Genomic DNA, 58655 nt, shown 5'->3' on the forward strand with positions numbered 1-58655 from the left:
AACTGCTTAATTATAATACAATGTTAAGAGACATTGTATACCTCAAGTTACACTCAAATATACCTCAAGTTACGACCATAAGGCAGTCAATGCATGGGCCAAAATATGTGTGCCATGGCCCATTGCATAAAGAGACATCACTCTTTATGTACAAACAAGGCAAGGAGGCATATTTTGTTTGATAATAATAAGACATAAATTAGCTAGTGAAAGTAAATTAAGAGATGTGTTATCGTTTGCAGCTCTTTCATTCTAAAAAAAGAAGGAAAGAAACTAGGTGATAGAGATCATGGATGACACTGTTAGTCAATACCGGACAGATATGGTATGATGGTATCTCTTTCTGCAGGACCGATACCAGTCTACGCATTTTTTGCAACAATGGGTCGATGGCCCATATATTTACGTTTAAAGACAACTTGTGCATCACCCCCCACTGTCGACAACAATACTATACCCTGGCAACCACCCATCCTCCTATTCCTCTCTACCTACTACACCTTAATAGGAACAGTGTCTACATGGCATCTTTTGGTAGGTGTTTAAAACACTTTGGGCCTCTAATCAATCTTTTTTTTTTTTTTTTTTCATGGCACGAAACCTATTGTATTTAATCTCCCATGCACCAAAAAGAGTCACGAAGACACCATAAGTTGCTAAAAGACATTAAACCATTCTGGATAGTGACTCTCTTCGAACATCCAAATTCCATGCTATAAAATCATCTCTCCTAAACGAAATAGGTACCGAAGCATTTTAAACAGCCATTCTGGAAACCAATGACCAAATTAACAAATGAAATGTAGCTGATCGAACAGTTTACATGAGCATTTACAAATGATAAGATCAAGAATGTTCATACTGCATGTACTACTCGGTACATGGTAATTATTGTAAGAAATGACATAGCTATGGGGTATTATAAGTCTGGGTTTTTGGATCAGATGAGTACCTCTTTCTCTTTGTTAGGGTCGAGAGCATGGCGGAAATGGCAGCGGTGACCGTAAGGGCAGGTGCCACCGTGGATGATCATGCGACAGAGCTCAGTCTTGTAACGTGGGTGTCGGATCACTGGGCGTAGTTCCTCAATGCCATGAGCAAACTGACATCGATCTCCATATGGGCAGCACCCTGTCTCCTCCCACTTGTTGCACAGTTCTGTCTTCAACATCCCTTGGTTGTACACTTCCAGCTCAACTTCCTCCCCACCACCACCCTCCTGTTTCAACCAAAAACATGTCAATCCACAAATATTCCCTACATACTATTTAAGGCATTTTCGAGCCAGCCCCCCTGTTAAATTGGTTATATAGGTTTACCCCCTTCTAAAATGTAAGATTAGGATTACCCTTGAACATTAGTCAACGTTGCTTTTTCTTGATGATTTAATGATGAAATTTTGACTTATTTTTTTCAAGTTTTGATTTAGTAGTTTTAGTATTCGAAGAGCATTTTGAAAAAAAAAAAATTCAAAATTTCACCATTAAAGAATAAAAAATCAAAATATTGACTTATGGTCAAAGACGGTAAACCTAATATCAAATACTTTTAAAGAAATATTTAAAAAATATTAAATAATCAAAACAAATATTTTACTTTTTTTTACTTTTCAACTTCAATAATGATAAGCGATAAGCTGACTGAAAAAAAAATCAACTCACGTGGAATATGCATAGAACCATAGAAATTTTCCTTGTGTATCTCGAGAAAAAAACTATGGTTCAATTGACGTACCATGTCAGTTAAGCAAGTTTTTTTTTTTGTTTTTTGTTTAGACATTTTATCAGGACTCTTTCAACTTTCACAAGTAAAAAAAAAGAAAAAAGACAAATAAGCATATCCCAATAGGATTTCTGGGTCCAAAATGATTGTCACATTGGCAATCCAACACTCTAAATTTCAAGGAAAAAAATCATTCATAAAAGATCTAAAATATTTTTTTTCCTTAATTTGATCCATCTAAGATGTTGAAAATGGATGCACATCGAACTCTCAAAATCAAAACTAAAATTTTCAACTGTGAAAAATAATTTAATCTTTTTTCAAAATTCTTAGAAAATTATCCTTTACATCCCTCTGGCATCAATTATGTTTTTTTTTTTTTGTTTTGATAATTGATGCTAAAGTGAAGCGGTCGGGAAACTTTAATATGCAAGGAAAACATAATTCGAAGTTCAACCCAAACCTTGTCCATTTGGATCGGGTTAACGTCAGGCCATAATCTTATACGTATCGGCCCTAAACCCGCTATGGGTTTAGGCCGGAGGCATCTTTACAGTTTGGTGTCAAACCAGCCCTTCCATTAAGAAAATCTCTAAAGGTTGCCCACAATTTACTCCAATAGAATCCAGTGGGCTTAAGCTTCAAATGGACAGGTGGCGACACTTTGTGTGATTTCCTTGGAAAAGAACGTATCTCTGACCAAATTCGTACGTACACGCGTGTCATGATCAAGTAGTCCTTTACCTGCGAAGCTTTAGCAGTTAAACGAAGACGATGCGGACGATTTGCTCCACTAGTACTACCTGCGCACTTCGAAACGCTGGGCCCACCAACAGACTGATTGTTGTTCATCGCCATAAAACCACTAGATCTGATGGAAATGACCTTTGGCAGGGAACCACGTGTCACAATTTCCTCCTCCTTAATCTTGGTGGTCCCACTTGGGGGTTTCTGATTCTCGACCATCCCAAGCTGCACTTCCGAAACCTCTGTACCACCATCTACATCGGAACTCAGGCCATTCTGACGGAAATCTGACACACTCTTACGACCGGTTAAAAACGACGACATGATCTCGTTTTCTTTTGCCGCCACGAGCATCGAGAGATGGAGATGTTCGGCTCTGAGATTCAAGTTCTCTTCTCGTAGAAGGTTCACCTCTGTAAACGCTTGTTGAAGGCAAACGAAGCAATTGTTGTATCGAAGTACCATGTTTTCGATCTTGTCGCAAATCTTTTGGCGCTGGAACTCAAAACAGTTGTGCGGGAATGTGCGATCAAGTTCGATCGTAGATGAATCCGCTTCGAAGGAGAAGTTTGATGAAGTCGTCGAATTGTCAGATTTCGAGGATTGAAAAGTATTAGTCTGTATTTCTTCAAGTTTCGCCTATTTTCAAGGGAAAAAAAAATAACTATAAACTTAAAGATATCGATCTCTTCAAGAAAACAAATGCAAATGAATTTCGATCGAACTTGTTTGATATCTACTTGATCTATCAAGTTCTTGTGCTCATTCAAGAAAGTGCAGAGGATGAATTATGAAGACAGAATCAAAGAAATTATAGAATTTCATTTAAATTAAATTAATGAAGTTCCAATTGAATTCATACAGATCTGGACTCAAGATTATCTGAAAACCTAGAAAATCGGTGTCAAAATATAAAACAAAGTATGAATAATACGAAGTAAACGTTGGAAACCTCAATCTTCTGTGTGTAATTATGAATCAAAGAAGAACGAAGATCAAACCAAATTCTAGACAAGCAAAACGAGAGATCAAAATCTTGTTTGATTCAGAAACCTAGCTTGAGATTCTCAAAACCAATCAAAAATTCAAACTTGCTACTCTATAAAGATCAAAGCTACATAATTATATCCACAATTGTACGTGAAATATTGATCCTGAAGCTTACCTTTCCTGTCTCCATGGCTGCTATTCGCCTGTGATTCTGAAAGAGGTCTAGGAGAGCGAACGAGGTGGTTTGAAGAACAGAGATGGAGGGAAAGCAAAATTACGAAGAAATAGACGCTTTTACCCCTATTTTTTTTCTCTCTCTTCCAATCGGCGGACTTCGAGTTTGAAATTGAAACACCGCGCATGGTTTTAAAACTCGATATTTCCGAGTTGACTCTTCTTAGCCATTTTGTCTTGGACAAGTTTGGTTGGGTTTGGAACAAGTTGTGGTTCGGGTTTTGGGTTAAGAAATAGAGTATAGGCCAATCCGATTTGATTTTTGGTTCAAGGCTTGTACAGAATGAACTAATTCGAGACTGCAAACTTTAATGACTTATTACTTTTTAGGAGCTAGGGCATAGATTTGGCAATCCATTGAATCAAATCGAATCAATTCAACTTTAGTTTAGTTTGATTAAATTTTATGAACGATTCGATTCGAGTCTAATTCTTATTTAATGGAACCAAACAATGTCAATTTGGTTCTAATTTGGCCCCAAACCAAATTAAGCTGTTCCCCTCCTTACGTGCAAATAATTACTTTTTTATTTATAAAGGTGGATTACAAAATAGTCAGTCAAAAGATCATATTTAACTTTATTCGCAAGATATTTAAATTATAAATAAAAAATAAGTATTTAAAAAAAAAAAAAAATACAAGAACCTACAATCGGCTTAATTTAACTAAATCGACCCATATTTCCAAAATATCACTTTAGTCATCTTGGTTATCAAATGAAATAACATGCAATGAATCACATTGAACATGTAGCTTGTTCTTGAGCTATACAGAGATGGTTTCGATGAGTCATCTTGGTCACAGATAAAATATAAAACCATGAACCTAAAATGTCATGTTAAGCCGCATTACTCGTCAATTAAAACTAATTAAACTCAAGTGTTTTTTGGACTTTCTATCTTAAAACTTGTTACTTCAACCGTCTAATCCTCCATTCATATCGGATTTACTTCACCAATTTATCTTTTTCCCAAATGAGATAAACCTGATTTATAACCATTTATTAGGGTACCGCTATGCAACATTAGGGAGACAACATTTGTCCTATATTATTTATAAACCTTGGATTGGGCTGATTTTTTGTACCGATAATCTCTATGGTGAGTAGATAATTCTCACAAAAAATCAGTCCAATCTAAAACTTCTAACCCCCATCAAAAGTGGTTTAGAATTGTGAAACATCGATTTTTTTAATTGTTAATTGGTAAACCATTTTTTATGAGGTTATTAGAAGTTTTATATTGGGCTATTTTTTTTTTTTTTTGAGTGTGATGATCTCTTCACCATAGAAATCATGCTCACCAAAAATCAGTCAAATTCAAAACTTTTAAGTTATATAAGATAAATTTTATCTCTCAACGTTGTCACCCTAACATTGTTTGTCAAATGGACCCTATTATTTAATACATGTTTGCATTTATAAAATTATAATTTTTTTAGAATCTGGTGGATTCGGACATGTTTTGTCATATAATCATATAAATATTTAAATCATTACAAATTAATTATTGAAATCAAAAGTTAAAATTCATACTTGACTTGGATGTGTTTTATTAACTCAGAGAGCAGACATCATGTATGATGTACACATTTTAAGTCAGTTTATGGATAAACCACAGAAACCACATCTAGAGGCTGCTCACCGTGTCTTAAGATACTTGAAATAGTCGGCATGCCAAAGCATATTCTTGTCCTCCTTGAGTTCCATCCAGCTACAAGCATTTTCATGTGATTTTGATTGGGCATGTTGTCCTACCACTCATCGATCTATGACTGGCTATTGTATTATGTTGGGTGATTCACTAGTTTCATGAAAATCAAAGAAGCAGACCACTATGTCATGATCTTCGGTGGAAGCAAAATATAGGTCCATGGCCACCACTTGTTGCGAAGTCACGTGGTTGATTTACTTGTTGAAAGATTTACATATACCTCACCCTCAACTGGCGCTATTATTCTGTGACAATCAAGCTGCTCTCCATATCCTCTCCAATCTGGTCTTTCATGAAAGGACTATAAACACATTGAAATCGATCATCACCTCATTCGTGAGAAGCTTCAAATTAGTCTTATTCGCACCATGCATATTTCTACTTACCAGCAACCTGTTGATATCTTCACCAAGGCTCTTGGTGCAAGGAAATTTCATCATTTACTTGGCAAGTTGAGCATTGTTGACATACATGCTCCAACTTGAGGGAGAGTGATAAAGATATGCACAAAGAAGCATATAAATACACTAAGAAGAATTTATTACGTTAAGAAAAGGCAATTAATTAAGGAGACATTTTTTGTTTGATAATAAAACATAAATTATCTATTGAAAGCAAATTAAGAGATGTGCAATTAGTTGAAGCTCTTTTATTGTAAAACAAGAAAGAAAGAAAGAAATTTGCTTAGGTGATTGATTGATATCAAGATCGAGATGGAGATCATATAGGGATGACTGACACACAGTTATTCAATACGAGGCGGGTATGGTACTCCCTGGAAATCTCCTTCTGGGGGTGTGTAACAATTGTAGGATTCGCAGCAAAATGCTAGTGCAGAATTAAAGCATCCTTTGTTGGAAGGTTTCTGGTCTCCCTCTAATCAAAGTCCTACACAAGTCCAATATACAGATCTTACGCAACAATCGGTCTTTGGCTCATATTTTTTACATCTCATGACAACATCTGCATCACATCCCACTGTCATTAAGATCAACAACAATACTACCACTGCAACTACCTTCTCACTACCCACGGCCATCCTGCTCTATGTATATTCGATCCTCTCTACGTACACCTTAATTATATATTACCCCCGCCCTCATAATTACTTCTGAGAAGGGTAATACTATTTTGTTTTGTTTGATTTTCCTCCCCACACACAACAAACACCCCTATAGGATACCACCACATCTGGAGGAGTTCCTTTTATTCATCTAATGCTTATAAATACTTAATTAAATACTTCATTAATAAATAAATAGAAACATATAAGTTTAACCCTTCCTTTAATTTAATTAATTATGTTTTAGACAACTGTTTTGCTAATATTTGTTTGTTCATTCTAATAAATCGTGCGTTTCCAGTTTTAATTATATTTTTCTCAAAACGTGCACAACTTATGTCCAAATTAAATTCTGATTTCGATACACTGTTCATTTAATTCTCAAAACATGCATTTCAAATTAATTCATCACTTTTATAATCAATGAAGTCACTCTTATATCTACAAATTCGTAGATATTAAAAGGGACGAACACACGAGTTCGTAGGTTATAAAATGACGAATACATGTTTTGAGAATTAAAATGAACATTATACCAAACTCAAAATTTCATCATATTCAGCTCACTAAATGGAGATTTAACAACTACTGAAATTATTTGAACTGCGTGTTATAATGGTGTTTTTTTGTGTGTGTGTGTGTGTGTGTGGTAATGTTGAGATAATAATTAATTTGAACCAAACCTTTGTAATTTTTGAATGGTTTGCTTTAATCTTTATTTGGGATGTGATGGATAATTTAAAAAATTGGTGTGTAATAAGTCAAAAGTGGGGTGTCAATAGAAGCTCTGAATTTTTATTTCCTTTTTCAATTGTTTTTTATTTTTTCTTCTTTTAAAATTCTTTAAATTTTAACATCTACATCAATCCATTGATGTAGATCTATTTACTTGTATTAAATCCAAGTAGATTCATTCTGTCTTGAGGTCTTGGATTCAAGTCTACTTTGCCAATCAATCATAAAATAAAATAAACCATTATATGTTAGGAAGGAAACACTACAGGGCAAAGGAGAATTTGAAATTTTGAATAGGAGATTGGGACGAGGCTTAAGAGACATTGAGAGAGTTTCTCATCAGCCATCATGCACATTTTACCAGACCCACAAAGATTAGTGGTCTGCAGTGACAAACAATGAGACTTATAATTAATCTCAAAGAGATAGAAGGATTAATTCTCAACATTCTGAACACCTAAGTGCATGTTTTTGGTGTATTGGTTAAATTTATATCAAATAGTATCATAGGAAAATGGCTACCTTAGGGTGCCCAAAAGAATGGTAACAAATTCAAATCCATCGTAAACTGGGCCACCAAGTATCATAGAATGGGTCCTGAGCGACTGGAACGGACGTCAATTGCTGTGTGTTGTAATGTGTTTGTGTAAAGGAGCTCTACTCGTTGATGGTGTGATTCCTAATGCATAATCAGAAAATTTTCCAAGGAAAACTCATCTCCGTTATGTATATGTATGTGATTACAAAATTCAAATAGAAACTGAACCCAAAATATGCAATTTGATGAAGAATTTTAAGTAATATTTCAAATTGCCTATTAGTGGTAAGTGAATAATTTGAGGTTGTCTGATAATCCGGATTTTATACCTTAGGTTCTTACATAGCTTGTGTTACCAGTTCAATCTGAAAAGACCATCAACCATACTTTAGGCCAAATAAATTAACATAGATTGAACGAAATCGATGCCCAGTTCACTAGGTTCGATACTGAAATTTAAAAACAAAAATAAAACTTAAGGGTATTTAAAGAGAAAATTACATATATGCCCCCTCACTTATGTTAAATACTAATAACATCTAACAATAAAAATGGTAGATTTTGAAAAGAAAAATTGAAGATTATTTTGTCCAAATGTTTAAGGTGAGGGCATTTGGGTCATTCCCTATTAGTCTAGTAGAAAATACTCCTGTCAAGGGGTATGCCGTCATTATGAAAACACAGGGGTATGTCAAATTACAAAATATTCACCAAAACATAGTGGGGTGTATCTAAATGACTAAATTACCCCCAACAATCTGCTTTACTCGCCCGAATGCAAAACGAATCAAATAAGTCTGGAGTGGACTTAAATCTATGATCCAGAAACATTCAACTTCAACCTTTGCATTAGGGGTTGAAAAAGCCTTTTAAATCCATGAAACAAGACTCACTAAAATACCAATCCGAGAAATCAAACTCTTTTTAGTAGAAAAAAGGTCAAATCGAAATGGGAACTTTGTCTTCACGCCAAGGTCAGTTCCCTTGATTGATTTTACATAATTAATTATCTATTTAATATACGTAAGCATCGAAGGTTGGATATATATATGGGCTAAAGGTTTCGGAATAATCTGACTTTTTTGTGAGGATGATCTATAATTCTATATGGTGAGGAGATTTTCCTAACAAAAATCAGCCTATTTCTAAACTTCTAACTCCGATTTATAAGTTGAAGAATCGTGGACTATTAATTTTATTATTAATTTGAAATCACTTTTTATTGGATTAAAAATTTTGAAATGAGCTGATTTTTTGTGAGGATGATCTCCTCACCATAGGATCATCCTCACAAATTGGCTCCCATTTTGGCAATCGAACACTGTTCAATTTTCTAATTTCATATCTATTTTTTGGTCATCAACATTCTAATGGTTTCTTGTACAATTTTCTTCTCTATCATCAAACAAGTAACCATTTGCGGAATTTGGTTGCAAATTCAATATGTAAATTTATATTATAATGGGGAAGCAATTTTGAATTTAAATATCAATGTTTTATTTAGGTCCAAATTTTGAATATATATATACATATATATATATATAGGGAGCGTTTCGGCAACCCTAAAGTTTGTCAAGTTTGGTGCCAAACATTTTTTGTAAATCACTTTTGATGGGATTAGAAGTTTTAAAATATGCTGATTTTTTGTGAGGATGATCTCTACGGTAAAGAGATCATCTCACAAAAAATCAGCTCATTTTGAAACTTCTAACCCTAATTTACAAGTTGAAGAATTGTGGACCATCCAAATTTTGTAAATCACTTTTGATGGGATTAGAAGTTTTGGAATAGGCTGATTTTTGGTGATGATGATCTCCTCATCATAGAGATCATCCTCACAAAAAATAAGCTCATTCCAAAGCTTCTAACCCATATTTTGAAAAATGTTTGACACCAAACTTGGCAAACTTTAGGGCTGTTGAACCGTCCCCATATATATATATATATATATATATATATATATATTAGAAGTAAACCAGACCCAATATAATTAAAATAAGTATTGTGATCAGTTTGTTTCACTATGTCATCTTACATTGTCGGATGTCTATTGTTGTATCGATACTTACGTTATGCCACTTAATGGATATGTGTTAGTTTTTCAATGGATCGGATTAGACCCAAAATCCAATCCATTTTGATCTGATAACTTTGAATCTGGATCAATATCTTGGATTCCGATAAGAATCCATCCGATAAAATTAAGATAACAATGAAAAATTACCTTGAAATTTTGAGCAAATATCCAAATTTAAATTGGAAATATCTAAAAAATGCCTCTAATTAACATTCTTCTTAGTTTTTTAATGCATAAACTCATTCTATTATTTTTTTTCTCAAAAGTTTTATCACTCAAAAATGCCCTTGAAAATATTACTAATTACAAAAAATAATTTTGGCCTTTAAGCAACTATATACTAAGGATTTAGTGATGAAACGATTAAAATAATTAATTCATAAAACAACACCAATACTTTTTATTACCAATTTTTTTATATCTTATATATAAATTAATTAAAAACGACAGACCGAGAAACTTTTCTATTGAACCAACTGCAAATTATGATATTTGCATGCCTTAAACACCTATTATCATTTCATATTTACGAAAATACCACTATTCATTTGAACTTGAGAATTTCTCAAAATCTAGAAAACAAATGGTAGATTTACTCCCCAGCAGATCAAAGGACTTAAATGGACCATCAAAAAGATTTTGAAAGTAAACAAATTCTTAAAGGATGTGAGAAGGAATTCGTCTTTTTTCTTGGGAGTGCAATCATATATTAATAGTGCAACACAAAAATTTTAAGTGATGAGATGCAATCTGTTCTAGTTGATTTCAATAGAAGAGATTAGAATCAAAATTTAATAGTGAAAAATATTTCTTTTTTCAGAAGTCATAGAATTTTGTCCTCTACAACCTTGAAGCATTGGATCATGTTTTTGATGTCGAAGATGAGCTCAAGGACTCTTTTACTAAATTAGTAACGCTAGTTGGACTCGTGTTATTATTCCTTCCATCTAGACAATATGGTTGCACGCAAGATTTTCAGCTCATGGGGGCAACCAAAATTAAAAAAGAAAAAAAGAAAACTTCTTGTATCTTAATAGGTTTTGTAAATTCTTGTGGGGGCAAGTGCCCCCAATGAATTTAAAAAAATAAATTGTAAATTTTTGTGGGGGCAACAAATAGAGGGAATTTTTTTTGGTTGAGCAATAGTAGTGAATTTTTTTTTTCCGTCGCAATAACTCATGTATCTTAATAGATTTCGTAAATTCTTGTGGAGGCAAGTGCCCCCAATGTAAATCTGCCCATGGTTGCATGTGTAATATGCTTTTTTGGAAATAAGCTTTCCACGGTAATTTTTGTAGAAAAATATTTCTTTCGGTGCATTTTGGTAGCAAAAATAGTTATTTAGGTGTATTTACTGCATCTTAAAAGGCACATGTTGTGTGTTTACAGTTATTTCATTTTGTTTTTGGCAGAAAAATATTTTTTTAGGGTATTTTTAAGTATTAAATTTTGTGTGTGTGTGTGTGGGCACATGCTGTGTGTGTCTGTGTGTATTTAATGCATCTTAAAGGGCACATGCTGTGTGTGTGTGTGTGTTTAATGCATCTTAAAGGGCACATGCTGTGTTTGTACAGTTATTTCATTTTGTGTTTTAATGTACAGTTGACATTGGTTTTAGAGTCCGACTAACCTTTCTAAGTTAGTATGGATTTCACCCTTACTAAGGGTCCGTGGGCTAAACTTATAGTTAAAAAAAAAAAAAAAAACAAGATCCAATCCTTCAGGGTTGTGGAGAATAAAACAATGAACTTTGATATATATAAAAAAAAAAAAAAATGCCCAAAAAAAATTATTTTTCATGGTTTAATTTCAAATTTAAGTTTAGGAGTTATATGAAAGTTCGGTAGCCATCCATTTTCAAAACTTGGATGAAGTTTTAAAAAATTGTTTTTTCGGTTTCTTTAATTATTGAATCTGAGTTTTTCGAAGCAACTTAGAGGGCTGTGGTGTTGGGTTGCTGAGATTAACAATCCATTTTGGCAAAATTACCCTTAGTAGGGCTTAAATCATTTTTTATATTTTTATATTTTTATATTTTTATTAAATACTCCTCCACTCTTAAATAGTTTTACAAAATCAATCCTCTTCCCTAGGAATTCACATATTATTAGTATTTTTCTTGCTTGAGACTATTATTTTCCTATTAAGATATAATTGGAATTTCCAATTCTACATTGAATTAAATTCAAACTTTTATATGTAAATTGAACTTGAAATAATCCTTTTAAAAAAAATAAAATTAACGTGATATTTAAAATTTTAACATTTTCCATAATTTAATACATGCATTATATTTTGGGTTGGTTCATTTGAAAACTTGACTCGATTTGGATGTCCAACGAATTGAATTAAATTAACGACTCAAGAGTCAACTTGGACAAGTGAAATAAAAGTAAATTAATTTTTTAATTAAAAATAACTTTTAGTATTATTAAAAAGAGAAGCGTTCGGAGGCCCTAAAGAGAGCCAAACATTTTTCAAATCTCTATGGTGAAGAGATCATCTTCACCAAAAATCAGCTCATTTCGAAACTTCTACCCTAATTTACAAGTTGAAGAATCGTGGACTGTTCGATTTTTATAAATCAGTTTTGATGTTAGAAGTTTTGGAATGGACTGAGTTTTTGTGAGGATGATCTCGTCATCGTAGAGATCATCCTCACTAAAAATCAGCCAATTCCGAAACTTTTAACCCATATATTGAAAAAACGTTTGGCTCTCTTTAGGGCCTCCGAACGCCACCCTCTAAAAAAATAATGTTATTTAGAGACATAAAGTGAATATTATAAATGGGACATTTATGACATTTGATCATTCTTCACATTTTTAAACCTATATATAAGTATAGAAATTAGAGACATCACCTGAATTTATGGTTGCACTAAGGCAGCTCGCATAAGAATTTTCATAGACACTATTTGTGACATTATCATTAAACACTGCCCTCCCTTTACACGAGAGGCATACGGTGGTGATGACAGAAGCGGACGAGCTACGTACTCTCATCCAAAGCAGGTAGTTTTGAATTCTTATGTAGAACCCGTTAATGATCTTTTTGAATTCTTACACAAAACCCGCTAATCGATTGTTCTTCTGTTCTGGGCAGGAGGTTTTTTATTTTATTTTATATTATTTACTAATGCTTTTTTGGAGCAAAAGAATGATCTGTGGACTGGGCAGACTATGGATTATGATAATATAATGCATCAGTTTCTGCAACATCAACTCTTCTCTATGAATTAGCCTTCTATAGTTCTATCGCCCATAGTGTGGATTAGACCATTTTCTATTATTTCTTCACTTTGCATGGGAAGTGTTTTCTAAACTCCATTTGTTGTTTGTTTGAAAGCTGGAATTCCCAAACCTTTTGTGAAATCTAGGAAGGATTCCATACTACTTACTTCCATTTGTGATTTGTCGAAACCTATGGGTCTTTTTTTACTTTTTTCCTTTTTTTTTGAAGGGAAAGAACAATTAGTTCAAACTGCATCTTAATCATTTTTGGGTTGCTATTTCTTTGATATAATTTACTTGAAGAATTTAAAGATTTAAAAGAAAAAAAAAGGTCATAGCTTAAAAGATGTTGTACCATTTGGATTATTAATGGTAGATTGGTTTTCTTTACTTATGCTTTTGATTCATCACCAAACCACATACTAGTAATTAGAAATCACAAAGCATAATAAAAAATTAAAAAAAAAACATATTACTTTGGTAAGAGTGTTGATTTTGTAACTTGTAATTTGATTTTAAGGTCATGTGACATTTAAATTAAGAGTGCTGAATATGTAAATATTTTAGTTACCCTTTGTAATTTCTAACCTAGGAAATTAACTTAAAAGAAAGATAAAATATGACTTAAATGTCTTTGCATCTATGATCAAACAAACATGTGGATGTAAATAAATACTAACATGTGGATTGTGAAGTGTTGCTTGTTGTTTGTTTTGACATGTATTGTTGATGATACAAGCAATAATAAAAAAAAAATTCTCTCTCCTGTCAATTTTCTATTGAATTGTGATAACCTGACTACCCCACATGGCAAACTCAATCGACTACCCTAATATGACAAGCTCGGAAACCGTTGATGTGTGCTTCTTGGTATACACAATTGCACTTCCCCATAATAAAAAAATATCCCGAAGGAATTAAGTATATCGAGGAGCACACATCAATGGTTTCCGAGTCAGGTAGTCGATTGAGCTTGCCACGTGGGATAGTAAGAATATCATCTTTATTATATATATATGTGTGTGGTGTGTGTGTGTGTGTGTGTGTGTCTTCCATTTACCACTCAATCTTTTTCATTTCTTTCTCTCAAACAACAAAAATAAAAATTTCATTAATCTTGTTGAACATTGGCTTCATCAATATCTAAATAGGTATGGCTCATTCTGTATTTTTTTTTTATCAACTGCTCTTTTTGTATAGATGCCCAAGAACATTTCTCTCTCTCTCACTCACAGTAGTTGCTAGAAGAGAACTTGGTTCAGTTTACACTTCAGTATGCTAAATTTAGAGAGCTACCATTGCCACATCAACTTTTACTAATGCCATGCCAATTCCTATATAAATCACCCAAAAAATTGCACACATTCGGTGTGGCGTTAGTAAAAAGTTCTGTAGCAATAACAACTCTCTAACTCATGTTGAGTTTAGTCCCACATTACCTTGCCTTGGCTCTCTCCTAATAAGTTCTTAAGCCTCTCCACTCATCATTACACTTGAATTAATTATCTAAATATAATTTTATTTTTTTTTTAAATTTTTATGTAGGCATATGTTCTGTATCAACTTCTACTATGGACCCGAAAGGAACTGTCAACAAAGTTCACAACAATGGAGAAAAGGCTCATCAAACGTGTACTAATTGTTTGCATGCTTTCTCAGACTTGGCACGGATGAATCCACTTGTCTTTATCTTCCTTCTAAAATGTTGTTATGATCGTGGTAATTTTTTTTTTTTTTCTTACAAATGTTCTTATTTCTAAAGTCCGTCTATAACTACTAACTAATCATAGTCCCAATTATTGCACTCAATCATAGCCGTTGAAGTAATAGATCTGATGGTGGATGTCAAAGCTGCAAGGCGGCCTTTAGTTTATTTTTACTACAAATAAACAGCTATACTTTATAATTTTTATTTATATATTATTGAAGAAAATTGCTGAACTGGAAGTAAAACAAAGTTTTCTTCTGTCAAGCGGATACATTCTTCACCACGTTTATCTCCACCATTTTTAAAGTTTGAGTCGTGATAATCTGACTACTGTGCCAATCGACTCTCCTGATGTAACAAGTTCAGGAATATCGATTTGTACTTATCGGGATACACGGTTCCCTCCAGGGGCAGAACCAGAATTTTTTGGTGTGGGGGCAAACTATGGTTAGTTGTATAGTTGAAGAACTTGATTGGTGGGAAAATTATTTGTGCTGAAAAATACGATTGGAGGGAGGTGAGGGTATGGGGGCAAACGGGGAGAGAGGTGAGGGAGTGGAGACAAATAGGACATGTAATTAGTTGAAAATATAGGGGTGTCTCAAAGTTCTGTGGGGGTAATTGCCCCCACCAACTCCTTAATAGCTCTGCCCCTAATTCCCTCGGGATACATTTTTTTAATGGGGAAGTGCAGTTTTGTATCCTGAGGCATATAGATGTATGGTTTTCAAATTTATCAGGTCAGGAGAGTCAATTGAATGTGACACATGGGTAGTTAGATTATCATGATTCTTTAAAGTTTTATGTAGAATTGCGATAAATTGACTTACGCACATAGCATACTCAATTGACACTCCTTACGTGATATGTTCGGGAACCATAGATCTGTACGTCTTGGGATACACAACTACACTCTCCCGTAAAAATGTGTGTCCCAATGAGTGCAGATCTACGGTTCTCGAACATGTCATGTTATGAGTGTCAATTGAATATGCCACATGGGTACCCATTTCTGGAGGTCTTCTCTTTTTCCCATTTTTATGCTTTTTTTTTTTTTTTTTTGGGATGTAGAACTTGGGAATTTTTTAGTAGATCATATACACTAATGCTTGGAAGAGAATTGTTGAAGCTTTAAGAATGGAAACAAATAGACGTTAAGGGCCTGTTTGGATACCAGGAGCAGAACTACTCTTCCAAAGAACAAGAGCTGAAGTACTCTATGGAAGAGCTGGAAAAGTAATTCTGTGCAGAAAGGGTGTTTGGCAATCAACTCTGTACAGTACTGGCAGAAGTACTTTTGTGCTGGAAGTCTGTTTGGGAACCATACTGACTTCTCATGACTTCTAGAAAAAAGACCAGAATACCCTTATATTATACCAGTTACTGTTTTTTATCTTTTAATGTCATAATATGCCTTCAAACTATACTGTTTTTGACATTTTACTATAAATATTAATATAATATAATATAATATTTTAAATATTAAATATTAATATAATATGTTTAAATCCATTATATTCAAAATTTAAAAAAATTTGACAGACTGTCTTTTAGTGTCATAATATGCCTTCAAACTATACTGTTTTTGACATTTTAACTATAAATATTAATATAATATAATATAATATTTTAAATATTAATATAATGTGTTTAAATCCATTATACTCAAAATTTAAAAAAAAAATTGACAGACTGTCTTTTAGTATCATAATATGCCTTCAAACTATATGTTTTTGACATTTTAACTATAAATATTAATATAATATATATAATATAATATATTAAATATTAAATATTAATATAATGTGTTTAACTATAAATATTAATATAATATAATAAATATTAATATAATATAATAAATATTAATATAATATAATATAATATTTTAATATTATATAATGTGTTTAAATCCATTATACTCAAAATTTAAAAAAAAAATTGACAGACTGTCTTTTAGTGTCATAATATGCCTTCAAACTATATTGTTTTTGACATTTTAACTATAAATATTAATATAATGTGTTTAACTATAAATATTAATATAATATAATAAATATTAATATAATATAATATAATATAATATAATATAATATAATATATATTTTAAATATTAATATAATGTTTTAATCCATTATACTCAAAATTTAAAAAAAAAATTGACAGACTGTCTTTTAGTGTCATAATATGCCTTCAAACTATATTGTTTTTGACATTTTAACTATAAATATAATATAATATAATATTTTAATATTAAATATTAATATAATGTGTTTAACTATAAATATTAATATAATATAATAATATTAATATAATATAATATAATATAATATAATATTTTAAATATTAAATATTAATGTAATGTGTTTAAATCCATTATACTCAAAAAATTTTAAAAAAATTTAATATTAATAAATGTTTCTTTCATTTGATTTAAGGGCAAATGAATTAGGAATATTTTCATAGAAAATTAATAAAGTTAAGGGTATTTTGGTAAAACGAATTGTTAGATTTTGACTCCCTGCAAGATGAGTTTTGAGAAATAGGTTTTCTCGACTTCTTCACAAAGAGTAATTTCTTGCTCTTGCGCGGAATAACTCTTTGAAGGAGTTGTTCATCCAAACGCATCCAAACGACTTCTAACTCCTCGCAAGAGTTAGAAGTAGTCAAGGAGTCATATCCAAACGCCTACTAAGCTTCCATGGCTTTTGGGTTTCTCATCTTTTCATTAACCATCATGATTGGCTGACCAACTAGGCACCAATGGAAAGATTGAGAATGTAAACCCTTGTTAGCTAAAACTTCAATACAAGGTTCCGTATTTTGGATTGATTGCACGTGTTCTTGATGGGTGGTAATTGCCAATGACCACAATGTTATTAAATGTACCAAGGTTTTCTGATCTGAAATTCTAATGGTATCTCTCTTAACCATGGTTTTAAAACTCGTTTCAACTTCTCATCTCGTCTATGAAAGAGACCAAGTCGTCTCAGACGAGGTTTCCCATACGTTTGAGTTGTCTCATTCAACAATGAGAAAAATGAACTGTGATTTTAAATCTCGTCCAATATGTTTGACTTGTCTATCCGTCTCGTTGGTGGACATTACCGAGACGTATTAGATGAGTCATCTTGGACAAGATTTAAAATTATGCTCTTAACTGATATCTATTCACATTATAGATAGTTCTCAATTGATGAATTTTCAAGAGAAATGGATCAGGATCATTTTGCAAGAAGAAAACATTGTTTTTGGATAAATAACATTGTATTCATGAAAAAACCAAATCGATCGAGTTGACCAACTTGGGAAGACCTTACACAATAGCACTACTCAAGTACAGATCTGCAAATCCCATCCCACTTGTACAAAAAATCCTAAAAAAACAGACCCCTAAGCTCCTTATACACTTTAGACCAACAAAAGATAAAACCCAAGATAAACATGATCGTGGCTAGACAATCTTTTTGTTTTCCCTCGAATATATGCTTATTCCTTTCAAACCAATATTCCAAAGCAACCTCTTTGTGCCACCAAATGAATAGCCAATTGACATTGTCCCGGGATAGAATGGGTCAAATCCATCCAATGGAGTAGTTAATGCCAGGAGAAGCTCTGACATGATCCAAACGTCCCAAGTTACTTTAGGGTTCCTTACGATTTTAAGCAAAAGAATTCATTTTTAAGAGTTATGGAAGAAAATCTAGTTATGGATAGTAGAAGGCCTACCACATAAATAAAAATAATTATGTATCAGAAAGATTAATAATCACTTTACGAAGAATGTTAAACAGACATCCCTTTAAAAACTCTAAAACTCTAAAACTCTATCTTGACAGGGGCTCTTATCATGATTTTAAGTATCGGTCTCTGAGATGGAGACGACTCATCCGATACGTCTCGATATCATCCACAAACAAAACGGATAGACAAGTCAATGTATCGGATGAGATTTAAAACTCATGTTCATTTTTCTCATTGTTGAACGAGATGTCTCAAATGTATCATAAAACTTGTCCGAGACGACTTGGCCTTGTTCACGGATGAGACATCAAAACGAGTTTTGAAACCATGCTTCTTATGGTATTGCATTTAGATAAAGCATGTAACTACGTATATATTCCTTCTAATCGACTAGCACTTTTGAAGGCACACAAAAGGGGAAAGTGAAGTTCCATGCTCTACAAGAACAAGTCCTGCAAACACTTCAAAATGCTCCCAAGGCTGGACCCATTACTTTTATTTTTCAATGCCTTCTCATATTACCCATACTTGGAGAACCCCACACCAATGGTTTCAGTAAGTTATTGTTAACTGCTCTTCAACGCTTGCGAACCATTAAAAATTTCCCAATCATCCCAGAAGATTTGTCAAAAGCAAGGAGCCTGACTGCCCACTTACTTATTAATTGCATTATGGAATCTAACAAGCATAAAGAAAAGATTCTGATGCAACTGCTTGCAGTTGTCGATGTTAGGCTAAAACACATCGGAGAAGTCTTGTGTCGTTTTGATGTGAGGAACGATATTAAGTTGGTCCTAGCAAAGGGACTCATTGAAGAATACATCAAACTGAAAAAAGAATCTGGTTCTTATATGTTGGCTGTCACTCTCCTAGAACACTTCTCCTTCCGCATGTTTGACGAGTCCTTTCTAGTGAATATGATGGAAAAAAAGGATTTCAAAATAGCAGAGAAGTGGGCAACATTCATGGGGGCGCCGATGTTACGTTCGTTGGTTAAACAATATATTGGCAAGAAGATGCTAAATAATGCTTATGAAACAATAGAACATAACAATCTTCAGGAAAAATGCCAAGATGAGTATCTTCAGTACAAAAAAAGGTATGCCCTTGGACTTTTTCACAACATATGCCCTTATGAATTTTTCTTTTATATATCCTTAACAATTAATATAAATTGCAGTTTAATAAAAAAGCTAGTAGAAAAAGGGTGCTGGGATATAGCTGAGGAGCAGAGTTGCAACAAAAAACAACTCGTTGAGTACCTGGTGAGTTATGATCATGATCATGATATTGTTGTATTTTTGTAACTAGTTCGTGAATTACGATCAAATAAGCAAAAGAAGTTTTGTTTATACTTCATATACTAGTACTTAGTTATATATGTCACATTGCTTTGTATGTTCTTATTGCTTCTAGTAGTATGTGAGCACTTGATCTGCTCATATAATGACACTGAGAAAGTTTGCTCCACTTATTCAATTAAATAAGTTAGTTACATATTGTTTTAGTATAACTGCTTAGCTAGCACAAAATAGTTGGAAAATTTTGGTTGAGAACCTTAACTTTCATTTGAAAATATAAATGATATTCTGTCAAGCATATATGAAAGAAACCTGATTTAGTTTTGCACAAAATAAGGTGTTTTTAGCTATGGAAGCTGGGTACTCAAAGAAAGCTGACGAATTGTGTGAGCAATACTCCCTAACATGTTTCATGAAATTCACAGGTATGCAAAAAATCGATCTTATTCTAATTATGAAGTTTTAAGTGATAGAAATGTGATTCAAACATGGCATGTGATGATTTTTAAAATGGACATTAATAATAGTTCAGAAACATTGTGTTTTTTCCTTCACATGTAAACTTGAACAAAATCTTCTCAAGGAAGTGCTCCCAAGGATTTAAGTTTTGACAGCACTCTTGGAATTTTGTGATATAGTTTATATTTCAATATTTTAACAATTTTGGTTTAGAGTTGAGAAAAATTTGTGGTATCTTGACTGTAATTTGAAGAATTTTTTCAATTACACTTATGCACCGAAATCAATTCCCCAAGATTTAAATCTCCCCATTTCATCCTTTGGTGATAGAGCTTAATTACCTTGTATTTTGACTTTAAATTCATATCCTGGTTTCTAGTTAATGTAAAATTTACTTCTCAATTTCTTACATATTAATTAATTTTGGCATATTGGTACAGAAGCAAAAGCAAAAGCAATTGATTCTTCAACAACTTGTTATCTATATCCTAATGAATTTATTTTAAGAGATATCAAATGGGTTGATGAAATTGAAGGTTTGCTCAGTGCTACATGTCATATGATTGGATGTAAATTTGTTGCTATAGATTGTGAATGGAAAGCTACCTATGAAAAAGGAAGCAATCCCAGCAAGGTAATCATCGACAATTACCTAACACAACGGTTCATATTTATCTCAAATAATTAGTAGCTATAGACTTATTCTATTTCTCTTTTTTTTTTATCATGGACTTTTTACCTAGTATTGACAATATGGGCATTTCCATGCAGGTCTCTATCATGCAGATTGCCTCTGAGGAGGAAGTGTTCATCTTTGACTTGATAAAGTTGACCAAAGAGGAACCCGAAGCCTTAAAAGACTGCTTACAATGCATTTTTCGTTCCCCAAGCATTCTCAAGCTTGGTATGCAAATATCTCAAAGCATCACTTACACTGCGAGAATTGTTTCTTTGCTATACAGGTGGAACTCTTAAGGGGGACATGAACTCACTGTTAAATTGGCTCTAATAAGAAATCTCTGAATAAAAATTCAATCTCTTCAGATGTTTGCATTGTTTGTGTAAATGTAATGTTTTCACTAGGACTTTCTATTTTTTGGAGTTCTATTTTTGGTAGATACCCTTTTCTTTAAAGAAACCAAAAATAAGAGGTAGACATGCTAATGGTTTCTCTATGGTCTCTGCAACTTGTAGGCTATAATTTGAATTGCGACCTACAACAACTGTTGCATTCTTATGGAGAGTTGGGGTGTTTCAAGCGCTATGAAATGCTTCTTGATATTCAAAATGTCTTCAAAGGAACTAGGGGTGGTCTCTCTAGGCTTTGCGAGGTAGGTTCAAAAGATGACTATTAACTCCTCCACTCCAAACCCTCCTCTCACTAAATCCCATTGTATTATTACTATTTTGCCTGCTTTACCTCCTTAATTGGTCTAATTAACAAAGAATAATGCTTAAATGACCTCAAGATCGACATCGACTCTCACTTTGACTCAGGTTACTCTAAAGGCTTTTGTTGACATGACCTAAATATCCATTGAACACATCTTATTCTATCTCTTAAAGAAGATTAATTATTAGTTAAAAAGAAGATAAACCTTGTCACATCTTATTCTATCTCTTAAAGAAGATTAATTATTAGTTAAAAAGAATATAAACCTTGTAAATCAACCTCAATTAGGATTCGAACATTAACGTTTACTGAAATTTTGGTTATGTTACGTGTAACACATGTAAGAGCAGCATTTATGGATGTTTTTGTTCAATGATAATGACCAAGTCAAAGGAGGACATACAAATATATTTAAAATTGTGGGTGTTTAGCTTATTCAAACACTTAAACTAGGCAATCTGTTGCTACTTTGTTTTTTTTTCTTTTTTCTTCTTGGATTGGGGTTTTTTTAATCATATTTATACAAACAAATGAAGCAATATTTCTTTAGATTAGTGATTTACTTGTTTACGTTTCAATCGTGATTTAGCTTAGTAGTTCATATCAAACCATGGGAATAACGTTTTGTGGTGGTTATTGAACCAGGAAATATTGGGAGCTGGTTTGGACAAGATGAACCAGATGAGTGATTGGGAGGAACGACCTTTGAGTCAGAATCATGTATGTATTTATTATTCCCTTTTCTATAACTTGATTGAGTACCTAGGGAACTATGATAGTTATATAGGAGATCTCGCAGGTGGTCTCTATTAATGTGAGTCCCCCTTGTATCTATGGCATGAGTTTCAGTACGCTATGGAGAAAAAATTCCTGCTTTTTTGTCGCCTAATTAAATTTCTTCAAGTTCTATTATATAAGGGGTGACCCCAATATATGTTAACTTGTTCGAAACCACATTTCATAAGATGGATTTTTTTATTATTTTTTTATGATGGAAATTTTAGTTTGTAATATTATTTCAGTTGTTGACTACAGAAATTAACTAGAAACATCCAAAAAATGATCCCCCAATATCAAAGATAATTTTTGACATTTCAAATAAAAAATGAATCATACTGGGCACAGACATAGTTCTAATCACGGATCCTCACGGAATTCCTCCCCTTCATAGAGTAGTACCTAGCCTGCTACTTAAAACTTTTAAGGTAAATTATTTTCTAATATATATATATATATGGGTAGCGTTCAAGGGCAAACTTTTTGGCAAAACATTTTTCAAAACATGGGTTAGAGGTTTTGGAATGGGCTGATTTTTGGTGAGGATAATCTCTACGGTGAGTAGATCATCCTCACCAAAAATCAGCCCATTCCAAAACTTCTAACCCATGTTTACCAGCTGAAAAATCGTGGACCGTCCATTTTTTGTAAACTGTTTTTGATGGGGTTAGAAGTTTTGGAATGGGCTGATTTTTGGTGATGATGATCTCCTCACCATAGAGATCATCCTCACCAAATATCAGCTCATTCCAATACCTCTAACTCATGTTTTGAAAAATGTTTTGCCAAAAAGTTTAAAAAGTTGGCCATTGAACGCCCCCCCTATATATATATATATATATACATATAGGGAAATGTTCAGCACCCTAAGTTTTACCACACACTTTAACAAACGTTTTTATCCTACATGGGTTAGAAGTTTTGGAATGGGCTGATTTTTGGTGAGGATGATCTCTATGATTAGAAGATCATCCTCCCCAAAAATCAGCCCATTCCGAAATGTTTAGCCCCATGTTTACAAGTTGAAAAATCGTGGACCGTCCATTTTTTTTAAATCATTTTTTATGGGGTTAGAAGTTTTGGAATGAGCTGATTTTTGGTGAGGATGATCTCCTCACCATAGAGATCATCCTCACCAAAAATCAGCCCATTCCGAAACTTCTAACCCATGTAGGACAAAATGCGTTGTTAAAGTGTGTGGTAAAAGTTAGGGTGCCGAACGGGACCCATATATATATATATATTTTTTTTTGTTACCTTTTTTATTTATTACTATTCTTGAGTTGTTTATAGAAAAAGAGAAACTAAAGTGAAAAATGATGTGCAGTTGGAATATGCAGCCCTCGATGCCATTGTACTTATTCACATATTTCGTCATGTCTATCGCCAAGGTGTCAATGACAAAGTTGAATGGACATCACATATTGTGAGTTAAAGAGAAAAATAAAGCTCCTATATACTTTCTCTATTTAGCAGTATTTGCAAACAAAGGTTGTCCTTTGGTTGACAAGGCTCTATGGTCTATAAAGAGTAGTCGAGATTCACCATCCTTTTTCAAGATTTACAAATTAGGAACCATAATTAAAATGTCCATCACCATGTTCTTCTTCATAAGCCTTACCCCAACTCTAGGGATCCAGAACTAACTGTTTTTTTTTAATTTTTTCCTCTGATGAATCCACAGGTTACCCACTACAATGCTAGTGAGAAACAACGGAAGAGAGAATCAAAATAGAAGAGTGCAAGGGAGGTTGAAGATGGGACAGACATGGGTTCCAAATCCAATTAACAGCCATTCACATTGTTAGAGAATAAGATGCACTATGATATATGAGATATATTCTCAGTGAGATCCATGTATGGATCAACAAATTAGAAGAGGTATCCAAACTCCAAACCGTTGCTTATTGTGCTCCCGAAATGAAGAGTCTGCATATCACCTTCTCTTGCATTGTGCTATGGCGCATTATCTTTGGTACCATTTCCTTGGCCTTTTGGGTATAGTGGGCCATTTCCCAAGGACCATAGGGCAGCTATTTAGTTCTTGGATGAATTGGGGTTTCTCCTTAAAAGCTTCAAAGTTGATCTTGTGGAACCTCCTTCCCTTTGCCATCTCTTGGGGATTGTGAAAGGAGATGAATACACACACTTTTGAAGGAAAAGAATTACAGCCAGAGGATCTCATTTTGTCTATTTTGGACTTGCTATTTTTTTTTGGAAAAGATTTTCAAAGAATTTAAAGGGATCTTTTTTGAGGACTTCATTGTAAGATGGAAGTACATTTATAATTTGGAGGCAGTTTAGTGACTTGTTTTTCTTTCTTTTTTCCTCTTTTGATAAGTTCTTGTATTTAGGGGACTTCTCGTCCCCGTTTTTTCTATTAATAAAATTTTAACTTATTAAAAAAATACATACGAGACATATTAAATCATTATCAAAATATCTCTTCACAACCTTTCAATATCTATAAAAATAAAAAAATAAAAAATTGATAAGTCGTATCTATAAAAAAAAATTATCTTCCTTAAACCCAGTATTATAACGAGTATCATCTTTATGATACCATTTATAATAACTCGAACTGAAATACAAGAGCAAGTGCTAAAGAAGATATGGGAATACCTCCTCCCCCAGGCGAGCACAGTCTGGTTGTTGGCATCCATCAACAATGCCTTTTATTACTTGAAAAGGTAGATGAAGAAACTCATAAAATACCTATATCATAATAATAGTCTATTTCAATAGTCTATTTCTCTGTGGAACTCAATACATGAAAATAGAAGCACACAAAAAACATATGAGCAAAATTATGAAAGATCAGGACATTGACCTTACTTATCAAAAAAATAAGACATCTACCTTGTCAGCAAGATCAACATCAAAATGGCTTATAGAAAAGTAAACGAAGAAGAACAATGGCTTTGATCCAGAAGTAACAATGTCGTTAACACTGATGGCAACCTGGAGAAGAGAGACATTATAATGCCTGCCCTTAATTGGGTGGACCCACAACATTTTCTCCAACAAGAAAAGATACTTGTGGGCTATTTTCCCCTTTGCAGTGTGTTGGGGACTGTGCAAAGAGAGGAATAGAAGGGTTTTCTAGGAAGAGGAAAAGACTGTCCATGAGGTCATCCTAGATATCCTGGGTTGTTTATATTTGTGTGAGTAAATTGAGCAAGGATTTCATCAGGTTGTTCTTTGAGGATTTTGTATTTAAGTGGGAGACGTAGTGTCATGAGTAGCTAGTGTGTGGGCTGGTTATGTTTTGTTCATTTTCCATGTTTTTTCTTTTTTGTTTTTCTCTCGCTTTCACATTCAGGAGCCATCTCGGCCACTGCTTTTCTCTTTTCTAATAATTTTTTTACACTTATCAATATATATATATATAAATTGTGCTAACATAAACAACAAATTAGGGTTAAAATTCAATCACTCGACATAATCATAAACCTAAAAATACCATAAATAAATAATAAATAAATAAAACAAAGAAAGATAGATGCTTTAGAGAAACAATACCGAGAGGGAAAAGCCCTCCAAAGCCTCCAATCCCTGGCACCATATTCGTAATTCTTCAAACAAGCTCTGGTCCCTCATCGATGTCAACACGAGCGTCCTTGTGGGTCATACTCTCAATGCCTTCAATTGTAGAGCTCAAAATTACATGGATTTTCTTCACAACTCATTTCTTTCTTACTTCCTCGGCAGCCATGGATGACCAAGGAGAGCTCTTGGCAATTTTCAAAGGTGGCTTTGCAGACATAGGAGGGTTTTTTACCAGAAGGTTTGATTGAGATTGAAACATAGCGTAAGAGCTCTGCTTTTGCTCTAAAGCTTGTGTTCATGGCAACTGAGGGAGGGAGGGAGAAACATGAGTGGATCCAGTGTGAAACTATGGGCGATAGAAGGCTAATTCATAGAGAAGAGTTGATGTTGTAGAAACTGATGCATTATATTATCAAAGTCCATAGTTTACCCAATCCACATATCACTCTTTTGCTCCAAAGAAGCATTAGTACAAAACAAAAACAAAAAACAAATAAAACCTTCAGCCCAGAACACACGAATTCAAGCTGCAGCTTATCGCTCATCTAGTAGGATGTGCCCCAAACAATTCATTAAAAAAGATCATTAGCAGGTTTCGGGTAAGAATTCAAAACTACCTGCTTTGGATGACAGTAGCTCATCTGCTTCAGTCACCACCATCGTATGCCTCTAGCATAAAAGGAGGGCAGTGCTTAATGATGTCACAAATAGTTCCCATCAAAATTCTTATGCGTGCTGCATTAGCACCTATAAATTCAGGTCACATCTCTAATTTATATAGTTATAGGTTTTAAAATGTGAAGATTGATCAAATATCATAAATGTCCCATTTATAATCTTCACCTTATGCCTCTACTTATATTGAGCAAGCGCTGTAAGTCAGGTCAATCATATTCTAGTACATTGCAACCTTGCATGGGAAGTGTTTTCTGAACTCCATTTGTTGCTTGTTTGAAAGTTGGTATTCCCAGACCTTTTGAGGGAAAGAAAGGATTCCATATTACTTACTTCCATTTGTGATTTGTCGAAACTCTATGGGTCTTTTATTTTATTTTTCTTTTTATTTTTGAAGGGAAGAACAATCAGTTCAAACTGCATCTTAAGTATTTTTGGGTTGCTACTTCTCTAATATAATTTACATTGAAGAATTTAAGATTTTTTTCTTTTTTTTTTTTTTTTTTTTTTTTTTTTGAGAATTTATTAAACAATGGGATATGTTGTGAGTGTCAATGGGCTAATCTTTTTTTTTTTTTTACCATAGCTTGAAAGATGTTGTACGATTAGGTTAGTTGGTTATGGTAGATTGATTTTCTTGGCATATGTTTCTTATTCACCACCACCACCAAACCAGCAATTAAAAATCACAAAGCATAATCAACCAAAAAAAAAGATCAAAGTAAAACAAACCCAACAGATCTCATAAAATCCACAACTTAATTCAACTAAAATAAAGTACAACAAACCCATGTTCATCAACCCAGAAAAGTAAAACAAACCATCTATCATTTGGATTTCTTAACCTATCTTAAGAAGATGAAACAAGGGGGTTAGTCTCGATGATTCTGCTTACTTGCTGCTGATTCACGCAATCGAAACCACACCCACACTGCGGAGACTCTTCAAAGTTATCTGTTGGGAAATCCGCAGAAGCGATTCCAACTGAGAATTCAAGCTCATCCTCACTTCGAATTACTTCAACTATGTTGACCCAAAGCAATAAAATCTTCACACTTACCCCCTTTAGCTTCGTGAGCTTTCCTTTGGATATATAACCTGTAATTGTAGATTTATATTTCAGATTGTAACCTGAAATCTTAAAACTGCAACTCCCCTCTAAATAAACCGCGAATTTCCCTGTACTTTTGTCCAATTCGTAACCAGTTACCCCTACTGGTAAGATCCCAACAGGGAAATCGTAGGTTTTCAGGACCTCGTACGCCGTTAAATTTCCGTCATCTTCAGCCGAAGATTGGGTGATGATCAACGAAGTTAAACAGATAACACTCAGAATTATTAACGGAGCCCTTACTGGATTGGATCTTCTTCTCAAGAACAAACCCATTTTCCCCCCTTTATTCCTCTTGACCTAAATGTGGTTTTGTCTTCTATATATATAAATTATAAAGAGATGAGAAGAAAAAAGACCTACCACCCAATTGTCATTTTGTCTTCGTCAATTAATAAATAGAGAGATTTATCCGGCAGACCTAACTATTCACTTTTATTACAAAAACTCCCTTGGACTTCTGACAACTCCAAGAGAACCTTACTTTATGAATTTCGTTACCCACTAAACCTCACTTTATCCAGTTCGTTATCGAGCAAACCCTGGAACGGTATCCACGTCATAAATTTCTAATTTTTTAAAGTTAATTTGTTACTTAACATACCTTGGAGTGGATTCTAATCACATCAATTGTAGCGTCCAAAACATGATCTGACCTATAAGATTATAAAAGAAAAATATCTAAAAATTTTATAAAAAAATCTGAAAATCAAAATTAATATGGGCCCAATGGTCCTTAGTGAAATATCTTTAATTTGGAAATAAAATTCATATACGGTGAAATCTCTTTCCACTGTAAGGGGCAGAGTTAGTAAGGAGTTTGTGGGGGCAATTGCCCAACAAAACTTTGAGACACTCCTATATTTTCTACTAATTACATGTCCCATTTGTCCCCACTCCCTCACTTATCTCCCCATTTGCCCCTACATCCTCACCTCCCTCCATTCAAGTTCTTCAACCATACAACTAATCATAGTTTGCCCCCATTAGAAGAAAATTCTGGCTCCGCCCCTGTCCATCGTTGAATTTTATTTTTAAATTTGGGAGTTCAATATTCATCCATTCTCAACATCTACTATCAAACTCAAAAAATAGTTTGCTTTTAATTTTTTTTTCTTTTTGCCAAATCTTCATTTTTCCATGCAATTTAAAGGCTGTTTTTTTTTTTTTTTTTTTTTCATTACTAATTTGATTGTCCATGGGGGCCCAATGGTCCTTGATGAAATCTCTTTAATTTTATAAAGTAAGATTTGTGTAGGTAACAAACTTGATAAAGTAAGGGAGTTTTTGTAATAAAATTGCAACAATAGGTCTGCTTGATAAATCTCTCTAATAAATACTAGTAGGTGGCATGCATGCACGAAGCACATGTATTACTAAAGAATTGTGGTAATTTGATTATCCCACATGGCAAACTCAATCGATTACCCTGGTGCGACAAGTTTGGAATTGTAGATCTGCGTTCCTTGGGATACATGTCTACACTTCCCCATAAAAATGCATCTCGAGGGAATTGTGTATCTCGAGGAGTGCATATCTACAATTCTGAACTTGTCACATTAGGTAGTCGATTGAGTTTGCCACTTGGGGTAGTTAAATTATCACGACTCATTATTAAAATTAGCGATGTTAAAGGGTGCCAATGGGTTAGGTCCAATTTGATCCATAAGGTTTTTGGAATTTGAATCATCATATTTTTTTTTTGCGATTCCAATTCTTATTGGTTATGGTTCTAATTTTAAAATTGGCGAAAATGGAATCATAGGAAATTATGGGTACCCATAGATTCTGATTCTTAATAAACAAATAAGGAAAAGTCTCAAGTGAAAATGACATCCGATTTTTTATTTGTAACGATTTTCTAATTTAAAATGATAGGATAAATCAAAAACTCACCAACTTGTCATGTGCAAAGAATCATAGATTTTTTCTCAGAATACACAACTGCACGTCCCCTTAAACATGTGCAATTGTTTATTCCAAAGAAAAAAATCTATGGTTCTTTAGACATGCCACGTCATTGAGTTTTTGAGTTATTTTGTAAGGTTGAGTTACAAAATCAGCACTCATTTATTATATGCAAGTTTCTTTTTTGCATCATAAAATATGAAAAAAAAATTAATTAAATTAATGTAAATTAAAATTCTTCTAAGAGCACAACACATCATTTCATAAAAACATTATGCTCATGTGATCATCATGGAAATGATCGCACGAGCATAAATTCCAAATATCTTTCTTAAATGACACCCAAAATAATTGTTTTCATTTTTTTTTATTTTTTATTTTTTTAATTTTTGTTGCCATTTTTCTTCCTTATGCAAATCTACATGTGAAAATGGATTCATTTTGCAAATGAAAGATAATCAATCACATGATATTATCCTTTGTGTAAGATTATATTGCATATGTGAACATATTTCCCTATTCTAAAGAATAACATCTTACCAAATAAAACTTATATACGCCCATGTCACAGCAATCGGCATTCTAACCTCGTGCTTTCCATCCAACCACATAATTCTTCCAAACATGCTTTTGTAATGTCGACTTTTCTAGTTGAAATCTTGACCATAAAACTTACATTGCATTTGGATAGAGCTTTTTGATGACTTCTGCTCCTGCAGGGAGCTAGTAAACATTTCGATAGATTTTTACTTTTGTGCGGCGAGATTTTTGCTCTTGCGAGGAGAGGTTTTTTGCTCTTTGTTGAGAAGCTCCAAGGACCTGCTCTTCTACGGAGAGTTTTTTAGCTCTTGCGGGGAGTGATTGAGCTTTTTACTCTTGCGCAGAGAGGTGTATCCACACAAGCCCTTAGTTTCTGCTTCTTTATGTTGAAATTCAATGTTGAAGGTTCCATATTCACCACAACCACATCTTGTTTGGGATTGTCAATCTTCACAGTATAGTGAGATGTACCCTCACTAACTTGGATGGCAGTCATGGTGATAGGTATCTCGAATTGTGAACCACTTGATGATGATTGGTATTCAAATGAGCGTGGCTTGTGAGTTATTAGATGAGGAAATATAGGCATAAAGAGTGTTTCCAGCTGATTCAGGGATTTGTAAGGCAGGGAGGAAATGGGGTTCAGCCATCAAACAAAGGCTCACTATCGATCACTTATTTTGAGCATCTCTTACCGTATCTTTCATAGCTTTCTCTTCCTTAGTCTATTTTTCTGAAATGGATGATCAACATTTGGTTTTGTTTCTCATTTGTTTGTTTTCAGTCTCACTCTCTTCTCCAAACACCAATCCTCCCAAAAAAAAAAATTATCATTAGAGTCCAAAATGACATGAAACCAACAATATTTCCAAGCATTGAAGACTGGTACACTGGAACCTTAACAAGTGTTACCTCCCCTTTAGGTTCTCAAAATCCAACAACCCATTAAAAGGCAATAGAGATCTTCTCCACATTTACAAAACTGATTTTCATGGCTTCTCAACACAGTTGACTTCACAACAATTTTTGATGGGTTGTTGGATTTTGAGAGCCTAAAGGGAAGTTGCAGTGTACCAGTATTCAATGCTTGGAAACATTGTTGGTTTCATGTCATTTTGGACTGTAATGATAAAAAAATATTTTGGGGGGATTGGTGTTTGGAGAAGAGAGTGAGAATGGAAACAAACAAATGAGAAACAAACCAAAAGTTGATCATCCATTTCAGAAAAATAGAATAAGGAAGAGAAAGCTATGAACGATGCTCAAAATAAGTGATGGATGGTATGCCTTAGACTTTTGCAAAACCTATTTATAATATAATAAAGATCCATTTTTTTAGAATTCGGTTAAACATCACAAATCACAATCCAACAATAAATCATGGCATGTGGACAATAAATAAATAAGTAATAACATGTGGATTGTACTTTGGGGACGATTAAGTTGTTTGGCATCAGATCAATTGCCCAACATATAGGGATTTTATTTCCTAATCGGTGGACTAACAAAGGAACATGACAACTGCATAAGCAAGCTTTCTGTTAAAGTTTTGACGAACCCATTTTACATCTTAGTTTTGAATTTCACTTGAACCCTTCACGTTTTTTAGTAAATATTTGAGGTATCCTGTAGTTTCTAATCGATGAAATTAGCCTAATAAAGAAATAAAATGTGACTCAAATATTCATTAAATAAATATTTTAGTTTCTAACAGGGGAAATTTACCTAATAGAAAAATAAAATATGACTTAAATGTCTATTCATCTATAATAAAGATCTATTTTGGAGGATCGGTTGAACATCAAAATAATAAAACATGACATGTGGACAATAAATAAATGATAACATGTGGATTGTAGAGTGCTTGTTTGCTGTTTGTGTTGACTTGTGCCGTTGATGCATAAATAATAACAAGAGAATTTTTCTCTCTCCTACCAATTTTCTACCATCAATTATATATGAATAGTGATGATCTGACTACCCCACATGACAAACTCAATCGACTACCCTGATGTGATAAGCTCGGAAACTGTTGACTTGTGCTCTTTGGTATACACAATTGCACTTACCAATAAAAAATTGTATCTCAAGGGAAGTGAGTATGTCAAGGAGCACAGATCAATAGTTTCTGAACTTATCACGTCAGGTAGTTGATTGAGTTTGTCATGTGGGGTAATCAAATTATCACGACTCTTTATATATATTTACGTTTTCCATTTGCCACTCAATCTTTTTCATTTCTCTCTCTCTCTCTATGTGTCAAACAATAAAAATAAAAATTTCATTAATCTTATTCAACATTGGCTCATCGATATATAAATATGTATGGCTCATTCTAAATTTTTTTTATTGACTGCTCTTTTTGTATAAATACCCCAAAACATCTCTCTCTCTCTCTCTCTCTCTCTCTCTCTCTCTCACACACACACACACACACAGAGTAGTTGCTAGAAGAGAACTTGGTTTAGTTTACACTATTTAGATAGTTACTATTGCCTCACCAACTTTTACTAATGCCAAACCAATTCCTATATAAATCACCCAAAAAATCGCACACATTTAGTGTGGCATTAGTAAAAATTGGTGTGGCAATAGCAACTCTCTAAATTTAAAGTGTAATGATTTTCTAACTCATGTTGAGTTTAGTCCCACATTGGACACTCATTACCTTGCCTCTCTCCTTATAAGCTCTTGGGCCTCTCCACTAATCTTTCTCTCATCCACGTCACCCAATTTCATATCTTCATGTGTTTTAGCTCAGTCTAACCCACACGTGCAGGGGTATGTTGAGTTTAGTCTCGCATTGGACACTCATTACCCTGTCTCGCTCCTTATAAGCTCCTAGGCTTCTCCACTCATTGCCAATTGATTTTGAGTTGGACCCCCAAACTTATCAAACCGTGACAGACTAAATCAAAAACTCCTTGACATGTGCAAGGACGCAGATTTTTTTTTTTTCATCAAGATACACAATTGCATATCCCAATAAACATGTGTAGTTGTGTATCCTGAGGGGGAAAAATCTACACTTCTTGCACATGCCACATCATTGAGTTTTTGAGTTATTCTGTCAAGTTGAGTTAGAAAATCAGCACTCAAATTTAAATGTTACCCACTTTCAACTTTCAATGTTAAAATTTTGATATATTTGTTTTTTGTGGTAGAAATAGCACTAAATTTTGTTAAAAAGATATGTCGATGCCTCCTTCCAAGTTTTGACGACAACATAACATCGTTAGACCACCTGGAAGAAATGATAATGCTCATCAACTAGAAGCTGAGTATTATAGTATGAAGATTATAGAAGGCCAACCCTTGAAAGATCTTCTTGAAATTTGGCTAAAGAATTGGCTTTAGCTGGTAAGCCCCAAAATTCTGATAGGCAAATCAGTACCATTCTCACATCGCTACCTCACTCTTGGGCATCCATTAAAAAAATAAAAAAAATCCCTATTAAATTCGGATATGAAGTTTGTAAGAATTTACTAGAGTATGAAATAAAAAACGAGAAGGGGAAAAGAAAGCGGTTACATTTTTATTTTATATTTTGATATTATGTAAGGACTGTCTAAAATTAAAGTGAAAACTTGGTTCACTGTTGGCTTCATTCAATTTTATTTCATATCATATTAATATTTTACAGGTGTTCTTATTTTATCTTTTAATCCAGAGGAAGTTAGATTTTAGAAGTTCATCGCAATTCTAGATTTTAATTTCCTACACAACGATATTTTTCAATTACAAGCTCAGATTTTAAAACTCTAATCAAGTGTTTTGAGGCCATTCTCGATGACATGGCACACCCCCAATCGTTGATGTAGAGAACTTTTTTTTTTTTTTAGGGTTTTGTAAATCCATACTTTTTGGGCTAAAACACAAAATAAAAATACATTTGGAGGGCATTCATTGAAGAAAGAAAAATAATGCTAGAGTTGGATAGAGAGTAGCGTTTACATTGGCATGCGGTTACTAGTAAGTTTAGTTGACATTATTTCTGATTTTTGGGTACAGATGGATTTGGGTCCGTGGAGTTGTTTATATGTAACTTCGTTCTACAGAGGATGGTTCATTCTCCTGGCTTTGCCCAACTTACCAATTTGCATGTATGTCCAACATAGTGCAAATACACAATCAATCGAGTCACAATGTCAAATATCTATCTATTAACTGGAAATACTTCACTATAATCATACCCATATGAACAACATATTTCATTAGATGTTTGTATAAATATATTTGACTATCAAGAGCTTGCAAGAAAGAGCCTTCATTCAAGTCCCAGACTACCACTCTTTTTCTCTATATACATTCTCCTCACTCCACAGACTTGCTCAATTAGCTTTCTGTAGGATTATTTCTCCATGGGATTCCAACAAATAAATGAGAAAACATCTATAAACCCAACTAACATTGAAATTTACATCTAAATTCCACTAAACCTTAGTCTTCCGATGACAAAATTCCATAACCCATGTCGGCTTTATCGTTGTTTAATTAGCATTCGAGAAAATGGTGGTTGTCTGATGAGCTTGGCCAGCTACAACCCACAGACCAGCCGAGAACACCAAGGATCATGTCAACACTCGAGCAAGCATTTACCTGACAAACAATCACATTCTTATATCAGGGAACACGCAGAGAACAGGATTGTATACCCAAAAAAAAAAAAAAAAAGGAAGTTGGGCCAGTTTGACATACCAGACTCTCAATGCTACCTTCAATGTGGAACAACATAACCGCCATACCCTTTCTTCTATCAATCTCTGCCTGCTTATTCAAAAAATGTTTGTACATTAGTTAAAGAGAACCAGAAGCATTTTAACTGTGCTGGTAGAAATTTTAAGCATCACTTACCACGCAAGAAGAAATTCCAATCCCCACAGCTGTCAATGCTGATGTAACATCCGCCATCATACCTGAAATTTTAGTAATACAAGTAGGGATGGTTACTAAAAAATCTATAAGTTCAATATACATAATACAGGAAATAAAGAACTAAGCGCTGCTCCAATGGCATCTGATACTCTTAGCACACATACAGAGATTGGAGATCACCACTTGAAGGGAAATCCTACCGTGGCCTTCTATGTAAAATATCAACCAATAAAATGATAATACTGTGGGGTAAATTTTTTTTTAATGACTAGAAAAAATATGTGGAACGGTTGGAAGAGAATTTCCACAGAAAGATTGCTATAGTCCTTTGCTACCATTGATTTTTAATGCCTTTTCTCCTAGTATGCTTTGGCAAACGGAGCTTAAAGTCTACTCTAACAGTACATCAGATTTTATACTAACAAAATTGAAGCAAACAATAAACTTCAGTATCATGAAGGACGTGAAATTTTACCTCTTCGATCTACGCATACAACGCAAAACCATTGTACTGAGTGCCCTTCAAGATTGTGCCAAGAAGCAACCTTGCTGGCTTGCCAGCCGTCCAGACCAGGTAAGACTTCCTTGTACATTGGAATGTTGGTATGAATCAACTTGGCAATACCATTTCCCTGTGATAACATCTCTCCATGGGCCTTCAAACTCATATGTTGCACATGTTTGTTATGTTTCCCATTAACCTTGGGGACCCCAAGGGTACCATTTTGACTCGGGGGGGTATCTATGTTCTTCAAAGGAAACAATCCAGTGGTTACATTATCAAAAATTTTCTTCAACATGAATTTGCTCTCTTTTGAAGACTCCAATAGCTCTTTTTCTAATTCATGCTCTTCCTCAGCATCAGCAACAAAGTTATTTACAGCATCTGCCGTTATTTCAGTAACAGACATCGCAGCTTGCTCTCTCAAGAACTGGAAATAATAGCCTTTGGTTAATATAGCAGAGGCAACCAATAACAAAGAAGAATATGCTATACCATATAGAAGAATATGCTATACCATATAAAAGGACCTACTTTCATTATCTTGTGACGAGCACTACGGGTCTTTGCATGTTGCAACCAGTGCCGATGCCTCTGGAAAGCAGATTTGCTTGAGAGAGCCTGCAGAGACTATGCAAATCATGAGCCATGAGAAACCATAGAGAGAACAGAACAAACAATTATTTGAGCTGATTTGTCATATTGATGCAAACTATAAGCTTCAAAGAGTTGAAAAGTGGAAATCCATCAAATAAAGACACTACGGCTACATTAAAAGGAGAAACCATATAAGTAATCATACTGATACATCATCATCTACAGTACCCAACTATTTGAATTTGGGAACATCTTTACTATTTGCCACTCAATTTTATCTAGCGCCATAAGCCCATATCTTAAGTTAGAATGTGCAGAACATGATATGATGTCAAGCCCGGATAAAGGAGGGTTGTGTCAGGTTGGCAGCTGTCAAAATAGTGTAGAAACCCAACATGAACCCGAACCCATCGGCTTTGATTCATTCTAGGACGTTCTAGGGAAACGGTGATGCTGCATTGTAAACCAGGTGAAATGGTGTTAAGTGAGCAAGGATTTCCTAGTGGTGAAAAGGAATACAACAATAGGCGGGAAGGCATTAAAGGTGTTGGACACTTGTGGGATTCTCAACTACCTACTGTTCTGATTGATCCCCAACAAAACTCTCAGGCCTAGTTTCCCCACTTCACAAAATCACACATGACTGATGTTTTATTTCCCCCTACTCAGACAACAAAACTGTATCCCACCATGGGGTTGGCTACACCAATCCCGTTCCACTATTGCATATTATCTAGGGAAAAATCTTTTTTTTTTTTTTTTTTGTCTATTGAGTTGTTACAGGAAGACTTCTGAATTCTATTAAAATTTATGGTGAATGGTATTAAATTCACGTTTAGTAAAGATCAAGATAATAATAACAATAATAAGTTCAGCTTTAGAATGAAACAAAATGAGGCATTATTTTTTTTTTTTTTTTACTAGTCTCACCTTTAATATATAATAATGATATGAAATGGGCTATCTGTTAGTGAAACAAGCTATTCACATATAATAAATAAAATGTAAAGATAAAACTCTACAATATTAGAAGAAATTTTAATACAAGGTAAAGAAAATGTAAAGATAACACTATGTCTTTCGATGAGCTCACTTTTTCAGAGTTGGGTCTGTTTTCTTCTGGGGAAAGGCTTGTGAAGAGTTCAAGGGGCTACTTTTTGAGGACTTTGTTGTTCGGTGGGACTTCGTTTGTAATTTAGGAGATGCGTAGTTTCTTTTCTGGTTTTTTTCCACTTTTTTGGTTAGTTTTGTATCCTTGGGGCCATCTCATCCCCTTTTTTCTCTAATAATATTTTAACTTATCCAAAAAAAACATACTATAATTTTAGACGAAATTTGTAAATCTTCAGCCCCAAATTGGGGCGTGAGCTGAAATAATGTCCCTGTCATATGTAACTTTTGAAGAGATAGAATTAACCCCATTACATCCTCAAATAATCTACCATAAATTTCTTAAAAAGCCACTAAAATGAGAAATATGGATAAAACATTTAACTTTTTTTAAATAAATAAGTTTTTTAAATATGGTAAAAATGCATCAGGATGGTAACTATGACAGATTTGAGAATACACTGACATTGTATGTTATGATCTCCACAACTTCAGCATTTGCAAGTACATGCATGGGAGAAGCAAGATTACCATTGACCTGCAACAATAAAAGTCACCCAGTAAAATTCTGATCTCAAACACACTTTAGGCCACTAAAGAGTAAGAACAAAACCTTCGCAGCCACCATTTTGTTGCCAATTTCAGTGTGTATCATATAAGCATAGTCAATCACGGTAGCCCCCTTAGGTAGGTTTTTAATCTGTAAAATATGAAGAAATGATAAAAGGTAGGAAAGAAAGATAATAAGAATAATATTATTATAAAAATATGTGGTGATATCCACCCACCTCTCCTTTTGGAGTAAACACAAAGACACGACTCCCCAACAGGTCTCTTGTGATAATGTCCACAAATTCCCTAGATGACATGTTCCCAACAAATTCCTCTTGCCATTCTCTAATAGCATTGAGCCATCCAATCTATAGAAAACAGGATTTGATACATAAATTAGCAATCAAGTGAAAATTTTAAGTGGGTCATCAGGAAATCCTTCAACAAAGATAATATCACTATCAAACTTAACAAAGCACAATTGATATAATACCCTGAGAGCAATGTTTGCATTGTTCAGACAGACAGGTTTTCCTCTTGAATTTCTTCCTTTAGCCATGACATGTCCAACTAAATCGGTAACAAATACCCTTCCACTATAGTGCGCAGCAATACCTCTTTCAGCTATCAGATCCATTTCTTCAGTTCTTATCTTCCAACAGTAAATAAAAGAGCCGCGATAAATACCATGACAGAATTCCAAAGCAACAGGATGAGTGAAGCGGCAAAAAAGGCCTCAAAATAAACCAAATAAACTCTTACAATCAAGACATGGTGAAGCATGTAAATGATTTGGGAAACAGGTCAAACTGAACTGATGAATCTTCTGAAAAAAGTAAAACAGAATGCGTATTCAACAACTCACCAGAACTTCCAACCGAAACATGCTCTCATACAGAAATGGTATCAGTGTAGTATGAAGACTTTGATAACCATTAGGTTTTGGAGTTGCAATATAGTCTTTCATCTGTTAATAATAAATCAATATCAACTGTTGAGTTTATATAGAAATGAAAAAATGGAAGAAAATGTAACTACGCACAGCTCGAGGAATGGGGGTCCAGATTCCATGGACGAGTCCAAGAAAATGGTAGCAAATCTGCATATAACAGAGTGAAGAAAAAGGGCAAAACATCATGTCAATGTCGTAAATGATATTATGTGACAACTTTGACATAGATAGGAACTCACCTGCTGGGCAGTACATAAAGGCCCAACTCCAGTACATGGCTTTGGTTTTATGACGATACGAAGCTGGTAAATGAAGAAACAATGAACAAAAAAAACGATTATCAGATAATGGAATTAAAAGTGGGTACAAATGCTAATGAATACATCTACAGGTGTTTTGAGACAACTATCAACACAAACCTGTGCAATTTGATTGAACTCGTCTATTGAACCTTTGGATTTCAGCACAGCTTTATAGATACTGCACAAACAACAGATATCACTACGTGGTAACAGTCTAACACCAATCACAAAGCCACTTGAAACAATCAATAAGAATATTATCTGATTTATCATTCAAGTAGTAGAGATATTTGTAGAATGAAATGGCTACCCTGTGTACATAATCAATGATGTGCAAGTCAAAAAGATGTTTCAGTTTAATTGAAGTAACGAGTGCACAAGGTTTAAAATCTCTGTATCATGGAGCATATCGCTACAAGGACAGGACGAGATGTCTTAAAGGAAAAAATTAAGCTAACAAATATGATGTTTTAATGAACTGATACTAATTTTTCTGACATATACTATAAAGAAAAGTTTTTAATATGAATTGTCCAGTATTATTATTTTTAGATCGATATCATCTCATTACCTTACCAGATGTGGAACTAACATCTCAGTCAAGACTTTCTGAGATGGGATGATTCTATAGAGAAAAATTCTTAATATTATCGTCTCAGTACCTTACTAGACGTGAAGCTAAAGTGTCGATCGAGACTTGATGATATGAAATGATTCTTCGAACATTCCTTGAGCCATGATGATGCATTGGGAATCAACATTGAAGCTCCCACAGTGGGCACTTCTGGTGTTGTCAATCTATGGTCCAAGGTGATGACCATCATAAGATTACTGCACCCAGATGCAATTTTTACGATTTTCTTCTCTATTCTGTTTCACCTGGTCTGAAGTCAAAAGCTCCAGTTGTTTGCTCCATGATTCATGCATGAGCCTCCTAAATATAACAACTACGTTCAGTCTATTCTACACGCAGTCTTTTGCTGCATGATTATCCACATGTTTTTGGCTTACACCTTTCTTCCCTTGGGCACATTTAAGATAATTTTTCCAAAGTTAAATTCCAATATAGGATGGTTATGTGCCTCCAAAATGCAGAGGCAAATGTCCCCAAGAAAAAAAAAAAAGCCTCCAAACTTGAAAAATATTGTGAACAACAGATCTCCTGGCGTATAAAATCTTTAGTATTCCTAACAAAATGTGCCCAAACTAGACAATTCTGTAAAAACCAAACCATCTCACAAAGCATTCGAGTCAATGAGAAAAATCTTCATATATACCCATATGAGTGTTGGCACACATGTTTAGATGTGTGCCATCCATATCCATAGCTATGCCATATAGGGTTATTATATTAGTTTCAAATTGATACTATTAATTCTACAGCAGTTACAAAACAACTAAACACCTTATTCAATTCTCAAATGGAAGTGTCTCAGATGAATCCATCACGTTCTAACACCATTGTTATGGATAATGATATCAAACCTAACATAGCAAGATAAGTTCATCAACTAGGCGGAAAAAGTGAAATGTAAAGCAAATAAAATACCAGAGTGAGGTTCATTGATCAAATTAGAGAGAGAGAGAGACTACAGTTAGGGAATCTTTTTTTCTAACCTGTAAGGTTCCTTGCATACAGAGCGAACTTCTGTTTTTACCGTCACAAGGTCCAAAAATTGATCATCCTCGATCTTTTTCAATAAAATGTTCTTTGCCTGGAACAAGGTACAAGAGTTTAGAAAGCAGATACCCAAACTGCACAAATGATTGAACAATATTTTTTAGGTCAAAACCTAAGCATTCTCCAACAGTGGAATTGGTAACACCAAGGATTGTTAACTTCTTTCTGGTGCTTTTTAAAGTATTAAAGATTTGTTGAAGAGCAGATAAACAAATACCTCTACAAGATCCTTTTCATGCTCTCTATACAGGTCCGCAACTCTTCTCTTGACCTTAGCGTAATCATGAGGATTTGTATACATGAAAGAAAGATTTTCTAGTTCTGACTGCAATAGATCACAAGAATGTGTGTTATAAACATGCAAAGAAAGTGCATAAAAATAGAATATAACCATGAAAACAGGGTCATCATCAAGGAATAGTTTGATAATAGATGAATAGAGGACTTCAAAGGGGAACAATCTTCAATTCTGGAACTTTAGTGTCCTAAAAAAGATTGAAATTTCACAGAATTACCTTAACTATATTTGTTGGAAACCTAGCGCAAACTATTGCAGCTAGCATTTTGATAACTTGGCACAATAGCAGGAAATGTTTTACTAGAGGACATGAACAAGTAATTGATATAGAGAATTTACAGATACATCTTTCAAGCTTACTTAATCAATTTCGATACTCCAGAGCAAGTAAATCTGAATAGAAAGGGAGGCCAGAAAACTCGGAGCTTCAACCAGTTACCCTCATTCTCAAAACTATAACGTAATGATCACATAGGCTTGTGGTCTAACAATGATCAAAATAGCATGCATTGGATTTTGGGCTGGACAATACATGATCAACAGCGATAATTTACTCTATGGGGCAACTTTTAAAAAGAAAAGCATATCTGAAAATCAAAAGCAGAAAATAGGAACAAAGGTGTCAAAAAAGAAGTGCATGGAAGTACCTTAATCTGGTACATCCCTAGTAACTTTGCTAGAGGGGCAAAGACCTGCAACGTCTCTAACGCAATACTGGACTGCAAACAGATTAATATTGTAAAGAACAACAACAGCAATACAATTCATTAACATCAAATCAAGAATGTAATTACCTGCTTATGTGGAGGCATGTGTGAAAGAGTACGCATGTTATGCAACCTGTCAGCTAATTTGACAATGATAACACGAACCTGAAAACAATGGAATGTTTACATGTTTAGTGACCAATTGAAAAAAAAAAAAAAAACAGAGATAACACAGGGTCCCTTTCCCATATGTTCTATTCCATGAGTTGAAAGTACACCTCTTCTGTCATGGCTAGAAACATCTGCCGCAGGTCATCAGCTTTTACATCTTGCGCTGAATTGTTTACAGCATCACATTGCAGTTTACCCAGCTTGGATACCTTATTGACCAAAGAGAAAAAAATGGACACGAAGTGCATCCAAACCAAATTAGAAGTTTATCCCACTTAATTGAGGCAATACAAATATAGGGATTGCACATTAACCATTACAAATAAATAAAAACTGCACCTTAGTCTCTCCTTCTACAATACGGCGGACAGTAGAACCGAACTCCTTTTCAATTCTTTCGAAAGTAACGACATCTGTGTCCTCAACTGTGTCATGCAATAATCCAGCAGCAATCGATTCCCAATCCAATTCCTAGGGAGGAAAAGCCAGAGGTCAATCCATAGTGCTAATCACAACAAAAAGTAACCAAATAGTGCAAGAAATCAAATTACTGGCAAATATGGAGATTTTAAAACAAACTCGTTATTAAAAAAAATTTCTCCACTTACAAGTTCTCCAAGGATACGAGCAACTTCAACCGGATGAATGATAAAAGGCTCCCCACTTCGTCTTTTCTGACCATCATGAGCCTCAAAAGCCAGCTGCTCTGACCAACAATGATTAGATATGATCATCAACCTAAAAAAAGATGGCTTGCAAATAGTAGCATCAGAGATTATCAAACACCACATCTCCCAGATAATTAAAAGTTGCATGACCAAATAAAATAAAACCAATGTGAATCAACTGAGAGCTGGGAGAACTGGACAAATGATTTACCATCAAAGCGCTTTGTACCAATCTCAAGTCCGTTGGTGGAAGATATGAAATGGTTAGTTTAAGATCCTGAGACCATCCAAATGAAAATGATTAAAAGAAACCATAAGATGTCAAGATAAAAAACAACAGATTCATCTCAGTGACTATAAATAGCCAAACATCATAAATACAGATCATTTTACCACTATTTGTTAGAAACAAAAAAATAAATCAAACCCGTGAATAGGATAAACTAATGAGTAATACCAAAGACAATAAGCCTGTTAAATTTTTATAAAAACAAAGGTGCAAGGTTTAGCAAGAATCATATCATACCTCCCACAATGTTTCAGGAGAAATCGCATCAAAGGATTCTAAAGAAGAAGACGATGAACAACACAAGTGCCATCTTTTACAAGCAACGTGAAGTAGGCTTGATTTAAAGAACCTTGAAGGAAGTTCAGAAACCATGTCTTCTGTGGAGTACCAGCCTCCCACCTCAAGAGCTCCACATCTCCGGAAAGGCTATGACAGGAAACATTTGCATACCACGAACATTAGCAACTATATGACATTTGCTTCCAAATAGTGCAAATAAAGCAAAAATAAAGAGACCTCTCCATACATATCCAGTTAGGCTTATCTAAACACTCAAGGAGAAAGAAATGGTTTTACCAAAAGGAATAAAGAATGTTAAGAAAATAAATGTGACTTGAGCTATTTTTGGTTTTCTTTTCTCCTCGAAGGGGACCTGGGACTGCACCTGCAATCTCACGATTGTGGTTCAGAACATCAACCAATCAAGCTAAAGACTATCTATAGTACAATCTGCCACATGCCCACCCACCTTCATCTGCATTTGTATTTTCCAAAACAAGCAACAAAGTTGGAATAAAGCAATTAAAGCTTGCCTTTCTCCAACAAATAACAGATTCTGTAGGTCAAAGTTAGAAAGGAGAAACAGTGAAGAAGGATCCTGGGGGAACAGTCACCAATTAACATAAACTGCTTGACACTTTATTTTGATAGGCTAACAGGTAATTGTTTAGTAGTTCAGGGGGTGACGGTGCCTTTTGAACTCAGGTAGAGGTCTCAACACTCACAGACTTTACCAACTTAGCAAGCTATCAAAATGCCATTCCCAGTTAAAGAAGCAACAATATCCTCGGGACATGCATAAAGATTATACTTCCTATCCTCACAAGAGTATCAATTTTCATCAAGGATGAATACAACAAGACTTTGCAATCCCACTGGACACAGCAACTAATGGGGTGGGGTTGGGGAGGGAAGAACCCATCAAACATCATGTGTCAACTACATAAAAGCAGCTATGATTTCAACATTCTAGAACACACAACGAAAGGCATTTTTCACCTTTAAAGATCTCATCAAACATTATTTGGAAACAGGGCTGTTAAAGAGTAGCACATAAGCGATAAGCAATCAGGCTGTTTTGAGGTGGGCAGTAGACCACCAATGCAAGCCTAGACTAGGTGCTTGCCTACTTTTCAAGGCAGGTGCTAAGCGAGTTCCTAGGTTTCCAAGTGCATACCTAGGTGAGATATTCAGTCAGGTGCACAGTGGTCCACTAGAGGAAAACACATACTTTCATACAATAGTTTTGAATCTTTAGCTCTTTTTATATGAAAAACCTCTAAGCTTCTTGCAAGCCTATTCCACCATTGGAGATGCACATATTGATCCAATTTAACCTAGAAATCATGATTCATCCATGTTAGGTGTTTTCCCCTTCATAGAGGAAGGAAGATCAATTTATATGAGTTTTTATGTTCTTTATCCTTTTTCTGTTGTCCTGTAGCAACAATCGGAAATCATTAAGGTTGTGTATATAGGATGATCTATACACATGGTAATAATTGGGTATTTGAACCTATAGGATTCAATTTCTACTTATAGAGATCCTTTGATAAATGGGTCTTGTTAATGCGTGCCCTAAGGGCACATGTTAAAGTGCAATAAATACAATTTGGAAATTGGATTGTGTACCGAAAATGCCCTTAGAAAAACTATTTGTTAGCAAAATACCCTCAGATTCCAATTTCCAAAGTGTATTTATTGCACTTTAACGTGTGCTCGAACCCTCAATAAATTTAGGGGCGTGTTTTTTCAGGAATTTATTATCGAGTGGGAGCGAATGGAAGTTGTGACTTTGTCATCGTTCTTGTTTTGATTGTTTTTCTTGAGTGGTGTTAGGTAGGTAACCTTGACCACTTTTGTTTCTTTTTTCGTAGTAAGGCCTTCATCTATCAAAAAGGAACTTGGATTATTTAAAGGATATTATCACATTTATGGATATTATTTGATGGATAATAACGCATTTATGAACATTTTTTAAAGCATAATATCACCTTTATGGATATTATTTTTTCTTGACTTGTTTAGTATTGTTTACATGTTTTTTCTTTTTTTTTTTACAAAAAAGAGTACTGAGCGTGATCAATAAATTAATAAAACTACATGAATATGACAGGTATTAGTCAAAATCCCCAATAGACAGAGCACGAATAGTACGAACAAGTGGCTAGATGACCATCCAAGCCCAACTCATGGCGTCACCCAAGTGCCCCAAAATCCATGCTTGGAAAGATCTCTGAAGTATCCAAGCCCAACTTATGGCAAAGACACAAGCATTGTACACCATGGAAACGACATTTACAGTAGAAAAATAACACATCCATTTGAAGAGTTGGGGTAACATAGTTCTGATACCGATTCAAGTTAGCGGAACTATGGTTAGAAACACTCAAACTTGCATACTAAAAGCAAGAATCTTTTACACGGTGAGAACCTTCCATTGCCAAAAGCGAAGAAACTTCCACGAGAAACTCGCTTCTATCTCAGTAATCTATACTTTATAGATCGATACAAATTCATATAAAAAAATTGAGATACCACAGTTTTGATTAAAGAATACCAGATTGAGAGAGAACACACACATAGAGCAACATTACGACCAAATCGAATTCAGTGAAACAAACAAAAACTGCCTACATAGAACAGAATCTGAATGTGTTCAGGGGATAAAATTCCATTTTTTAGGTGTTTTTGTCATACAAACTCTAATTTAATCCAAAATAATTTTTTTAATCAATCCGTCAAGAATTCGAAGAATAAACTCAAATTACAGACATTATAAATCACCAATTATGGTGTTCTCACTGAAAGCTTAGTAGATGAACCAAAATACTTAGGGTTAATAGAGAAACTTACCGATTTCGGCTCGTTTTTCCTTCTTGTTTGCCCACCCAACGACGTAGAACATTGGGTCTGAGCCGTACTGGCAAGAGACCCAGTTAGGATCCTCGGAGCTTTCCATGCACACGATAAGACGCTGCACTCATATCTCCCGTTTCCTTCCCCTTTCGATAACTTACAAAGGTTCACGCATTCCACAGAAACTACAAAAATTCCAACCACATAACCGTACATGATCAAAAAACCCTAGCCTCTTCAAGAATAATAATTAAAATGTTGAAAATTGGAGAAGAGTAAACTCAATTCACCTGACATCGAAGAAGAGCCAGCCATTTTCCCTTATTGAGCATCGAAACAGATAAATCTCATTGAATCCAGTAAAACATATAAGAACATAGAAGAAATTTCACGGTGCTTCTTCAACCTGAATCGAATAAGATGAACCAGAGCTCCTCGCACAAGGCAGAAGAGATTACCACTCTTTCAACTAGGATTCGATATCTAATTCAGCTTTGAATCGAATCGCAAAGTCTGAATCTTCGATTTCGGAACAAAATACGGATTTTTTTGAAGAATCCAATCCACAAAAGGGTTGGCGGGCGATAGAACGAACGAAGAGAGCGAAGGCCACACAAAAACCGTATCGAAGCCGAAGAGATATTTGTATTTTCTTTTTCTTTTTTTTTTTTTCTTATTTATAGGTGAAGATTTCGTGGGGTGGATTTTAAGAGTCGCGATCCAGAATGGTGTCCCGTTCCTATTAAAACTTTAGGTGTCTACGTGGTAAGTTTTAATTGGAATTTAAACACATTGGACTAAATAAACGGCTTGATTAAGAGCCCAATGTGTTTTATACCAAGTAATACATGCCACTTGGACATCTAACCTAGTTTATAGGAACGGGATACCGTATTGGATCCTGAGTCGGATTTAAACGTAGGCACGCGTCGAGCACGAGTTACCAATAATTTCTGCTGTGAATCACATCACGACCCTTATATTTAAAAAATAATTATTATCATTATATTTATTTTCTTACAATTTTACATCTAAAAATTATATAAACATATTATATATAGAAAAAAATTATTATTAATTAAGATAATATATTATGAATTAAAATTAATAATGAGAATAGAATTAACTAACCTAAAAATTAAAAATTAAAAATTAAAAAAATTGAATTGTCATGAATGCACGAGTAAGTCAAACATGTGACAAGGACACAGAACCGTAGATCTTCTTTTTGGGATGCACAATAAAAAAAATTTATGATTTTGTGCCCTTCCATATCAGTCATGTACAGGCCGCATATGATTTATTAGGTGCATTTATCATTATTCAAAAATCTTTCAAGGTTATTCTTTTTAACAAAATTAACGATTATAAATTATATCTCGGAAGATGATTTTGGCTCACAGTTGAGTTGATTGACATATCGTAATTGAGAGATAAAATCATTTTCATGTGGATCGTTTGTATTGCACCACTCAATATGTATCTCGAGGCATACACATATGTCACTTGGCATAGTTAGTTCAATATTTATTTGAGTTGGATTATGATGAGATAAATGAAAAGCAAATCCTAAGATGGATAGACTTTTAATTGGATTAAATTTCTTTATTTGGATAAGAATTAAAGTGGTAGAAAGATAAGGATTAAGATTACATTTAAGTATTATGATTTTTATTTATTTAAAGGGGGAGAGACACTTAATATCGAGTTCATCACTTTTTATTTAATTACTGTCGAGTTCTACAATATTTTCACAAGAAAAAGAAAAAAAAAAAAAACAATTGAACTCAATAGTAATTCAATGGTGAACTTGACGTTGTAAATGTGAATTAATTTTTTTTTATTTTTTAATTTCGATAGTAGGTAAATCTTCTCGAAATAGTTCAAAATGCACAAATCATAATTGCAAATAAAAAATTACAACTTAATCATCAAAAAAATTGAATCTTAACTTCATTGTTCATTTTTTTTATAAATCATTGAAATAAATAGATAAAAATATATTTAGATGTTTAAAATTAAGAGAATATCATTTTCCATTCGTCATTCATGATATTAAAAAAAAAAACCATCGAAAATGATGGCAATTGTTGTTGAATTACCTAACTATGTAAAAAAGATGAGAAAATGATAATCTGGGTATTTCAAAGACCTTATACAGATGAGATGAGGTCCATTGACCGTTAAGAAAAGAAAAGTTTATTAAATGAAGTATTCAAAGACCGTCCAAAACTTACAGATCATTTAGAAAAAAAAAAAAAAAATTCTCCTCCAGAGTCTTTTAAGTAATTTTCCCTTGATATTTTTTTTTGTAATTCACAGGCTAGCGTACAAACCCTTCTATTGAAATACGAGTTGCCGTCATCGTGAGTTGGTTGTTCAATTAACTCCGTAGTCTTGATATGCTAACACTAGATCAAATTGCCTAAAGTTATTAGGATGGCTATTGGGTCAACTTTTGGCAAGGAATAATTTCTAATTAAACTCAATAAGGAAATGTACAAATCAATTTGTACGAAATAATTCATATAATCTTATCGATGTGACCCATTCGATGGGTAGAGTGGCAAAGCCTCCCACAAAGTTCATGTCTTCTCACTTTATTCTTTCTTTCAAATACAAAATACACCATGAAAATGACTATTTTTTAATGTAGAATAGTAATGAGTGGCAAACATTTTGTTAAGGTAGAGCGTCATTTCTCGATTATCTCAAGTGTACTTGAGCGAAAGAAAGAGTAATGTGGCTTAGAAGCACTCATCATAGTGGCAATTAATTATTATAATCTCAATTAGATGTCATAAAGACGTGCCACCACTATAGTAGGTGGAATCAATAGACGGTTACAAATCATCTATGCCTTATGTCAAATATTGGGGGTTGACATCGTGAATTACAGTTTGCCATTCATATTAAGATTAGTCAGAGAGAGAGAGATCATCATCTATGCCTCATCTCAAGTATTGGGGTTGACATCGTCAATTATATCTTGTCATTCACACTAAGATTAGTCAAAGAGAGAGAGAGAGAGATCATCATCATCATCATCTATGTCTAATCTCAAATATTGGGTTTGGGGTTGACATCGTGAATTATAACTTGTCATTGACACTAAAATTAGTCAGAGAGAGGGTGATGTAAAATAATATTGAAAGTAAAATAGATCAAAAGTTCAAATTCAAAGAATATAATTTTTAGATAATTTTGCTTTTGATCATTGTTGCTATAGATCAAACAACATCAACCCCCTCTCAATTAGGGTTTAAAATGGGTCGAATTTTATCTAAAATTCAAGTGATCTAAATTCGATTTTTAGCAAATTTGATTTCTTCAAATATATCTAAATTAAAATATGGGTTGATGTCCATTGACCTGAGTCTAATACGAACTCATCCCCCTATATTTGCCTATATCAGATTGATATATTATTTTGTATGTTTTACGTTATATTTTTATATTTTTTTAGTCTATCATTCATCAACAAATGAGTATTAGTTGTAGTAGTTAAAACTTCTTTTCAAAAGAGTAGAGATTTTGAGTTCAAATCATATTTAAGTCACATTTTTTAATATAATAACTTTGTAATGATTTGAAATTATCTGATTTGTCCGACCCGGATCAATTAATTTGGTTGGATCGGATCCGGATGTGGATTTAATGAAAGTGAAAAAAATATATATATAGATATGATTTGAACTAGTAGGATCTGAGTCGAATCAATATCCAGAGAATTAAAAATCCAGATATAAATATGAGTAAACGCATATCCAACCTGAATCCTGACCCGTTTTAAGCCCCACCCTCAGTAGCAATGGAGTTTCTTTTGATAATCAAGTTCAATCAATATGATTCATTTGAGTGTTAAACCATTACTGATCTAAGTTGCTCGACACTCATACAATGTGCCAAGTAGAAGTTTCCTCTTATACCGATCAATTCAAACTCAAATTAGATACGATAAGATGTCATTAAGCAATTAAATCTTGTTAATCAAAGCTATCAAAGCATTAAATGTTGGGGACGATTAATCCAATTAATGAATAAAATGATTATATTTGGTAAGTTTACTTTTATGGACCTAGAATAATTTTAAGGGCCTTCCTGCTAGTAAACTAATCACAGATATATGTTTATTTATATTTTTTAAGAAATACAAATGGTTCCAACAAAATTAAACCAAATTCCAATCAGGGTCAACCAATAGGCAAGTTCTTGGTCAATGAATATTTTTCAATAATTAAATGTCACATTTAAGGGATTGGGTTGACTGGGTATTAAAAGTAGAGAAGAAGAGCACGAAAATGGTGATACACGCCTTGCCTTGTCCCAAAAGTAAATTTTAAAGCAGATGTTAATGTGGTTAGGTGTACGAACCGAACCCGTCTCTTTCTATGAATGTGAATCCATCTATGTACCCGATTAGGAGTTGATGTCCTGGAAATTGGATCCAAAATGTATCCGGATCCGACCCACATCATTTATAAGAGTTTGAAAAGAGAGGTGTCTTTGTCTGTAATTCAGAAAGATAGAACATCTGAATGTGTGTGTGTGTGGTTGTGCAAAAACCAAATGAGTCGTATCAAGACCTAATATTTGCAAATGTGGATAAGAAAAGATAAGGAAAATTGAATTATCTATAGACACACTAAAAGTTATTAAAGAATTTCAAAAACTGTCTTAAAGTTTGTTGACAGAAAGAAATTCCACACAATCCACAAGGTCAAACTTTGAGGCAATCACAACCAATTGATAGAAAGTCTGGATAAAGAGTGGGGATCCAGAGAACGATATCCTATTTTTATACGTGTCTACGTGGCATTTTGTAATTGGATTTTAAAACTTGTTGGGCTCATAACCAAGCCATAATCTCCTCCTCTTAATTGTTTTAATTTTAAAAAGAACTGTGCTGGAGTGACGCCAAGGGAGACACAAAATGATGTGATGTCGCGCACATTTCCCTAGATGCTTTTCCACGAGATACAAGTAAAAGGCATCTATGGTTATGTTTGCGCCACCACATCATTTTTGTCACCCTTGTGCCTCTGTTTGTGTCATTCCAGCATTTTTCTTTTAAAAATCAAACTGCTTCTTCTTTGCTCTCTTTCCAAACTCCCCAAAATCCTCATCTCCTCCCTCTCTTCGATTTGATCTCGAGCCCAATAAATTTTAAGTTTCACTAGTAAAATGCCACGTAAGTATAAAAACGAGACACTGTTCTATATCCCCACTCTAAAAGATAAAGAGTAGGGATCCAAAACAGTGTCCTGTTTCTAACAAAGGTCAGATGGCACCCCATTTTATGCCACGTGAAAATTTTGGGACTCCTTGGCTGTATGGACATGTGGTCCATCCCTTGGTGAATCTACATACCAAAAATCATAGTATTTGATAACTTGTATCCCCTAGATCTAAGGTCTTGAAAAAGAATTTAAATCCAACGATTAGAAATCATTCTTAAGGCAATGCTATAATCAATGGATACACATCTCCAATCAAATTGATCTTTTGTGTAGATTCGTTGAGGGATGGACCACATATCAATATGGTCAGTGGGTCACCAAAAATGCCACATGGCATAAAATGGGGGTGCCACCTGACCTTGGTTAGGAAGGTGTGATCTCCTCTTTCCAGCATAGGTAAAAGTAAATGGATCAGATCAGTCCGGAAAACTGATCCATACAATCAAATAACTTCATATCTGGATCATGGATTTGGGTTCTAACAAGCATCCAAACTAATAAACCAGCAGCAACACCCAGTCCATTTATGATCTTAAAAGCTCCCTTATCATTTTAGTGGATTTGGAGAGGAATCAAAATGTTCGAAACCTCAGTAACTATATAACTCTCGTTTGAAGTAAGATCACCAAAATCTGAAAAACTTCAAGCTCTGATCGTGGTTTTGAGTGTTCAGTCGGTGAATAATAGAACCATAGAGCTGGAAGACCATTTGGTGAAATTGCAGCTGAGGTCAAGAATGTTGGAATTTTCTATTTCCAATTTTATAAGCCCAAGGGTCATCATCATATATATAAGGGTTGGAAACTCGAATCAATTTTCACCGTCAACTCTGTCAAGAAAAATATACTTGGTCAGGCCATTTTCAGATCATTTCTTCCTACTCAATCTAAATCCTCTTCTCACCATTCTACTAGGGTCATTGTCAGTGGTACTTTCCACCCCCATCCCACATGTGCTCATTTCTACTTGTTCTTTCCTAGTCTTTCCACCAATCCATCTACACATTCTCACCTATGGTTCAATGGTTCTACAAACATTAATTCATGTAAGCATGTAAGCTTCTTCATTTGACATGTAAGCTTCCAAGGGAAAATTAAAGAAAATTCAAAAACCAGATCAAACCTCGGAACATTAATTCAAAGGGAATAATTCAAATACGTGAGCAAGGCTCGAATATTAACCAGCTAGCATTGTACTCCTAAAAGAACAAGTCATGCAAGAATGAATGAGCACTGCAAATATGTAAGATAATGTCAATAACCAATACAGAAAAGTCTAGTAGATGTCTACATAAATAAGAATACATCCAGATTAGCTGTTAGTAAGAAGGATTTGCCTCACTAGAGTTTAGGTCGTTATACCAACACAGAAAATAGGAGGAAAAAGAACTCCCAAAATACCAGAAGACATGCAAAGTTAAAGAATAAAAGAATCACTATAATGGTATAACCTAAGATAGAAAATTCCATACAGAATGCCCGTACTTTGTGCAAGAAGTGGGTTTGTTAACCCCATGTCTCTAAAAAATATCTAGAAAGTTTGATAAGACCAGTTTTCATTCTTCCTTTTAGTTTGATAATACAACAAACAGATGATAATACATATAAGTTCTTGAATGTTAAAATAAGAACCATATACCATTAATCCACACACAGCATATAGGGAAAGTGAAAAAGAAGTGTCTGCATCTTATGCCTATATCGAAGAAACTAAAATAAGAACCATATGATGAGAAAATTTTAATCAAAAGTGCTCTAATCGGCCAATTTGGACAAACGGTGAATGGTGCTTCTTGCGAGCCTGTTACTAGGATCAATCTTCATAACTGTTCTTAGGTCTTCTGCTCCAAGCTTGTACTTTTCAGTACTCTCGTATAAGAGTGCACGTTGTATTAGAACAGATATATTTGCACTGTCTTGCTCTAGCACCTGTGAAAGAAAACGCAAAGTATTAACACTCCAGGCAAAAAGGCAAAAACATGAAAACTGGTGCTATCTAACTAAAAAGATGGAAAGAATGTTTTCCAGGGAAGCACAAACTTCTACATCCTTGAGTGTACGTTGCATATGTAGCAACATTATGCATCAAGCTATACGGCATTTCAATCAATGGCAAGCTTTTGAATCAGCAATAATCAAAAAAACAAAAAAGCCTCTTGAACATCCACTACATAGCAGAAGTTGAGACATCTAAATGTACCCTTTTAACAGTTGAAATAAACTAATTCAGTGGACAGTAAGGAATTTGTTATTTCTTCGATCCTATGATCCTTGGGTAATCTTCAAGGTTTTAAATCTTGGATGAGATGAAGATGGGCTTGGGTTACTCATCTCAATCTAAGAGGTTTCTGAGCGAGAATTTCACTGCGACTCACCAATCCAAGACCTAAGACATTTCGGCTGTGACTCTAAATATCTCATAATCTCGATCTCGTTTGAGATACAAACCATGACTGATGGGGTAAGTACCAGATCCATGACTCCTCCTAGGCATTGAAGATGAAATATTCCACTAAAATCCTAGAAATTGAAAGAAATAACTTCTGTGTCTCTATGGGCTGTAGTCACATGACCATAAAAACAGACGGTCTCACTGCAACTTCATGCTCCTGGTTATCCCGATTCAAAGAAATGTCCGTTGATTTCAGTGACTTCCTCAAGTTCTTCAACAGACTTCTATGTAAATTTCTTCAACAATTGAGACGAACTTAGACGAAATTTCTTCGTATCCATTTGCCAAGTCTGTAAATCTTGCTAGTGAGACTCTCCGTTTCCTCTGAAGCTAATCCTCTCCAAGATTTACAGAATTCTGCGTGAAATTTCTTTTACTTATTCATTAGGAACAGATCTTCACCAAGATTAAAAGATTTTCTACTTAAGTTTCTTCAAACCATTGGTGCTCATCACGATATCTACAAGAAACCTCAGTCCCAGATTTATCAGTTTCACTCGCACCATTTTGCTTTTGCTGGGTTTCTTCATCTACACTATGGCTTCAGAGCCTTTCATACATGATGGTGATAATGATGATTTGGAGGGAAAATTTTTAAGCATCCATCATCCAGTTTATAATAGAAAAGATAATTCATCCTCAAAGCCTTATCCCAATGATTTGTGTTTGTTGGATAACAGAAAATATAATTATTACTTACATAAAACATGTATTTATAAAATCCATTTCAAACAGTCTAGAAGGATTTGAGAACCATGTCTATCATTCATTCAATGAGTGGTTCACAAATTGAAAACTCTAGATTGTTTCATAGATGAATCATGCTTTTGGTATCTCATGCAAAAAATAAAAATATCATCAAACAAAAAAGATAAATTTAGAAAGGAAAAAAAAAATGTTAATTAATACCTTTGAACAGTCAGCAATCGCCTTTTTATACTCCCCAACTTCTTTATAACACGAAGCTCTGCTCGATAAAACTTCCATGGTTGTGGAACTATCCCCAGCTTTCTCCAGAAGCACTACTGCCCAAGATAGCCATTTTATGGCATCAGCATGTTGTCCTTGCTTGTAACTATCCAATCCCTTATTCTTTGCTGCAGAAGCCGTGACCCCAGCTGGAGGAGGTGGAAGCCCTTCAAGCTCAGTGTACTACTCATATCGTTTCCGCCAAACTCTGAATCCAAACCCCAATCTTCCATCTCAGAAAACGGCTGGCTTCCATGACCATCAAATCCTGTTGTAGCTGCAGCCGCCACTGAGGCAGAAGATGACGAGAACAACATATCAAGCGGATCAACCCCCTTGGCTTGGGGAGGAGGAGGTGGTTTCTGAGAAGTGAAATCTTGGATTGGGATATCAAAAACCCCCATAATCATCCATTTTTGGACCAGAACCAGCGTTTGATCCAACTGAATTGTTACCCGGGCCAGGAAATTGAGTGCTTGATTTCGTGGCATTTTGGAAATCTCCAAACGAGTAGTCAACATTACTGTTACCGCGAGTTGCAGCAGCATTAACACTAACAGCTGGATCCTTCTTAGATCCAAAATCCACCAAAGACCCAAATGGGTCCTTTTTCGTGGTCGAAGCTCCACTTCTCATCGATGCACCCCCGAGATTCCCAATCGTACTATTATTATTATTAACAGTAGAATAACTCCCTAACTTCTCAGAAGAACCCCAATTAGTGTTCTTCGAGGAAGTATTGGTTTTTGGCAGAGAATCTGCCAAATTACCCATTGAATAAGAATTCTTGGCTGCCATTGGTGCCGACACAGGCGGTGCATTCTTCAATGGAACATTACTACAGTTAATCTTACCTTGCCCAAGAGCCGAACCAAGGAGATCTCCAAACAAATTCGGATTTTTTTCAACAATTCCAATACCAGATCCGCGACCAGAAGGAGGCGTCGAATTCCAACTCTTCCCAGAGATATCTCCAACCATTGAAACAGGGTTTGATAACCCAGGTCGAGCGGGTTGACTCGGAGCGGGTTGGTGAGTCCATGAGGGTTTGTTTGAAGCCCACGACGCAGGTTTCGATTGTGCAGATGAATATGAAGAAGATGATGAAAAGGGAGAGTTCGTTTGCTTTTGGTCGTTTAAAGGTCGAGATCGATTGTTGGAAAAACCAGGGCCAAGACCGAAATCGAAATCGAAATTGTTCACAGAAGCAGATCCTCTTTGTGGATTACTGGATTTCCCAAAATTAGAATTCATCGTTTTTATTAATAAAAAAAAATTAGGGTTTTTTTCTGGTAAATCTGTTAAAATTGGATCTCCTGGTGAGATAGACAGATAGATCGATCAGAAAAGTGTGACCTGTAGAGATCAAGAAAGAAGAAACGAAATCTGGAGAGATCTAAGAGCTTACCTGGATTGAGAGAAAGAAGAACAGAGAGAGATCGATCTAGGAGGAACAGAGGTTGCTAAACTGCGCCTCCTCTTTAAGCTTGGTTTCGCCTATTTGATGCCGAACCATGCGGTTCGCTTCTCCTTGTCTAAGTATATTTATTTATGGAGGATTTTAGATATACCCCTCCGGATTTTTATTAATGTTTTAGATACTCCTGTATTTTCAAACTGATGATATACCCCTTGATATTGGTGTACAATGGAAGACTAATGAAAAGTTACTTCAATGACCTCATCTTCAACCTTATAGATAATAAAGTGACTCTTGTTTTTTCTTCCAGAAAAAATCCGTGACTTGCACTTTTGCCCAAAACCCTTGAGTTTTGAAGGTTTAAGAAGATGAATATAAGTGGGATGGTAAAGTATGTGGACTTGGGATCATGATTATAAAACTTGTTTTGACGTTTCATCTATAAACAAGACTGAATCGTTTTAGACGAGATATCTGATTTATTTGAATTGTTTAGGACGAGATTTTTTTTTTTAAGCATTATAATTAGAACAAACTATGTCTTTGAAACAAGTTGACAAGTTGTTTCATTAGTGGACGATAACAAGACAAGTCGTCTCAATCTCAGACGAGATTTAAAAACATGCTTGTGATTAAAATCCCCTCTTCACACTTAATACTACTGAGAAAAATAAAAGAGGGAGGAAAATTATTCGAGAACTTCTATTAGCATATCACTTTTATTTATTGGGTCAAGATCTCTCAACTCAAGAAAGAAAAACACATGATCCCAACCGCTTAGATATTGGAGATAAATCTCAACTATTGGATATTATATCTAAATGATTGAGATCATGCTCATGAGTCATTTTTCATTAGTCAATGGATCCCAATCCTTATTTATAATGGGTCCCGTTCAGCAACAAACATTTTGGCAAAACATTTTTCAATACATGGGTTAGATGTTTTGGAATGGGCTGATTTTTGGTAATGATGATCTCTACGGTGAGGAGATCATCCTCACCAAAAATCAGCCCATTCCAAAACTTCTAGCCCCAGTTTACAAGTTGAAAAATCGTGGACCGTCCATTTTTTGTAAACCATTTTTGATGGGGTTAGAAGTTTTGGAATGGGCTGATTTTTGGTGATGATGATCTCGTCACCGTAGAGATCATCCTCACCAAAAATCAGCCCATTCCAAAACCTCTAACCCATGTTTTGAAAAATGTTTTGCCAAAATGTTTGTTGCTGAACATTTCCCATTTATAATATATCGACTGATGAAATTATATATAACACATCAAATAAAATTAAAAACATATCAAAAACATCTTTCAAGAATTCTTAGAATGGGTTGTTTGGAAATTCTTTAGGGGAAATCCTTAAAAGAGAGGGGAGGGGGAGGGGGAAGAGCTAGAAAAAGGGGAATTGACAGGATAGAAGAAAACATGATCAATTTGATTTCAAAATTATTATGTGCAATTTAGATTACAAAAATCTTAGATTCAAAGAAGTTAATCTTTGAAACGAAATAAAAAATTCTATAAGAAATCCTAGATTTCAAAAACCCTCCGTCAATGAAATTCCCCCCAAAGCTTATCCATTTCTCTCTCTAAAGGATTCAATGATTATCTAGAAGAAGGAAAATGGAAGAACTATCTACACCTTTGCAAAGTATTTAATTTGAAAATATTGGTGTTAATTATAAGCAAAAGTTATGCCGATAGAATCTCTCAAAATTTTACCAAGAGTTGAGATCAGAGAAAAACCAGGATTTCTCGCTATAGCTTGAGAAACTCCCCCAAAACTTATCGATATCTCTCTCTAAAGGATTCAATAATTTTTTAGGAGAAAAAATGGGATGCCATAGTAAAATTAAAAAAAAAAAAAGACTATATACACTATTGCAAAATATTTAATTTGAAAAGATTGGTGAGCTGTAACAAAATGTTGGCGTGCCAGTAGAATCTCTCAAAATTTTATCCATAGTTTTGTATGATATGATAAAAATCCAGATTTTAGTTTGAGAGGTTACTGAAAAGGGTATTTATGTCATTTTAATTAGTCTCTAATAGAAGATGTAGGTCAAAGGTTCTGTCGTAAGCTTTCAAACACAAAGGGTTAACACGACACATTTGTCGGTACCGTATCGTATGTCTAAATCACCCATTATGATCTATTTGTTTATCTGAAGCGACAGATCACCACACGATGCTGTGACAGTTGTCTTTGTGTTTAGATCTCTAAAACAACCATTTTCTAGACTTTTATATGAGACATTTTCCATTGCTATTTGTGAACGTTTTCTAAGATTGGGAGCTCCATACTAGCCTATTTTATAAGCTTAGATTGATTTCTTTTTTTTACTCTTTTTTAAAAATTTATTTATAAAAATTCTAATCTAAATCATGAACCGACATAATTGAAGTATCATTTAGGCCAACACGACAGTTCATGAGGTTGAAATAAGGATCTTGGATCAAGTTTAAAAATGGTATTACAATCACATATTGATATGGAGTTATGGGCCACACGTATTT

General features: G+C 34.3%; 5 protein-coding genes and 2 long non-coding RNA genes across 8 annotated transcripts; 3 read left to right on the plus strand and 4 right to left on the minus strand.

The window, feature by feature from the left end:
• Nucleotides 1–620: 620 nt before the first annotated feature.
• LOC147402478 (zinc finger CCCH domain-containing protein 15-like) lies at nt 621–3782 on the minus strand. Its single transcript, XM_086441636.1, has 3 exons — nt 3635–3782; nt 2467–3108; nt 621–1219 (listed from the first exon to the last, which is right to left on the minus strand). The coding sequence occupies exons 1-3, from the start codon at nt 3647–3649 to the stop codon at nt 941–943; spliced, it is 936 nt and encodes a 311-aa protein (XP_086297762.1). The 5' UTR covers nt 3650–3782; the 3' UTR covers nt 621–940.
• An 8893-nt stretch (nt 3783–12675) lies between these two features.
• Nucleotides 12676–19466, plus strand: LOC147402479 (uncharacterized). Its single transcript, XR_015178900.1, has 3 exons — nt 12676–12833; nt 14598–14771; nt 18907–19466. It is a non-coding gene; the product is annotated as an uncharacterized LOC147402479 (long non-coding RNA).
• LOC147402480 (uncharacterized) lies at nt 19467–24416 on the plus strand. The gene is made up of 9 exons (XM_086444492.1): nt 19467–19600; nt 19682–19766; nt 20140–20227; nt 20702–20895; nt 21033–21165; nt 21456–21592; nt 22300–22374; nt 23759–23857; nt 24116–24416. The coding sequence occupies exons 1-9, from the start codon at nt 19467–19469 to the stop codon at nt 24164–24166; spliced, it is 996 nt and encodes a 331-aa protein (XP_086300618.1). The 3' UTR covers nt 24167–24416.
• A 1592-nt stretch (nt 24417–26008) lies between these two features.
• Nucleotides 26009–28042, minus strand: LOC147402481 (uncharacterized). The gene is made up of 3 exons (XM_086444493.1): nt 27551–28042; nt 26598–26649; nt 26009–26073 (listed from the first exon to the last, which is right to left on the minus strand). The coding sequence occupies exons 1-3, from the start codon at nt 28040–28042 to the stop codon at nt 26009–26011; spliced, it is 609 nt and encodes a 202-aa protein (XP_086300619.1).
• A 4453-nt stretch (nt 28043–32495) lies between these two features.
• On the plus strand, nt 32496–33809 carry LOC147402482 (uncharacterized). The gene is made up of 2 exons (XR_015178901.1): nt 32496–32537; nt 33379–33809. It is a non-coding gene; the product is annotated as an uncharacterized LOC147402482 (long non-coding RNA).
• A 601-nt stretch (nt 33810–34410) lies between these two features.
• Nucleotides 34411–46701, minus strand: RSH1 (RELA/SPOT homolog 1). Of its 2 annotated transcripts, none has more exons than XM_086444154.1 (24): nt 46347–46701; nt 46054–46241; nt 43156–43344; nt 42841–42906; nt 42570–42662; nt 42301–42432; nt 42069–42170; nt 41878–41955; nt 41731–41802; nt 41003–41110; nt 40722–40819; nt 39222–39282; nt 39042–39104; nt 38893–38949; nt 38716–38817; nt 38344–38502; nt 38087–38218; nt 37912–37998; nt 37765–37836; nt 36126–36212; nt 35565–36021; nt 35069–35130; nt 34913–34981; nt 34411–34813 (listed from the first exon to the last, which is right to left on the minus strand). In XM_086444154.1, the coding sequence occupies exons 1-24, from the start codon at nt 46369–46371 to the stop codon at nt 34709–34711; spliced, it is 2664 nt and encodes an 887-aa protein (XP_086300280.1). In that variant the 5' UTR covers nt 46372–46701; the 3' UTR covers nt 34411–34708. The 2 variants fall into 2 exon arrangements, with proteins under 2 accessions (XP_086300280.1, XP_086300279.1); XM_086444153.1 differs by having other exon boundaries at nt 36126–36221.
• Nucleotides 46702–52823: 6122 nt separating this feature from the next.
• On the minus strand, nt 52824–56267 carry LOC147402484 (Tetratricopeptide repeat (TPR)-like superfamily protein). Its single transcript, XM_086444155.1, is given in 5 exon segments — nt 52824–53224; nt 54657–54898; nt 54901–55111; nt 55113–56032; nt 56125–56267. Coding segments are annotated over 4 exon segments (1485 nt in total). The 5' UTR covers nt 55971–56032; nt 56125–56267; the 3' UTR covers nt 52824–53050.
• Between the last annotated feature and the right edge of the window lie 2388 nt (nt 56268–58655).

The sequence above is a fragment of the Akebia trifoliata genome, chromosome 5, assembly GCF_017979445.1.
Source record: "Akebia trifoliata isolate Shusen 1 chromosome 5, ASM1797944v1, whole genome shotgun sequence".
NCBI lineage: Eukaryota > Viridiplantae > Streptophyta > Magnoliopsida > Ranunculales > Lardizabalaceae > Akebia > Akebia trifoliata.

Bases quoted from the DNA above. Each gene is read 5' to 3' on its own strand.
- RSH1 (XM_086444153.1), bottom strand. From the start codon at position 46,371: ATGGCTGGCTCTTCTTCGATGTCAG. The intron at 43,345-46,053 runs GTAAGTTTCTCT...TTCCTGTCATAG, and splicing joins GGAAAAACGAGCCGAAATCG to CCTTTCCGGAGATGTGGAGC. The intron at 38,503-38,715 runs GTGAGTTGTTGA...TACTGTTGGAAG, and splicing joins TGTTTCGGTTGGAAGTTCTG to ATAAGAACTGAAGAAATGGA.
- LOC147402478 (XM_086441636.1), bottom strand. The intron at 1,220-2,466 runs GTAAAGGACTAC...TGGTTGAAACAG, and splicing joins TAACTGCTAAAGCTTCGCAG to GAGGGTGGTGGTGGGGAGGA.
- LOC147402480 (XM_086444492.1), top strand. From the start codon at position 19,467: ATGGGGGCGCCGATGTTACGTTCGTTGGTTAAACAATATATTGGCAAG. The intron at 20,896-21,032 runs GTAATCATCGAC...ATTTCCATGCAG, and splicing joins AAGGAAGCAATCCCAGCAAG to GTCTCTATCATGCAGATTGC. The intron at 21,166-21,455 runs GTATGCAAATAT...TGCAACTTGTAG, and splicing joins CCCAAGCATTCTCAAGCTTG to GCTATAATTTGAATTGCGAC.
- LOC147402481 (XM_086444493.1), bottom strand. From the start codon at position 28,042: ATGGGTTTGTTCTTGAGAAGAAGATCCAATCCAGTAAGGGCTCCGTTA. The intron at 26,650-27,550 runs GTAAGCAGAATC...CTTTTATGCTAG, and splicing joins ATTGCGTGAATCAGCAGCAA to AGGCATACGATGGTGGTGAC. The intron at 26,074-26,597 runs GTAGTTTTGAAT...CTACAATTGAAG, and splicing joins GCTACTGTCATCCAAAGCAG to GCATTGAGAGTATGACCCAC.